The sequence below is a fragment of the Cyclopterus lumpus genome, chromosome 6, assembly GCF_009769545.1.
Source record: "Cyclopterus lumpus isolate fCycLum1 chromosome 6, fCycLum1.pri, whole genome shotgun sequence".
Taxonomy (NCBI): Eukaryota; Metazoa; Chordata; class Actinopteri; order Perciformes; family Cyclopteridae; genus Cyclopterus; species Cyclopterus lumpus.
Window position 1 is genome coordinate 11,066,928 of NC_046971.1, and position 51,132 is coordinate 11,118,059.

The window sequence follows — 51,132 nt, forward strand, 5'->3', positions numbered from 1 at the left end:
GTACTCGTATCATGTTGAAAACATAGATTTGCCCTTTTCTTTCGGATCTTTATCAATTGTTTACAGGATTACTTTTATTACTGTTTGGAAATCACCCGTTTTCAGATGAACCATATTTTTCTTTTATACAACATAATAACTTGATACCAGTGGGGGAAATTAAAGATGCAGGTTTTGAAAACTATTTCCACATAAATATATGCCCTTGGACATCTTTATTTTAATTTATCGGCGGAAGACAAAGTACTGGGTTGAATGAACCTTTCCTTGATCCTTATCAGGCTGAAGGTGCAGAGTTATGTAGGGAGGTGTGATCTGACTGTCCGTCCTGAAAACATGCAGTTCATCCATCGTACTTTATTTGGTTCCACCATCAATGTGGAACTCGGCTCTGATAGGAAAGGCTCATCGCTCCCAGCTACCCACACAGTCCTACAGTAGCTGGAGTTTTTATAACTCTGCATATCTGACCTCGTCAACTATCGGCCTCAGGTCCAATAACACAAGCCCAAAAGTAGATGTAATCCCTGTAAATCGCAGGTGGCCTTCCAGATTGGCTGCCCAGATCTCCACTTGTTCCCTCTTTTCACACACTGCCCCCCTCTCACTCTCTCCCCAGGATCCCAGTGTGGTGGTAACCCTCAGCTGAAATAGGGCCTTTGCAGGGTGGAGGCAGCACGCTGCAGCCAGGACTTGTCACATTACTCTCAGCTCCACAGTGGGACGAGGGCACCTGAATACAGACTGAGGGAGAGTAACTGAGTCGGAGTGAGGGCTAGACCAAACACAGGGAAGCAAGGACGCCTCTGCAGCAGCAACTGAGTCCAACTTGGGAGACTCTTTTAACTCTTGAGTCAAGTGGATCGCAGCAGTGTGTCGGCAAAGATTGTGGTTAAAAGTACTCCAGCCTCCTGTAAGACGTTGGACCTGTTTAAAAAAGAGACAGCACAATGGATAAGGATGCTCTAGTTGACTATGAGTATCCAGACCTGGATCCGTTGCCGTCCAAAATTGAAGCAGAGTAAGTACAATCTCTTCACCTTGTTGAAGGCTTAAATCTCAACTTAGTTTAGTTTTGTATGTTTTATTTCTGTTTGTCTAAAACTCAAAATGTCCAGTTTGTCCATTATTTAACTTGTATTTAAAGTTTTCAAGATACAGCTCTCATTGAGATATTAGGTGACACTTGGCACATTTCTACCGTGCCGGTGTCAATGTGTGGTCTTGTTTCTGTTCAGTATTTCAGAAGAAGCTGCCTCATTTTCATGCCTCGAATGCAGGTTTTAGGTTTTGCACCCATAAAAAGTATGACAGTTTTGACAAAATAATTTGTTTACGTTTTTACTGTTCATATTTTCAAAAAGAAGAAGATGTAGTGTACCATACAAAGTAAGATGTACAGTTCGTAGCTGCAACTGACAGTCTTATCGCATCATTCTTTGCTCCTGGCCCATCCCACAATGCAACAGGGCACATGCAGTATTTACGGTTCTTTTTGGGATGTTCACCAGCTTATTAATATAATATTTATATTTTAAAATGGCCTCAGATGAGCAATAGAGCAGCAATACGATGTCATTTGTCACCCTGTTAACCTAATAAACTGTTAATATGTTGTTGTGTAAACTGTGTTGAGTTGTGGTGTAAAAAGTGTTTGTGTTGTCACTACTGTAGCTCACTCAGCCAGCCCGGAATGAGAATTTTTACATTTATTTTAGACACACTCTGCTCTCTGAGTTCCATGTTACGAATTCAAGTGACTGTTGTGGAAAATGTCAAAACATTAATTCTGGAAGCTGCCATCTTTATGCTCACAGATCACACAGTGAATGTAGCATGTTCTCCCAAACTAGAATCAATCACGTATGAAGCCTTCTCTGAACATCAAAGTTGTAATAACTACCCCATGACCAGGCATTCCAGTGTACAGGAACTTGAACATAGGCATTTGTTGTTTTCCCGTGTCACGCTGATACCAATCCGTTTAAATGCAAATCTCTGCTGTGGGATTTCAGCTACAAAGTTTCCAGCACCAAATGGTCCTGACAGTGACGTGTGAAAGGTTTATAGGTGTGGGTCTGCTCAGTGACTCAAATCCTAGAGTCTTAAGTTTGATTGTTTTTTTCATGTGTGTATGTTTTGTTCCTTTTTTTAGAATAATCCTTCCATGTGACCCTACTGCTGATGACAGGCTCTTCTACATATGCATCACTGCAATATCTGTAAGTTCTGTTGGATTCATGTGATGCAACATTAAGCTGTCCTGGCATTCAAATTCACTGGGTGCCTGATATCACATCTTATTTTCAGACATTTAGCATGTTTTGTGATGTGCCTTAGAGATATGATGATTTTGTTTCCTGTGATAAAGTTATGCATCGGAGTGTTTTCGTTCATTGTTTGGCTATTAGTTAACAGGATGTCTCAAAAGTTGGGAACAGGTTTTAATGCAAAAGGAGCCTGGTTCAAAAACCACATGATCCAGATCCAGGTGTTCATTCAGGGTCACACTGAACGAGTCACATTACAAAATATGTCTAATGTGCTTATCAATATGATTTATTTTCTCGAGATCCTGAACCCAAAATGGTGACTTGATATATCTAATATAAAAATAGATTTGCTCTCCAAGTAATTGCACTCGCATCAAATGAATCGAGTAATACGAATGAAAAATGAATCGAAGATAATCACGAGTGCAGAAGATTTAACAATCTTGTTGCTCGACCACTGTGAGATCCAGTAATGTTCACTCCTATGAGGTTAGTTTCTCACCGTCTGATGTCTGCTTTAAAGACTGTAGTCGGTCCAGACTGTCCCATTTTAGAGCAAGGCAGTCCTCCTTATGTTTCCTAAATGTGTCACAGGTCATCACAGACCATTGAACTCTCTCTGGTCAGTGATCCTGACTGATGACGATTCATTCAGACCACATCCATGGGGAGCACTAATGAGACACCGGGGCTTGGCAGGTTTGCGGGGTCATGTCTGAACTCTGGGGAACCCACAGCTGCATGCTACCGTGTAGATGAGGCTAACTGGCATTTCTTCTCCTCCTAGCTCGTTGTCATGCTGATCCTCGCAATCCTAGCCAGACGCACGAAGGCGGGCGACAGACAGAAAGGACTCACAGGTTTACTCAGGTGAGGCTGTATTTTAACTTCTATGTCTCCTTTCTTGAATGACAATAAGCACCATTATTAAATGACTTGCTTTTATAGGACCCTACTTGTAACTTGACTTGGTCTAGCCTAGTAAAATGCATATCATTTGCATTACTATTGATCTTTGTCCTCCGTAAAAAGCAGATCTATAGATTGATTTCCTTTTTACCTGTCACTCATTGGCTTCCATTCATTTCCATATTGTTATGTTTCATAAACACAGTGAACATTCTGCAGAGAGATGCAGGGTAATGCTGGGTAATAATTTTCTGATAATTTATTGTATTTTAATGAACTCGCATATCCAGATATCATGGTACACGGTACGTAGTCTAAATTGATAATAACGAGCAATACTAATTAAAATCTCTCAGAAAATCGGATTATTCTGTACTAAAGTTAAGAAAATAGTCAGCACTTTTCATTTGTCAAGTACACGAGTATACAACACCATCTGGTTATTTCATATAAACTAAAAAACATATAATATAATATGAATTAATTAATAGTACAAAGGCACTAATTTCATCGTTTGACTTGCTGATTGCTGTCCCTTCAGCAATTGGCCCCCAAATCGGTTGGAGTTGCGCAGTGGCCAACAGGTGGTCCTACAGGGTGACTTCCAGGTGTGAATGTGTGTAATTGTGGAGTTTTGGTGGTGATGAGAGCTTTCATGCTCAGTGAATTGAGTTGGAAAACTGTGATGGATTTTTCACTCTCAACCCAGTTTTAAGACTCATAGTTGATTATAGGACAGTGACATTCAAATGTGAGGCTGGTAACGTAAGGGCTCTAAATACCTGCTGCTTGATTTCACAGTCCGGTCAACTTCCTGGATCATACTCAGCACAAGGGCCTTGCAGTGGCTGTGTTTGGAGTGCTCCTGTGCAAACTGTGGGGCCTGATCATATCGCCGAACCCCCTCCCCTTCACAACAGACACAGAGAATAAACGTGAGAAAGTCGTCTTGGTTCTTCCTGCACCAGCATCAGCAAATTTGCATTCACTTTTTACACCGATTGTAAATTCTTTTACACTTTTTAATGTTTATTTTGGTAGTTTTAACAAGTGGATAACGGATAATTAGGCAGCATCAAATGGACACATAAATATTAATTGTATAAAATATTTGTGTTATGTAATTGGATTATGTTGTTTCCATGTGTCTCTTGTTATTTTCAACTAAGCTTTACAATAAGCTTTTTTTCTGAAATGAAATTACATAAGAATTGACTCTAAGGAGTCGGTTCCCTGCTACTTCACACAATCCCCAAAAGAACAAGGTTCAGCACACTAGAAAATGTTGTGACTATGCAGCAGAATTAGATATTAGATCCCTCATAGTTTCCACACATTATGAGAAAAGGTGTTTTAAGGGTATAACCGAAGTATAATTATTTGTTTCTCAAAGTTTCAATTGTGTGTAGTAGTCTCTAGTAAATCACAAATCTGTGTGTATTGCTTCTGATGCTGTGCTTAGTCTTCACACAGTTTTGTTGTATTTGCAGAGAACTGGGTGATTCTAGGAGTCTTCTACTACCCCGCACTATACTACCCTCTCCTGGCATGTGGTACTTTGCATAATAAAGTTGGCTATGTACTTGGTAGCCTCTTGTCTTGGACGCACTTTGGTATTCTGGTCTGGCAGAAGATTGACTGTCCCAGAACACCTCTGGTAAGTAAAGATGACAGAAATAGATTCATGAGGATTACAGTGATTTATATTGTCTAGATTTTCACTGGATTAACTTTCTTAGTAATGTGTCATCTGTCTGAGTCTCAAGGATTATTTCAGAGAAAACGCAGGTTAGTTCTGGTCTGGAAACCCATTAATTGCCAAACAAAGCTGGTCTGTAGCACATGTAAGAGATGTGATTTGAAAAGATGAATATCCGGCTTTTCAGATGGACACATGGTTGGAGTTTCTAACCTTACTTAATCCCAGATTTTGTCCACGTTGTTTGGGTTTTCTCTGAGACTCAAAATAATTAGTTCCACTGTCTGTTGGTCTTAATCAAAAGCTTTGTCACAGTTAATCTGTTTAGTGTGTGTGTGTCAGGAAAGAGAGACACCCAGGCTTTGGATGGCTCCCCTTTTCTTTTTCTTTTTTTTAATAGTGGCAATGATCCCACCATGAGCTGGCACACACCAAACGCTGCAGGGAACATTTGAGCTCATCTGCATGACTAAACTCAACGTGAAGACAACAGAATACATTTTAATAAATATTATATTTAGTATAGTATTTATTTCTAAACATGAAAAAAAGAAAAATCACACGCTATTATATCACGGCATTTGGTGTCAAAACTTAATGATACACATTTTAAATATGTGAGCATTTTCTATGGCATTTAGAAAATAAAACTTTGTGTCAATACAATGTCGTTTCAACATGTATTTCTAGTGTGTCCCCCAAACTCCGAAAACAAATTGTTAGGTAATTTAAAGTTTTTTTTAATTATTTTGCAGATACACAAGCACTACTCTCTTTTCTCCAGCCTGCCCCAGATAGCTTGCTTGGCATTCCTTAGTTTCCAGTATCCCCTTTTCCTATTCAAGGGCTTAAAGGGCACCGAAAAGAACAACGCTTCAGAGGTAAGTCTTGATCTTAGTGCAGCTCCTTTGCCATGTCTGCTTCAGGTTGCTTGTACAGCCCTTATAACACTAATCGTTTGGCCTGTTTACGCAACAAACTGGATACAAGATCGATTTTCTACATTCGCTTAAGAACTATTTAAAAAATCTCTCTTAAGACGCACATTTCTTCTGAATCTGTGCACGTGAGGAACCTTTATAAGCCACCTTCTAATCAAGGGGCTTATCAAGCTCATACAGTCTAGGCTGAGGGAAAATGTGAAGTCCAACGCAGCATGCCAGTCTAATCATTTTAAGTAGATTTGACGTTATTGGTTTACGTTATGTTCTTGAGCAGATTATGAAAAGGTTGCCTTGTTTTTTCACCGAGGAGACACAATGCTGTGTTTATGTGATGCTAATCTCAGTATGGGTGTGACAAAGCTGAGGCTGAGGCACTTGCCCGAGTGTCACCCCCCCCCCCCCCCCCCTCCCCTCCACCCCACAGGAACGTACCTGACACCATAAATTTACACAGATACGGAAACTTATCTAAATAAGCTTTATTTTTTAACCAATTCTGTTCCCACATGTTCCCCCAAAGTTCAGATTGAAACACTACCTCATGCCACGTACCTACAAAGGAGTTCAGGAATATGAAGGCCTAACTGAAAAACCTAACCCAAAAATCCATTCAATCGTATAATTCAACTTTGCAGCACTATCTTAACCTATTTACAATATCATGTGGTTCCTTTCATGATTGCTGTCCACTTTTTTCTATTAGGATCTCAGCAGCAGCTATTATAAAGAGTATGTGAAGAAAGTGCTCAAGAAGAAGCCCATCAAAATCTGGTGAGAATTGTTGCCTATTATCAGTAACACATGTGATTTGCTGCATTGTTAGATGTCATGTTTGTCTTTTAGATGTATAATGTCTGTGAGCTGTTTTCCTAAAATAAGAGACTTGGATTCACGTAACTTGTTTAGCTGGATGTTACTTTTTTAAGTGATCTGGTGGTATGACAGATTGACAGATTGACAGATTGAAAGGACACATTTGTGGTGATTCTAGTTGAGATTGTTTTCAGCAACTCTGAGTGATAATCGCACCGAACATTTACTGGAGAAATGTGCCCATGTTCTTGTTACATTTATAACATTTATCATCTTGTGCCAATTTTAAACAGTTTGAGGTGTAACATAATAAGATTTTATAATTGATGAACTACTCCCACATCCAGCCGATCCTTCTTTGTCCAAATGAAAAATTTACTTTTATCTGAGGACAATTACGTGCAAAATATATCTATCACAATAGAAATATCAATAATGGTGTGGAATGGAGACTATCTAGAGGAAAAGGATTGCCGACCTGTTTGTGCTATTTTTGTAAAGAACTTAATTTGTTCTGCTGGTCGGAAGAATTGTAAATATTTCCACATACAGTCGATGCAAAGGACCAAAGTGTCATGCAAAGAATGTAGGTGAATGAGCACCAGCAAATAATGTATTTTATCTTCCATTTGTAGAGAATGTATGACTCTACCAACAAAGAAACACTTTTTTATGTGTATTTGATGTATTCAAGGATGATGGCAAAAAGGGCTCATGAATTCCTTGAAGTGTAAATGTGTGCCTCTGTTTACCTTTCACCTCAGCACATCGAGCTCAGAGACGCCAAAGCTCCCTCAAAGAATAATTGATGCTGTGAAGTCATATATTTATACACCAGAGGAAGGTAAAGGTTGGTCCTGTGTAGTGTCTGGTTATGCCTTCAAGTGTTGTCTTGTCATTTAAATTAAAACTGCAACTTCTTCTGTTTCAAACAGCTTTCCGTTTTCCACTGAAGTTGGCTATATCTTGTGTGGTGTCATGTATTACCCTGTATCAGGTAAGTGCCATATATATTAGACTCCAAGTGCTAGACACTCTATTCACCTGATGGTAAGTTGATTGACTTGGTTGGTTGATGTTTTCCTTTCCAGTAATTCCTTTTTATTTATTGTTATTGTTTTAGGTGGGTCTTCTACTGATCTCGGCAGTGGTGCCGCAGCTCCAGATTGCCCGTTTGGGAGTCGATGAAGACATCGCCAACGTTTTAGCTGGCTTCAAGATTATGCTGGCCCCGGACAAACATGAAGTGGTCAGAATAGTGGTTCATTACATCTGGTGTGTAGAAGGTGAGTGAGATATTACATTACATTACATTACATGTCATTTAGCTGACGCTTTTATCCAAAGCGACTTACAATAAGTGCATTAAACCATGAGTCCAAACTCAGAACAACAAGAATCAAGCAAGTACAATTTCTTCAATAACGTTAAACTACAGAGTACTATCCGTACGTGCCATTTAAGTGCTACTAAAGTGCTAAACAACAAAGTGCTATCGGTAAGGGACATTTAAGTGCTACTAGAATGCTACTACGGCTCTACCCTCCCTATTCAAGGTATAGTCGAAAAAGATGTGTTTTTAGTTTGCGACGGAAGATGTAGAGACAATGGGGAGCTCGTTCCACCAATGAGGAGCCAGCACAGCAAACAGTCGTGATTTTGTTGAGTGTTTAGCTCGAAGTGAAGGAGCTACAAGCCGATTGGCAGAAGCCGAGTGAAGTGAACGGGCTGGGGTGTACGGTTTGACCATGTCCTGGATGTAGACTGGAACCGATCTGTTCGCAGCACGGTACGCAAGTACCAATGTTTTGAAGCGGATGCGGGCGGCCACCGGTAACCAGTGAAGGTCGCGGAGGAGCGGAGTAGTGTGGGTAAATTTCAGGAGGTTGAAGACCAGTCAAGCAGCTGCATTCTGGATGAGCTGTAGAGGTCGAATGGCATTAGCAGGTAGACCTGCCAGGAGGGAGTTGCAATAGTCCAGCCGTGAGATGACCAGAGCCTGGACCAGAACCTGTGCCGCCTTCTGAGTGAGAAGGGGTCGTATTCTCCTGATGTTGTACAGCATGTACCTACAGGAGCGTGTTATTGCGGTAATGTTGGCAGTCAGGGAGAGTTGACTGTCGAGCGTCACACCGATATAATAATATATAATAATAGAATAATAATAATGTGTTCACCTGCATGATGGCTGCTGGAACAAAGCTGGTTTTATACCGCTTTGTTCTGCACCGTGGTACTAAATACCTCCGTCTGGAGTGGAGAAGCTGAAATTCCCTGTGCAAAGGGTGGAAGTCTTTCCTTAAAATGGAGCCGGCTATCCGTTCTAACTGGTGTACAGGGATTAAGTTGTGTCTCACCAATCAGCTTGCTGGACCATTTCACAATATGATGCAGAGAGCTTCTGTTATGTTGATGCAGAATGTACATGTATTTATTCAGTCGCATCACATTCGAGTCATTGAACATTTACATGGCCCTCCTCATGAGCGTGTTGCACATACATGTGCTATGCTAATTGTCAATAAATAACACCCTCCATTAGTGAACAACCTAAATGCTGTGTGCTCCTTTCCCTGCAGTGTGCTACATCTCAGCAATGACCCTGTCTGGTTTGGTCAACCTGGCCATGCTCATGCGGTCCATGGTTCTGCATCGGTAGGTGTGAAAAAGAACAGTGCTGTATTTTCCTTCTTTTTTTTTCTATTTTCTTCCCATGATTTCCAAAAATCACGAGCGTGCTTCTCATTCTGGTTCCTTCATTATAATGCGATGGCTCACAGAGGAGTTATTATAACATAATAGAGTACTAATCAGTCAGACAGACAAAATAGGATTTACTCTGCTTTAACTGCAGCTGGAATAGAAAATGGCTATTAAGATAAGAAATGAAATACTGTCCCATTACCATAAATTACATCGTATTAAAATAAATGGGTTTCCATGGCCGAGTATTGAATTGCATATCGGTCGTATCCGATGCTAAATTACCTCTTCAATTAAGTATGTAATTGGAACATTTATGGATGAATCAGTTTGTGTTTTGCATAGTGCTGCATTGTCTTGATAGTGTTTTTGCATCTGTAGGTCAAACCTGAAGGGGCTGTACAGAGGAGACGTCTATAATGTTTACAACTGCCAGAGAAGTATCAGGGCTTCGCGACCAGCACTGGTCTGCTGGATGGGATACACCAGCTTCACTGCAGCTCACATCTGCATCGGTACAATTGCATATCGAATCCTTAACGTCGAGGAATATTGATTTTTTTTTTTTAAAAACATATCTCCAGTATCTTTAGATTTTATATATTTTTATTGTTTTTTATTTTATTTTATTGCTACAGAAATGCTGCTAAACCTTAGATATTGTGTATCTTAGATATACTGTCCCCCTAGCAGAGACAAAAAATATCCTCAATTAGGCCAAATAGCCTCAGCCAGGCATTACATTTCAACATATCAAGCCATATTATTAGCACTCGGTCTGTTCATAACTCCCTCTGTTTGTTTGTGGATACTTCTCAAATTCTGTTCTTGCGGTTTCGCATAAGAAACGGTGGCTTCACTGTGATATCTGTGAGGCCCTGAAGCTCTGATCTCTCGTCTTCAGGCATGATCGTCCAAACCATGGTTTTCTTCTTCTGCCTTCTGATCGGTGTCTTCCTCATCATCATACCTGTACTGCACGGAGAGAATCTTATTCTCTTTCAGATCCTGTGGAGCATGTTGGTGAGTGTCACATCTCACTTCCGTGGTTTTTTGGATAACTCAAAAAAAGCATGTTGGTTATTATAGAATTGAGGCTGCATTCTTACTTCCTGAAAACTTGACACCTGTAAATGATTTCAATCAACAGCAACATCATTCTCCATGAATTGTATGTTGCACAGTAATGGCTTTATATCATATATTGTTCGGTCAGTTACAACATGATTCCTGTGCCTTCTGTCTTTCTTCTATCACTGCAGGAGATGTTTGATTGTTGATTGTCTTCCCTTTAGGCCCTTCTGGCTGATGATTATCTTGGCTGTGTTGATTCAACATATCACCGGCAGGTTTTGCTTCATCAAAAAAACAGCAGGCACACGGGACCTAGACAACAGGTGAGTCACTATAGTCATATTCATTTATTTTATGTTTTTACTATAATTGCATCATTGTCCTCTATGTTTAATGCATCCTATGCTGTTTTACAGGGGTAGTCTGTTCCTGCTGACGTACCTGCTGTTTCCAGTCAATGTTCTGATCGGGGTGCTACTGGCAGTGTGGCGCATGGTCATCACAGCCCTGTTCAACATTGTCCACATGGGACGCATGGACATCAGTCTTCTTAACCGCAATGTGGAGGCATTTGACCCAGGTGAGCTGGATATTCTACAGTACAGATGGTGATCAGCACAGCCACAATGTCCCTGTCTGGTATGCTGACCTGGCCAAAGCAGCAGGTCAGGTTCAATGCCACCTCTTAATATTAAGGATAGTGTGTACCTTAGACTCTCTGGGTGCATTGTATATGGGCTCAAATTAAAAAACAAGGCATTGCTTGGGAAGTCAATGTCTTTGGCTTCATTGCGCAATTATATTTTACATTTTCCGAAATTCTTTTGTTCTTAGTCTCAGACACACACTGTTAACATATTCATTGCTATTAACATCATGCTTTTACTTTTCTATATAACACTATGCTTTTTTCCACCTTCCCTGTGGAGGCTTAAAAGAAGCAATTTCCTTTGAGAAAATGTACTTTTACTCATCCCAGTTCGAGGCCTGAAATGCATTTCCTTTCCACTTTACCCTGCCAGCAGCTCACTGCAGCTCATATGATATCTGTATTCTGTGGACTGTAATTGCCCACCGATCTCTGAAATGGCTGCAGATTTAAGACATCTGTTGTCCGGAAAAAGCAGGTGGTTTGAAAAAAGAAGAAGTGTGATTGTATGGCCCATTATGTGTGATTGCCTCAAAGCCAACATGGGGTGCAGTCCTATGTGTTTATTGCTTTTGCCCAGTCAGAGTGATCCCCCCTCCCTGTGTCTGTCTGCAGCCTACCGCTGCTATGCTCATTATCTAAAGATTGAGGTGAGCCAGTCGCACCCTGTGATGAAGGCCTTCTGCGGGATGCTGCTGCAGTCCATGAGGCAGGAGAGCAATGCCCTCTGTGTACAGAGGTCACGGGATGCTGAAGAGGGTCTGTAGCACAAAACTCACATCTTAGTCTGCACACTCATTCAGTGAGAATGATTCATCTCACACTCTGGCGTCAGTGTATTCATGCAGTTAAAGGATAAGGCCGGGTTTTTTCTATGTCGCTCCTTTTTCTTAGTCCTTTCCGAGTCCTTTCTGACTTCTCTACCCTGTTCCCTAGACAAGCACTTTGATTCCTACTGAAAAGAAAACAGGTCACACGTTTTTATTTTTTAAGATAAATAATTGATGTTGTTTTTAATAGTTGTTGGATGACAGTGGATGTCTATGGCCCAGATGAAACTGGTTTATTAGGTTTTGGCTGCAAATGCAATACTTGTTTAAAGGATCAACTCATCGTTGATTTTGGTCTTTTCATGACAAGAATAAAAATATAGAAACGGCCAGTCTTGTCCTCTAAAGATAAACGTTCATATCTACATTTAAAGTGAGTGCAGCGTCTTTAATTTCTCCAGAGAGGTGGAGAATTTAGTGGCAGGTCACTGTTTCACATAATCAGATCATAACACTTTCTTGCACGGGCAAAAGAAATGAAAGCTTCGCCGTTCTGATTTAATATGTCAGGAGAAAATTGAGTCACACTGTGGAATAATTTACAGTCCTGCTGCTGGTCTCAATCAAATCTGTCATAAACTAATCAGCTGTCCTTTATAGCGTGCCCACACACGTCTGAGCCTCACGCCTCTTTCACTAAGAGATAATGTAGTCCTTGTGGTGTTGCATTATACACATTATTCAACCAATGTATCATTTATGTAATTCATACAAAAAATATGAACACCTACTTTGAGGCTGGTCGTTTGTTCTGCAGTGATGGTTTATACTGCTAATGTGTGACAAGAGGCACACGCATTATAGTGACACATTAGCAGGAACTGCATTATTCTGGTTTCTTCCTCGTCACAGTTGAGTCCAATTACACATGTGCAGTGCAGATGTTGCTTGTTTCCATCCACAGAACAAATGCATTATCAGAAATAATCTATTGTATTACAACGATTAGTTCTCCAGTAGCTGATTACACAGATGAGCCACGATAATTGCCTGTTTCGTATTCATGTGGCCCAAGGGGCATAAGCTTTCAGTGTGTTAATGGAATGCCCAATATGCTGGCTCCATGCTTAGAGGATTAGAATATGATTGCTTTCTATTATTACTCTTTCTGAAGCTGGTCCTCAGAGGCCTTAAAGTCTTTTCCATTTCGGTTAAGATAAAGAAAAAAATGACTGTTATTCTTGTGACAATAGGACTTATGTATGACATACCACTGGTGCTATCATGATGTCTGAATGTCCTCAGGGATCCAGCTGGTCAATCAGGAGAAGAAACAGCTCAAAGTGTCCAGCGCCAAGAGGGCCCGCCGGCACTGGCAGCTCCTCTACACCCTGGTCAACAACCCCTCCCTGGTGGGAACCAGGAAGCACTTCCAGCGTCAGGCCGCAGAGAGCTTTCTGAATGGAAGCCTCAACCGCAGTGCCAAGGGGGGGAGCAAAAAGGAGGCAGCAACCAAGAAGGCAGAGACAGATGCCAGCAACTGAACACGAATGTGGCCCTAATTAAGGATTGGTACTTCTGGTTTTGGGCAAGATTAAAGTCATATTATTCATCCAAAATAAGTGCACTTATAGCGCCACAGAGATATTCACCGAGCCTTTCCTGTCTGGAGAGTGTGCATCCTCTTTGTTATCTTCATGTTAAACTGATTGTTTATATGAGGGCCACCGCCTCCAGTCTGATGTGAGAGCTTGTGTGTGATCTCCCAATGAACACACTCATTGTGTGTAATTTCCAATGCATTTATGTGCTTATTTTGGAATGGCACTAGTTTGTTTTATGTTTTAACCTGAAGGTTAATTGCATATGTTTTCCATTATGTTGTCATCAGTGCAGGTAAGGCACATTAATTGTCACCCAAACAAAACAGATGAAGTATCCTTTTAACAAGGGTATTAATGTGTAGATTATTTCACTATTTATTAATTTACATAATGAGGTGTTTTCAGGAGATTCATTTCTCTTTTTTCAATTGTACACATTTTCTGTAATTAACAATAACCTGTGGAATAGGAACTACCAGACAAATTCAACTTTGTATTTTCTGTTTTATTTGTAGATGTTCAAGTCTCAAACCACTAAATTTATCTTTTCTTGTTTCTGATATTCTCCAACTTTACCTCGTTGTCTCTGCATTATCCTGTCGACTTCTAGTAAAAATATGAACACCTGAATTTTCCTTCAAATTACTGTGTAAATAAAACTATACGACCGTTTTCTCTTTTTTATCGTTTAAATGATTGGTATGCTTAATCATAGAGTGGGTTAATTTAAATGCATGGTGTGATGCTGTTGTGTTCAGCGAAATGAACTGCAGGGCCAAAAGGAAGATGAAGACAAAGGGAGGCTTTGTGTTGATCATCGCTTTCAAACGTCGCAGTTTTCTTTCTTCATGCATAACGCTCTACTTTTTCGTATGTTGTTATTAAATATAATAGAAAAATGTCGAAGACATCGAACCAAACCCCCATAATGAAAAAGCATGAAAAGAAGAAAAAACTCCATTCATAAATATTATCTGGGCTGCCTTCGGAATCGATTAAAAACTTAAACTGGAGGCATCAAATCGTAGGCTATAAGTTTTATTTTATTTTTTATTTTTTATTACGGATACATTTTAAAAATTTCAATTTTTCCTGAAATAATTCACACGCAAGGTCAAAGACAACCCCAGAAGGTATTCGGTATAGTTTCATGTTTTATTAATTCCACTTACATAAAATGATGTAAAAAAATCTTAAAAGGTCACGGGTTTTGTTTTTCGTTTGGTTTTACAACAGTTCACAAAAACTCACTATATGCATCCAATTACAAGACAGTGAAGCCAGACACACAGTGCGCCCTTTTGTTAAGGCTTCATAGAAACTGACCCTCGTAAAAAAATAATAATACTAATAATTTCAATTGACATGCGCTTTACATCACAGGTTGACAGTACATCTAAAGTCTTCTAGACTAACACTAATAAAAAGCACACACGGCTACGTGACATGCCATGGACACGTTCATTGTAAAAAGCGAGAGTAAGCAAGCACCCGTTAATTAAGAGGTCAAAGTCGCACATTTTTAAAGCCTTACATTACGTCAAACAACATTTTGTGGGTAAATTACCTGGGATTTACCGTCAAGCACAACACAGTTGAAAGTGAAAATTCCCTTTTTTGGTCTCACAGGACAGCGGGCAGGTCAGCACCGACACCAAATAACTGCATCTCTCACTTAATCAAATATCACTGTGGAGTGGGAGGCGCGGTGTCCACACCTGAAGACATGGCAATATGAGAGATTGCGTTTCTCATCCACATGCATGCACACAACTAAGAAAGAGCAACATTGGTCCCTGTTGTCACTTAATTTGAAATCGCTTTTTAAAAAGATGGCACTTGTTTTTTTTGTTTTTTAATGCTCTCTAAAACCGTGAATACATTTTAAAAAAGAATTTGCCTTTAAAACTCAGCGCGTTGCGGTTTGCGCAATGTGCGCACACGCCGCGTCTGTCCTGCAGAAAGGGAACATTTTTGCTGCTTTCTTGTCAGTTTCGAGGTCTTACAAACTGTAGAAATCTGTGCTTGCGTTGTAAACGTATGTTGCTTAATTTAACTTTACAGTAGACTACACATGTCACATGAATAAATTCACAATCTCAAGTGATTGACGGACTACTTTCTGAGAAAAATGTTGTAAAGATCCACCTTTTTTTGTATGAGAAGCCGTCGTTGTTCACGTGGAGTAATAGATGGTGAGCTACCGGCTTGAATGTAGGCTGATGAAAGTAAAATAGTTGATAGTACTCGCAGACGTCAGCGGAGCTCAGCGGCTTGGCTGCTTGTAGTTGCCGTTGATCTCCTCCGAGATGTTGACTGCCTCCGCTCCCAGCGGTAATCTGTCACTGTACTCCGAGCCCACTTCAAACTCCTCCTGGTTGGTTTTGGATGAGGACTCGGGGATAGATTCTGTCACCACGCTGCCCTCAGCCTCCCCGTCTCCTTCCTCCCCATCGGCCTCTCCCTCCCCCTCGCCTAACTCGCTGGGGTCGAAGGTTTTCTCTGACTCCACAAAAGACGCCCTGGGATCGAAATCTCCTTTTATCTGTTTCTCCATCTGATCCGGATTCTGAGCCTTCATGATCAGCTTGTAGGTCTTACCTTGGTACTTGTATAACAAATGGCAGCAGGTGGCCCCCAGTAAGGGAACAGTGGCCAGACCCAGTAGGAAAATGCTAACAACCACAATAATCAGCAGGGAGGGGATCTTCTTCCTGGTGGTGAAGACCACTTGGACTTGGCAGTCCTGCCCCCCATAGGTGAGACAAAGTGTGTAATTGGTGCCAGGCTCTAAACCATGGAAGCGGTAGGCGTTAACCCCCTCCTCTATATTGGACCACTGAACCATGGAGTGTCCATTCCCTGTATTTACACAGAGGTAGAGCATTTCCAAGGTGCTTTTACTGGATGAGGACTGGTACAGACCCAAGGCCTCTTTATTCACTGTTTCCTGGTTTTCAGTGTGACTCACGTGGAGGTTAGATTTGCTGCTGGGAAGCTGCAGCGGATTCAGCTGCACTTTGGCCTCCGTCTCTGACACTTCTAATGCAATAACACCAAAATCAAACGTGTACTGCTTCAGGTCATCCAAGCTCAGGTTGAAGGCGTGGTTGGAGATGTATTCGCTGCTTTCTCTCACGCCGCACTTGCTCGCAAAGGTGGGGACCTTCGAAGCGCCTCCGACCTGCCCTGTGCCGACATTTTTGTCTGATGAACCTTCAGAGCTGCCCTTTGTCTTGTCGTTAGGCTTGGTCCAGTTAATCACATTGCTTTTGGAGTTCTTGGTCCCTCCAATATTTTTAACGGATGGACGGATCTTGTCCAGCGTAGAATCGAGATTTGAGTCGCTGCCATGTTTTTGGGTGACTGCCATAGACACTTTAATGCTGCTCTCCGCCTTACCTAAATCATTCACCGCAGAGCAGGTGTAATTTCCATCTTCCTTTATACTCATGCGAGGGACGATGAGAGTGCCGTTTCTAAAGATGAGGAATCGATTGTTGGTTGTTTTATCATTAATTGGCACATCATTAATCTCTCCAGTGGAGGGCAAGGGGAACAGAAAATTCTGATTTCCTGCGGTCACCTCCCAGCTGACCTGTGGTGTGGGGCTCCCTTTTGTCTCACAATTTAAGATGAGCATGAATCCCTCATAGAGCTCTGTGCTCTCAATGTTGGGCTCGGATGTTATTTTGACAGTCGGGGCCGTGCAGTCCAGTTTGGGAATCGATGTAACTATTGTACCCTTCAGGTGTTCAGGGGCGTCACATACAATTGAATTTTGGTCGGGGACAGAAATCTTAGTTGTCGTGATCCAATCCCTCAGCCACTCCAGGCTGCAGGAGCATGTGAAGGGGTTGTTAAAAATCTGTAGGTGAGACATTGACGAGAGAACAGTGAAGGTACCCTGCACAATGGTGATAAACTTGTTGTTGTTGATGCGCAGCGACCGTAGGTCTTTGAGAGTGGAAAAGGCGTCCTTTGGTAGGTTCACCATCTCATTGTTGTTCATTTTCAGAAGCTGCAGGGCTGTGAGGTTGAGCAGATCCTCCCATGGAAAGCTCACAATTTTGTTGTAGCTGATGTCCAAGTTGCGGAGCTGGACCAGGGGGGCCAAGGTGTCCGTTTCTATGGTAACTATGTCATTGTGGGCCAGCCAGAGAGAGGTGACCTGTGTGATATTGGTGAAGGTTTTACTTTTCAGTAATTTGATCTTGTTGGCAGAAAGGCTCACGGTGGTAACATTGGAGGGGAGACCCACGGGCACCACCAGCAGGTCTTTGTAAGCACAGTCAGCAAACTGGTGGGCAAATTTATCCTGGCAGCTGCAGAGCTCTGGACAGCACTGCACATTGCCAACCACAGCGGTCCACAAGGCAAGGAGCTGCAGGAGCCGTCTCGCCATTTTCTGCACCTGCAAGCATCAATTATCAGACATTAACGGAAGGTCAAATTTGTACCATATATAACATAACATCCATTAGAGCAGAGGAAATGCACCGTGGAAGCTTTTACATTCCATATCCACTTAATTATGTTTTATTAGTAGGTTGTTATTTTAAAGGGGCATCAAAGCACTTTAATGCACCTCAAGATGCCATGACAAAATTCGTAAAATGAAAGAAGCAGAAAACAAAAACAACCCTAGATGAACACTGCTGCTGTCATGCAATATGATTCAACGCATAGCATGCAACGTTTCCTGTTGCTTCACGTGGTACTTTAACTAATGTACTGCACTAAAAAGACATGTGTGGAAGCCTGAGCACGTTAGAAAAGCATAAATGCATATATAGTCTGAGAGTCCTATTCGCAGCAACGTCAGGGTCAGGTGGTCTCTCCTGCTCCGAGCGCGTCTCCACAATCAAACAAACGGGCGCTTTTCATGGTGATGAAACCTTTGATTTTTACAGTTAATCGAAAAACATTTCACTTTTAGCAAGAGCTGAATTGCATTATTTCCCACGTCAGTTTATACAGCGGTATATTTTGCACACGTGAATAGAAGATGTCCTTTTGATGCGTTTACAACTACAAGGCGATGTTTTTCCACCTTAGCTTAGATCTGGATTGTTCTTTTTTCATCCTTTACCTCCAGTAACTGCCCCATTAACCACTGAATCGTCTTACCTGTCCAATTTTAACTTCAATTCCTGTGTCTTATCAATCACTTCCTGGAGTTTACAATCCTCTCAAACAAGTTTAATGGTCCAAAAAACTCGAGTCCTCATATGTTGCGGATCCTTTCACGTGACTTTTGCAGACATCGACAGCGTTGATGAAGGGCGGTGGAGGGAACATTTTTCCCGGTGAGCCGCTGTTGAGGTCCGACGGCGCTTTTTTCCTCTCCAGCTATGGGATTCACTGCGCGTGCCCGACGCCACGGAGCGAGAACAGGAGCCGTGAACGCGCAGCCTCTCCCATCTCTCTCCTCACTATTAAAGATACAGATGCTCCGGGTCCTCCACCCTGCAACAAAAATATAAATAATTTAGGATCCGATGTTTAATTTATTGCCCCGACCCAAGCCTAATCTTTGACCTCATTCAGGTTGGCTGCAGCCTTATTGTCTTAAATTAAAGGACAGAAGAGAGTTTCCAAACGCACTGACAGGTTTTAAATTAAGTTGTGCTGCGAGCACCAGGCTAAAGACACCATTTTCATCACTGCTGCATTATATGTATTGGTCTTTAATATTAAATGACAACAACAACAAACACGCAAATACATTTAGAGGATTCCAGTGAGCTAAAACACAACATCTTGACCCACATCAGATGCAGATCATTTGATGGCTTTTCATCATGTTATGTGACGCGACGCCAACATTGATGAGTAAACTTTAGTGATTGCGTTACAACCGGAAGTGGTATAGAAAGGTAATAGATTAGAGACCTCTTTAAGGTAAATGACAAATGTGTCATTCTTAATCTTTTTAATCGGAAATAGTTCTCAGTCGCGCTAATTAATCCACTGGTTTGTTGTAAAGGCATGTGGTCGCCTATGGCGTTAAGCGTATTATTTGTAAATAAACATTAAATGTCAGAATTATTCCTTACATGTTTGAGTCATATGGATTAGTGTTTCTGTCTGAAGAGATTTATTTCCTGCTCAAATACTGCCACCGTCTGGTGTACTTCGGTTCAAACAACGAGCCACTTGGCTTATAATGCTAAATGTGTAATATACATTATCACATTTGTGATGGATCTAAAGACTCAGCCCATGCCTCATACATGATTTTGTTCTTAGTTAAATTTTATTTTATTTCACATTTTTCACTTACAATACAAGCTAAAATTCTTCTTTTTTAGATTAAATAGATCAATATCTGCATTGTATTGATACGTTTGATACGTACGTACGTATTGATACGTACGTACTATATGGACAAAGGACAACGTTTCATGGAACTTTCAGTGTAACTAATTGACTGTGTTCTGTGTTACAGTATATTGTAGTTAAAAAGTGTCTTGACTCTGGAAGATACTCCCTTGATGTGCTTAATTAAAGCCTCACATTACCGTAATAGACTCAGAAAGGTAAACATTATTATGGCAAGCTACAACAGGTTCAATGTTTAAATGGACAGGTGACTATTTTAAGACAGATTTGGACAAATCTTTCTCAAAACCTCAAGACTTAGTTTTAGGTTAGGTTGGGGTCAGAGCTGTGGCCTTCTTGTGAGGTCCACAAGGGGCACGAGTAATTATTCTGTGTGGTTAAAATCCCATATAAACTTCAATTAAAAACTAAGAAGATAGGGTTTAAAAGAATAACAAATTAAAGCCTAAAAAAATAAGAGATAGGGGTTAACAAGGATTAGGCTTATGTTAAGGTTTAGCTGAGGGAAAAGGTTTTCTTTCTTTTAGTTAGTCATACCTGTTTGACAATAGTGACCTCTAGTGTCAACATGCTGTAATTACAGACATAACCTGCATAATAATTGCAGTAATACCAACCCTGTAAGCAAATTATACAGTTTATTTTTAGAAATATTAAACACATTTGGGCCAACCTGTACTTGCTGTTATGTTCAGCAAGTACAGGTTTAAAAAAAATATTTGTTTTTTGTTTGTTTTTGTTCCAAGATGTCCTTATCTTTGGTGGTCGATCAGAAGACTTTCCTCTTCCTGAGGCACAGCAGGAAAACAGGGGGATGTAATCTGTGGTCCAGATCCTCTGGGGCTCAAGGTCTATTTGGGCTCATATCAGATCACAGCCGTGACACCAGAATCTCACGGTCACCGTATCTCACAGTTGAGACTGCAGTGTGGCACAATCCAGACTCAGAGGTGTTGACAGTTTAGAGATGTTGATATTCTAAGTGCGTCTTAAAGTAGGCTTATATAAAAGCATATCAGGGATGCTAGAGTAAGCCACGCCACCTCCAGTTTGAGCAGAGAGGGTCTGGATTGAATTAAACAGGGTGGCTCAAACAATGACTCATAGACACCACAGACAAATGATGGAGAGCACAGATGCATGAAAACACGTTTTACAGCTTCACCTAAACTATAAGTACGTTTTTCTGCAGCCTACAGGTCAGATAGACACATACAGGTTATAAACACTTACAGGTCAGATAAACACTAACAGACACATAACCATAGGCGGCACATTGGGTCAGATGTTGAGTAAACTCTGGCTTAAAACAGATACTCCCTGATCTTCATTAAAGTGACCTGACAGCAAGACGCATGTAGGTGGGTCGTCTGTGTTGTGTCCTACACCACTAAGATCAAAACAACGGTCTCTTTCTCAACTGTCAAACCATGTGTTGCAACCTCTTTGTGGTACTGGTGAAGCCTAATCCCACACATTTTATTCTTACTTCAAATGTTCCATGTAAAGTAATTTTAGTGTTAAAATAAATATAGGACAACCACCCGACATAGTAACAGCAGGGTGTGGTCACAAACAAGAACACTAACACGCCTAGATGAGTGTGCTCCCTCCTTTCTGTTCTTGCCTCAGTAGGCTAACAGAAAAATCACATCTGTTTATTTATGTGGCAGGTGTGGCAGAGTTTAGAGGTATTCGATGTCTGATAATGGAAATCAGATTTGACTGTGCTATATAAATGGTGCTTCGGGATTCATTCTAGATCTGAGATGACAGAAATATAAACAGCAGGATAATTCTACTGAAGCTTTTAAACTACAATTACCTAATCTGAAAGAAAGTCTGACAAGAATGCAGGATTTCGGAGAGATGAAGTGTAATTGTGATTTATTTTCCTAAACAAGATGTACTCGCACGATTGATGTCATTAGCAGGGCTGAGACCATTCGCTGAGATTGTGGGTCCAGGAATAAGCTTAAGCTGAAGATCCTTGGTTGTTGTTACTCTGATCAGGCTGCAAGTGGTTTATTGTGTGTCAAGTCTGATGATGGCATGACGTATAAACCATTCTCTTAAAACCACTTATGAGTGGATCTAAGAGAGCGATGGCTATACAACTCCTTGTGAACACCCTTTTATTATTTCAATGAGCAGGAAATTAATAATAATCACTTACATTCTTCAGGTAGCCCTTTCAAACTAATATTATGCAAAAATATACTATTTCTGAAATTATAAGGACACATATTGCTTGCACGTATAAAACACTCCAGTGTGAAGGACAAAAGATTGTACCAAAACACCAAAACAATAAATAATAAGATATGTGCACACTCTGTAGAGACAAAATCATCTTCAACCTTCTCAAATCTGTTCTAGGTCAAGTGGCCTGTGGGACTAATATGTTCATTGCTCACACTGCAACTAATATTGATGTAATTTTGGACGTCGATGCAAAATCAAAAAAATGCATACCAAAAATGCATTAGTAAATGTAACACGGTACCACTTTCTTTATAAGGCAGGCCTTGTCTGCTCGGCTGAAAAACATGTTTTGTTCACTCGCTGAACAAAACAGGGAAATTCAGAGAGGGTCCCCGGAGACTCCACCCTTCCGCAGCAGAGGGAATTCATACAGGAACTTAAAAGAAACGTTTTGCCCTCAAATAGATCAAAGAGCTTTCCTCAACGTGCACACACTGTGCACAGGCTGTATGAGGCTCTCATGATCACTACTCCTTAAAGGTGTGCTTTAGTTTGGACAAAACTCTTTTTAAAAGGAATTCCTTCAGATTACTTTTTACAGCTTCCCTTTTTTCCTTGTCTTAGACAAAAGAAAATGAACAAAGTACTCAGTCAATGAAACATAGCAGTAGTTCATGAAGGATGTCGAGGTAATAGACTGATCATCAGCTGATCCAAACGAACATGATGAGGCACATTGAGGGCCCCTCAGGTCATTCGAGCTGTGCTCTGTCTGCTGCTGACCGGTTGTGCTGCGTTCTCCCTCCATCACACAACCTGACACGGTTCTGGCTTCTCTTTGGAAAATAAACGTGGCTACAGCATGTTCCTGTAGACTTGAGACCTAACTACATGTCCGCTTGCACGAAAACGGTTTGTATATCTGCTATTTGTTGCCAGCTTTGGTGGATTTCCTCTAATGCTGCCTGTGTCCTGGCCTGAGAGTAATGACTAGGACAAAGGGCCTGAGGATGTTTATGCCACATTTTCATACACGACTACTGGACCAACTCAAACGATTATCAAAAGCAAGGGAGTGTGAAGTTTAAATAGTCATTTTTGCAAATCCTAACTGAAAATCCCCAACACAGCAAGTCCAAGGGTGATCCATGCCTTCTGTGGCATGGCAGCTGATGCATAATTCATCCTCTCAGTGTTTTCATTTGTATCTTGAATAATTTGCTCTGTAAGATGATACGATTTCACCACTTTTCTGTAGTCTTTCTCTTTGGAAACACACTCGTAGCCGCCATAGTTCTCGTGTGCCATGGCCGGGATGAGGTGCAGGCAGTTAGACTGCATTTGGAGACAAGGGCTGCTCTGGTCTTCATGCTCCCAGGTGTAGACAGCATGGTAGGAGTCTATAGGGCATGACAGATAGAAAGGGACAGTCGGGGGGACCGAGTGGACTGTCCACAAATCCTCTGGTGATGGTGAAGCTGTCTCCCGTTTGGTCCGGTTTACGAGTTTTTCTTCTACAAGAATAAAAAATAAATAAAATACAGATATGACAAAAGTTTTTGAGTCCACAGCAGGTTTGTATAAACAACAGTCACATCGTTAGTTACCTTCTACTGATGGACATTGACTTGTGTTCCCATCAATGATATTTTGAATGCCGCCACTGAAAGCAAAAACAAAACATAGATGATAGATGAGAGATCAGTGACTTTTAACGTTGCCCTGATGATTTTTTATGTTGAAAACATATTATTTTCCCCCCTCATCTTTGCATCAACATTCATTCCTTCTTGGCAGAAAGTTCATATTCAGATAAACACGCAGAGAGCAGCTATTTCAGTTTTGTTGACGTGTTAGTTGTTGGTATGAATGCTGTCCACACTTACAGGAAAGTTGGAGTGCATCCCAATGTTGCCCAGGCACAGTACGGGTCCCGGGCCAGGACACAATCTGCACAGGACTTGTTGTACTCATGACACCTCTGGAGGTCCATGATCGAAACTTTCTCTGGAAAGCCAACCACTAACTTTTTCTGTGCACAGGGAGACACACAAATAATTATAGCATACAAATATATAATTGTGAGAAATATAATTTCACCTATTGGTTGACACAAACACAACTGCCAACACCTTGCTGCACAAGGTATGCCATTTAAAATACCTTTGTGGATACAAGCTTCATTGATTTGATGGTTGAACGGCTGGAGAGTTGTGTTTCAGAGATGATGAAAGGTTTTGACCTCGACTCCAACACTTTATGGATTGTCCCAGAATCTGTTGGAACAGCACACAAACGTTTTGTAATGTTGTTATTTTGGGGGTGATACTGTATTTTTGGCCCATTGTTCCTCACAGAGATTACAGATAAACAGGGAAACACACAAGGCATAAACAGCTCAACAAAGTACGGAAGGAACATAGTATTTCCTCCCAACCAGAACATACCAGTAGCCAGAAGCAGAACGTTATACATGTGCTGGTCTGCTGCCTGGACGCGGTCCACAACTAGCTTGGTGTAGTTGTTGCTGCTTATATAAAATGGAGCTCTATAATGCATGGAGTGAACCCAGTCAGTCATTTCTGGGTAATCCTTGACCATATTGACAGTGGCCAGTGGCAGGGTCCTGCTGTTTTTTACACACTGAAAAATATGTGGACACAAAGTTGTAGTTTCTTTCCATTTATAAGTAGTTTGTATACTGTCAGAAGAGGGAACATAAACTGAATGTTTGTAGGACACTCGGGTTAAGCAACTCTTCAGGTATACAAAACAGAAGGCATCCAAAATTGTATAAAATCAAATAAGACAAACATTTCTTAAACTTAACAGATGGAAGGCACAGACATGGCTAGAAGTCAACCTCCTTTAAGGAACCATTACTCACTGGGTGAGTAAACTGTTTACTACAACGAGAGGAAATTCTGAAATGTATCCATGTTGGTGGGGCCTCTTTAGTTCCTCAACAGGGTTGAACTCAAAAATACTTCATGTAAAAAATGGCAATCTGAATCTACGAATGGAAACACTGAACCACATTTGATGGATATAAATATTACAGACACACATTTTCCATGTTTCCACCCACTTATGTAACATGTTTGTGTCTTACTCTGGAACATCTGATAGGCCTATACACCAAAATGCATAAGAGGGTTAGAAACACAAATAAAACCCTGAGAGGAACCATTCAGTCTCTGCACAGCAACATAGCAACACAAGTTACCGTTCCTGGCCTTGGTTTTGGGACGTCTTTGTTGTAGCCCTTGAAAGTCGAGTTCTCAAATAATTCCTCAATCATTCCTATTGAATAGATGCACACTGCTGTGGAGTTCCTGGAAGAGTAATGAGATAGCTGAAGTTAGGATAACAAATAAAGTTGTTATCTGTATATCAGTGTTTTTTTATTTTATTAAAATCCATTCAAACCTCTATTCAAGCCTCCATCAATTTATTTTGACCATCCTTTTAAAATATCTGTATATATCTTTTCTGAGTCACCCTACTTTAAGAAGTGCAATACTAAATTGCCTCTAATGTGAGACTAAACTGAGCACTCATCTTATGTGACTAATCACGATGAATAGACCCTTGCATAAGTCGGTAGAAATAGTGAATCAGGTTACTTATGGAGCAGATTTGGATTTTTGTGATAACTAGACAGAGCGACAGAGAGAGAGAGACAGATAGGCCAGGATGAGTTTTGTTGTGAGAACTATTTTGTGTTGCCCTGTCAGCATGTTGCTTGTGTTGTTGCTTAGTTGCTGATAATGAAGGAAGGGGAAGTGTCTCACCAGCTGCTTGTGAAAAGCGTGAAAAGAGCATAAACCCGGGTGTCTTTCCAGTCCTCAGCATGCATCACATAAATGTCTTGGAGACGGTTGAAATAGAGCGACTCTTCCGGAAACCCACAGACAAGCCGGGCCTTGAGGAAAGATGTCCACATGTTCTGGAAGAATCGTTTTGATCCACCTTCATCTACCTGCAAAATGACACCAATCAATGACACCAGGAAGACGCTCGTTCACTTTTCTTACAGACTAAAATTCATTAACTAATCGTTATTTGATAGGACTGTCTTTACTTGGACTATGATACCTGGAATGAAACACCTAACCACAGTTAGGGCAAGTCTTGTTTTGCACAAATGTCAAATAACAAGGGTGTTGAAAAGAGTCTACTTTTAGTTCACGTTAGTTCATTGAAATAGAAGAAGCCTGATACGTTTGTGCGGGTAGTGGAAATGAGAGCACTGCGGTGCAGATCGTGCACTAATGAATTAATCATGTGTATGCCTTCGTCAAAGACCGGCATCGTATTCACGTACCGCAGGATATCACTCTGTCATCTTCCTTTGCTTTTTTAGCAAAGTGCAAGTAAATACTTAATTCCTACCAGGTAACCACGAGACCTGAGCTTTCAATATCAGCATATCAGTAGGTCATACTCTCCTCATAACACTACTGTAAATAGTGGCTGACCGTAACTATTGTTCAACATCAAACAACACTGATATGACGGGTGCTTTATTTGGCAAATTCAGGACGGGTTACTGTTGGAGACACAGCCAACACTAGAACAATGACATTAAACTCTGCTGAAGTGTACAATAATTCACTGTCTGTCTGCACTACATTACAACACAGCATGGGAATAACCTTTTCCATTCACGTGTAAAGTCAAAGTTTATCCTCAACCTTGGGAACAACGATCAACAAAATGACCTCAAGCTCCATTAAGTAGGTCTTCTGGTGCTTTCGATCATATTACACGGCTTCATCAATATTTCATATTCTGAGCATCAATGCCCCGATAAGCGCCCACCAAAAGGTATGCTTGTGCTTTTATCCTACCAGACCAAAGCTGAACCTGATACGTAATATTGATGCAATCAATACTGAGTCTTGTTTTGAGTATAAATACTAGCATAGATAGGAATGAAGAGAATTTGGGGAATTTTCTGTAGCGGTCTAGTGAGAGACGAGAGCTTCACTGACGTAAGCGTTGTCCACTTCATTGTCCAGCATACCTTACACACTCTGGCAACCCTCGATATCCAGGGGTCAGCCTCCGGATTCTGATCGGAGTTCTTTTCACGGAAAAAGATGTAGATCTTCTCGTTGTCGGGGTCTTCCCTCCGCTTCACCCAGGAAACAGAGATGAACGTGGGCTCTGTGAGAGGAGGACATGTTTAACAAACTGCTTCACTGTTTACAGTAGGCCTAACGTGCCGTGCCAGCAGATAATATGACAAAGCTTGGCATGTGGGACCAAAACAAGTGATAATGAAAGGGCACTGAAGAATGCAAAGAACAGTGTGAGTTACAGACTGAACACTCTCAGGACAAACTGATACTATTCAGGTGCATTATGAAGTAATATTAATTATGGTTGATTTTCCCTGAGTGTGGGATCTTTTTATATTCATCCTACATTGGGAATACACTTCAGTCATTAACCCACCTGAGACCCAGCTGTCATACATCCAGACATTAGTTCTATTGCCAGCTTTCCTTCTGAATTGTAATGAACCTCCATCAGTATCCAAAGGCGCCGCCGAATATAGATCCCCCTCTAAAGATGGCAGAGAGACATCATGTGGAAACGAGCAAACGTGTTGAATTATTGAGTATATTTATGTGACTCGGCTATCGCATGACTTGATGCGGTTACATAAGTCTGCAGCCCTCAGTCACATTTTGAAACCCTATAAAACATGAGCTACTATACAGTTGCTGTATTCAACATACCTGCTGTGAGGGAGACCGAGTTGTGTGTGTAAACAAATGGAGAGATGCCTGTCCCCTCATAACTCTCCTCTATTTTATGAGACTGGTTGTTCACTGAAGAAAACTGTAGAACCACAGAATATTATCATAGTTGTGATGGTGTAATATATTTAAACACCAGCCACCCAACACCCGACTGAAATCACAGACAGGGTGCTGATTAAAGTTGAATGAGAACCTTCACTGTGACACAAAAAAAGCTCCATGCTTCAATCAGCTTGGCCCTGCGGTTGCCAGTAAAGTTAGCCAGACACAATAACTGCAGTACGTCAGACAGAAGTGACATTACCTGGAACATATTGAGTGATTCATGCAAACACTCACAAGCTTCCAACACTGCGGTTTGTGTCCATTTGTTCCGCAGACAAACAGGCTGTCCTGAAACTGCTCGATCACAGTGATGACATTTTCACATCGGCCCTACAGAAACAGAAGATATTATTACCAAGTCATTACAATTATTTATGCTTTTAAAAAAACAACTAATCTATTATTTTGATAATTTGTTGAGCAGCCATTTCTGACCACATAAATCTCTATTTACTGACCTCTTGGCACTGTTGTTCCTCCGGGATTTTCAAAGGAAATTTCTGTCAGGGAGACATTGATGGACAAATTCCCAACGTTTTCACTTGAGGATTGTTTTGAATGAGACATTATGAAGAGAAAAATGGCATTTCCAACATCCCTGTATCGTGTACTTATTGTTAAAGCATGAAAGTTGCACAAATATTTGGGGAGATGACATGTTTTAAATTGCTGGATGATGGGTAAAAAAACTAAAAAATCTGAAACACATGTTCGTTTTTCTTTATGTATAGCAAAAATCAATCAAACTAATGTTTACTTCCTCAGTAGCTTCGGCTGCTTCTGGCAAAGATACGTTAGCGTAAAATGAAGCTATACTGTATCTGTCTCATGGTCAGAAACAAATCACTTCTGCTTTAGTTTTCTGGAAGACATTCAACAACCATCAGCCCATTATTAATTAATTCTTACTGAATAATTAACAGACTTGTTATCTGACTTTTCTGGATTATAACATAAACTTTTATAAGTCATCAGCGTCTGTTTGTGTCATCCATCAGCAGCTCCTTCTGACTTAAAGCTGCATGTTAGAGCTGGCTTTGAAAGGCCACATCTGTCAGTGGGCGCTGCCAGACAGACTCCTGTAACAATGGGTGTGTGACAACCATCTGCTAAAGCGTTTAATTATGTCCTCAGCTGCTGCATCACGCACCAACTTCACCGTCATTAACCACACACACCAAGACCAAGCTGGGAGCAGATACATATTATATTAAAAGAGTATACAGGAAGTAAATGTACTGCAGGTGATTAAATAAACAAAAGACAAAGATCCATTTAAAAATGTAAGTTCAGAAACACCCACCTCTATAACATGATAGTCATCCACATCAAGTTTCAGCACAAAATCTGTCCCTCCGACATATATCTGCTCAGAGTCACAGAAGAACACGCTGTGATTCTGGCAGACTTGGTATTCAAATCCACCACTGTTTACATCTGAGGGAGTAATGCATCACATTATCATATCTTACTTATAGACTATGACATGGAGGGATGTGAAGGTTCAGACTCATATAAATGACTATATCATTGTGCACTGACATCAAACGTTGTACCTACTCTCCTCTGATCTGGTTATATTCCCTTTGGAGAGTAAAGTTGGGTGATCTAAATTGAACTAAATCTTACTCTTAGTGGGTTTAAGAAGGATTTGAGGATTAACTCTGTATCTGACTCTTCTAACCATCTACACTGATTTGAGACAATGATTTTTTCTGAATACATCTGTAACATTGCAGTCGTATGAAAAAGTGGCAAGTGAACGTTATACCTTTTCTCAAAAGTCTGGGATTATTTTTAGATCCAAGAGTCGGTGTATTTAGGACGAGTTGAAGATCCCCGGCAAACCAAATGAAAACAAATCCCAACATTTTGCGCATTATACGGCGAACACACTTATTTCTGTATGAACCGTCCTCAATCCCTCAGTCTGTTGGCGCACTGACGACCTGGAAAAAGAGCAGACAGGTGCCTTCTCGGCCAGCGAGGAGTTGAAGCTAATAACCTCTGATGTATCCTCTCTGCTCTGCGCGCTCCCCGATGGCCAAGAGCACAATCCCGAAGCTGAGCACCCTGTGTGACATGGTGGTGGGCGGGGTCAGTGAAACACTGCGGTCAAGCCGGCCTCCACTTCGAAAAACACAGTCAAGTCAGCCCGCACGGTTTTTTTCACGACACGTATATACTAGGCATTACGGTACGAGCTGTACAAATTGACTTCAAAATAATACCACACTTCCGGTGAACGTGATATGATGAAATACGCCTTTAAATACAGATACAGTAATAGATTAAACTAATCATGAATTTTATGAATGATGAATAGAATAGAATAGGAAGGTAACTCTTCCAATATTGGGACATTTTTATTTTGAATTTCAAAATAAAAGATAGAAAATCACATTCATGAGCAAACGTGTCTCTAATTTCAGACTAGATTTAGAAGAAAATGGTGCATAGTTAAAAACTAATGACCCATAGTTATGACCTCATTCCACTTCTGATGCATAGTAGACCATCTCAGGATGTCCCTCAGAGACAATCAAGACATTCTGATGTTTCATTTCAAGTTGAGAGCCCGTCAAAATCTCCTTCCTGAGCTTACTTCAATTCAGTTCACGAGACCATTTATGGCTAACTTTAGATAATATTTAAAAAGGAATGGCCCATAGTTATGAACTCATTCCACATCGGATGCATAGTAGACCATCTCAGGATGTCCCTCAGAGACAATCAAGACATTCTGATGTTTAATTTCAAGATGAGAGCCTGTCAAAATCTCCTTTCTGAGCTGACTTCAAATGAGTTCATGATGCAATTTATGTCTAACTTTAGATACTATTTAAAAAAGACTGACCGATAGTTATGAACTAATTCCACTTCTGATGCATAGTAGACCATCTCAGGATGCCCATCAGAGACAATCAGGACATTCTGATGTTTCATTTTAAAATGAGAGCCTGTCAAAATATCCTTTCTGAGCTGACTTCAAATCAGTTCACAAGGCAATTTATGTCTAACTTTAGATAATATTTAAAAAAGACTGACCCATAGTTATGAAATCATTCTACTTCTAATGCATAGTAGACCATCTCAGGATGTCCCTCGGAGACAATCAGGACATTCTGATGTTTCATTTCAAGTTGAGAGCCCGTCAAAATCTCCTTCCTGAGCTGACGTCAAATAAGTTCATGATGCAATTTATGTCTAACTTTAGATAATATTTAAAAAAGACTGACCCATAGTTATGAACTCATTCCACTTCTGATGCATAGTAGACCATCTCAGGATGTCCCTCAGAGACAATCAGGACATTCTGATGTTTCATTTAAAAATGAAAGCCCGTCAAATTCTGGCAGGGAGGCTCTCCTTGTTTACTGGATCTACTAACTCACCTGACCTGAAACATACCACACTGGCTGATATATTCCACTTTTCCACCATTCCGTCCCCATTTTTCCTCTCAATATATAAACATCAGCAAGGAGTCCCGGGTGCTCTTTCGTTCTCAGTCCATATAAACTCCTGCATGGGTCTCTTTCCACGGTGGAAAGAATCTTCTAAAACATTACCTGTCCAGAATGTTTAAATATAACTTGCTCAGGTTTGTCTTTCAACAAATTCCTAAAAACTTGAATACGCCAACTTTTTTAAACTGTATCTGGGAGCTGAACAATGCAGGCACAATCCACAAGTGATATGGTATAATACAATTGGTATTTGTAATGAACATGAGTTGCAAGATCAGGACCATCATCTGTGTCTGAAGGGAAGCCCACTTTCGTCCAATGTCCAATCAGATGTGAGGAAGCAGAAAGTACTTCCGGTTCAGTTCCGGGTAACGCTGCTCAGCTGACTTGCGACTGACAGCCATGGTAAACAATCATTAATTGTGTTGTTTAACTCTAGTTTTCTTATTTAGAAACCGTGTTTACAATACATTTTATTTGCACAATTTATGCATGAAGTAACGTTAATTGTTCTTCAACACTATCGATGTTTAGACCCGACTTTTAGTTGGTACCTGATGTTAGCATGCTAAGCTAGTTAGTGACTTCCAATGATGGACGTCTAACGTCAATGTGCATGCCGTCGTTTCAGTGTTTAACGGCTGGCTTTAATGACAGCTCAGTAAACAATGTGTATGTGATGTCTGTTTCTAGCGGTTTCGTTTCTGTGGAGATTTGGACTGCCCAGACTGGGTTCTGGCCGAAATAAGCACATTGGCCAAGATTGTGAGTACTTTTAAGAGTCAATGTTGAGATTTTCAGAGTCAGTTTATGGTACTTTTAATACTGATAATTGTGTTTTTTGCCTTTTGCCTCTAACATAACAGTCAAGTGTCAAAATGAAACTACTCTGTGCTCAAGTGCTGAAGGATTTGCTCGGGGATGGCATTGATGTAAGAATTTTAACATTATTCCACATAATCTTTTACCTCACGTCATATTCACAATTCCCTCACTGATATGAGCTATCTTCTTTTTTTAGTACGATAAGGTTACAAAGCTTACTGCCGATGCAAAGTTCGGTAAGTCTCCCTCATACTGCAGATCTTTTACAAATTGAGGGTTAAAGTAGCAGCACTACAGTGTATAAATACTCCATTATAAATAAAGGGCCTACATTACAATTATGTCTTAACTAAAAGTACTGAAGTATTTCTAGAAAATGTGCTTGAAGTAAACTGACTTCAAGTACTGCGTTGGTAGTTGAATCTACAACAATGCATCATGTTTTATAAATCCATCATATGTTTTGTGTGTAAAACCTTAATTTGCAGACTATTTAGTAGAACGTAAAAGTAGAGCGTTAATAACTCTAGTAATGTACCAGTACTGCAAAAAATATTCCCTAGCAGAGTACTTGAGTTAATATACTTAATTATAATTATACTACTGCTGGTACTGCATTTAAATATAACTCATAAACTTAACATACGCCTATGAAACTGTCATACTTGCACTGCATGTTTTGCTATTAAATGTTCAATCATGACATCAATCCCTTTTGCAGAGAGCGGAGATATCAAAGCGAGTGTGGCAGTGCTCAGCTTCATTTTCTCCAGTGCAGCGAAGCATGATGTTGATAGCGAGTCCCTGTCCAGTGAGCTGCAGCAGCTCGGTCTGCCTAAAGGTAAGTCCACTGTGGTTCGCCATGTTTGGTATAACAATTATGATTATGTCTTTGAATCTGTTGTCATACATGGACAGACCACTTTCCATACTTTACTAGTGCCAAGTGTAAGGATGGACTAGTTGTTTAGGGGTTGTTTTATTTCAGGGGTAATGTCTGCATTAAGTGGAGCCCTTTGGGGAGATATCCAGGGCTCCTAAACAACCAAGGAATCCTGAATACAGAGTTATATATTTTTATGATGTGCATGCAGGTACATATCATGTCGTTATTGGAGCATTTCGTTGCTTTGCATAATTGGGTATTGTATAACTAAATATGAGAAAACACTGCAGTCAGCTGGCACTCCACGGTGACACATTTGTGCACAATACACAGTAGCAATGCTAGTTGGAGGGGTGGGGGGTGTTTTGCACATTGATAATATAACACTGTCACAATGAACTCTCCGGCAGCTTGAGATGGTCTTTTTCAAATGTTGTGATCCACTTTATTTAATAGATATTAATTACTTTTTAACTACTTTGAGGCTGTTAATATTTGCTTTAATGGATCGGTTGCTTCTGTATTAAGTGTCGGCACAGTATCTATGCTAATAATGTGTAAAAAGTCTTTAATGTGTTTATGCACTTAAAATAAATCTTGACCTTACTAATAATTTTACACAAACTCACTATTTCAGAACACACAACTGGGCTCTGCAAATCATACGAAGACAAGCACTCCGCGCTGCAAGGCAAACTAAGAGAGACGAGTCTGAGATGTAAGTCATTCTGTCCGCCTTGTCCTTGTCAAAAGAGGAAGACCAAAATAACTGATGATGAGAGCTGTTCTCTGTGAAGTTGCTGACTGAGAGATGGCATCAATTCTGCCCTGTAATGAATTTCAGTGGGCCGACTGGAGGCGGTGTCCTGGCGCGTTGACTACACTCTGAGCTCCAGTGAGCTGAGGGAGGTGAATGAACCAATGATTCAGCTTAAACTGCAGACACACGGAGCAGAGTCGGCCTCAACAGAGACCACTGTTGTTTCCGTTTCTGCAGACAAGTTGAGAGTCCTGCTTGCAGGTTAGTTCTGCGTCATGTCAAATTGAAGTTATTTTCTCATAGTACGTCCATTTGTAAACATGTTTTATTGGTCAGAATTATTGTGTGATGAATTCTTTCCTCTGTGTGTTTCTACAGAGCTCAAACAAGCCCAGACAAGGATGAATGCACTACAATGAAGAGTGGACAGTGAAGTTAGACCTCGATGTCTGATTGACAGTCGGACACAAATGATGCTGTTTAAAAGTGCCATACTTACATCTTTCCATTTTTTAGATGAATTTATTATTTCAAAGGTCATGTGAATGGCTCATTCCTTATTTGTATTGACTGATATTTAGTTGTATTTTTCTACCACGTTAGTAATAATAATTGGTGGAAATGTGTCCAGACTGAACAAGAATTCTGAATGGACTGTTTTTGTAAAATAATTGTATATTGGTTCCCATGTTTTGCTTTGAATCATGATTATAATTTGTGTTTGACCTTCTTGTGCTCATAAAATGTGTAATATGTGTATCATTACCGGTTTCTGCAAAGCTTACATATCCCAGCATGCATTGGGGCTGTACTGTTTGCTCATGTTGTGTTTTCTATATTGCATTTGCTTGAAAATTCATTCAATGAGTTGAAAAACAGCGAAAAATATTCACTGAGATGAGTAACACGTGCGATGATTATAAATAACGAGCGTGCGTGAGCATGTAGATCACGCGATATTTTCAAACAGTCTATGGTGTCAAATGTTGACGCATGGTTATAACATGGTTGGCAATTCGGGGAAAGGGGATAGTTCATATTCCAACGTAGTAGGTGGCGGTAATGCACCCTTGACGCTGGTTTCCACCCGCTATTAAACCGAAGAAGAAGAAGAGTGTTTAGTAACACATGTTGTGAAAGCGTTTTTGTCAGTGCTTTTGTTTGCACAGTGCAGAGAGTAGAGAAACACGACAAACTCCCTCAGTTATGTGATTAGTTTAAGTCTTTTAACGAGTTTATCAACGGCGTGGTCTATTTCCATTTTGGGGTGAGTTGTTTTGCTCCCTGATGTTCCTCGTAACTCAATGAAAACACCCACTTGTTATAACCTACTTAGCTTTTTTATAGTTTCCTCGTAAGGACCGGTGCAAAACAGAAACACACTGACTGACAAAATACACCCAGCCAGGACGCGCATGATATGTGGAGGTGGCGTGGTGTGCATGGGTTTTCCGTTTGTTTGGTTGTAGGATGTGTGCAGAGAGGTCACAAGTCCACCTAACACACACCCCTCCTCTTTAAAAAAAAAACCAAAAAACAATTAGAATCACTTAGATTTTTACTTTTCTATTGCTTAAGTTAACTGTTCCTTTATGCCTGCACATTTTATTTCCCTAAGAACAAGGACTATGAATGCTGTTTCAAAGCTGTCTCTTCACTTGTAATTATAATGTCCATTACAGGTAGCTACATCTCTTGGTGCTATGTTTTGTGATGCCACTTTATTCTTTGCAGAACAGCTCAATTTGTGTGAACAAAATGCCAGAGGGACCAGAGCTCCACCTGGCCAGCCTTTACGTCAACGCAATGTGTGCAGGAGTGGTGTTCACTGGACCGGTCACAAAATCTGAGGTCAGCAAGAGTCCTGATGTGCCCTTCACCTGTGAGGCCTATCGCATTAGTGCCACTTCCAGAGGGAAGGAAGTGAAACTTACGCTGACGCCCATGAAGAGTGATGATTCAAAAAACAGAGTGAAGCCAGGACAAGCTGACCAGCCCATGGAGATAGTTTTTCGCTTTGGGATGTCGGGCTATTTCCGCTTCGCCACAGAGGATGAGCTGCCCAAACATGCCCATCTGCGTTTTCACTCCAAAGAGAAGCCCTGCAGAGTGCTGAGCTTTGTGGATACCCGCAGGTTTGGCAGCTGGCAACCCAATGGGACGTGGCAGCCTGACAGAGGGCCTTGTATCATGTTTGAGTACGAAAGCTTCAGGTTAGTAAGGCTGAGACTGTAACTTGAGTCACCTGCTCAATCAAAGTATCACTGTCACGCTGACCAGTTAATACCTTTGCAGGGAGAAGATAGTGTCACACCTGTCTGACCGTGCCTTCGACAGGCCCATCTGTGAAGCTCTGCTCAATCAGAAGTACTTCAACGGTATCGGGAACTACCTGAGGGCTGAAATCCTTTTCAGGTGATACACTTCAAACAACCCTCACAACTATCAACTGACACATTATACGGTTATGTTTTTGTAATGCTCCAATACTGACCTCATTTAGTCGATTGGGAATCAGCCATGACATATACCGGTTTAGGCATATTAAATATAGGCATGTAACTAACAATTATTTGAATTCTGTAATCTGAAATCATTTCCCATGAAAATGTCAGCCTCAAATTACTTTTTTTCCCAACCAGTTTAAAACCCCAACATATTCAGTTTCAATAATCAAATAAGACAAAAAAACAGCACATCTTTACATTTGAGAAGGTGGAACCAGACATTTTTGTTTAATAAAAAATGTCTTGTTGACGGAAAAGGCACTCCAGGGCTCAGTGTCGGCAGAGCACTGGATTGACCTCAAAGGGAAGTTGAGGTTGTACGCACACTGGATGACAGAAGCATCTTGGAAAGATCCTATATTTAAAACACAAAACATGGGTCACAGAGTCCACGATGAGAGTGTTAAGGTTTAAATTATTCATGCCGATACAAAACAATACAACCTCTTTTTCCAAGGTCATTATAAAGTCGTGTTTCCTCTTGCAGCTACATTTCAGATTTATTCAGACATATACAGCTATGAAACTTGTGGAATAGCAAGCACTGCCATTGGATTGGTATTTTGTAATTGACAGATAACCTGTGTTGAGTAATCAGAATAAGCATTCTGAGAAAATGTTGGATCAGTGCATCCCTAAGAATGATGTAAACAGTATTTACTCATTTACAGGGAGACAACACATATTACTATGGATGTTCTCAAATGGCTAGTTTGCATCTGTAGTAACTTGCTAGGTGTAACTCATGGCTATGAAGAACAAAAAGTGAAAGAAAGCCTGGGACAGAGAAACCTTGACTAACAATAGGTCTACTAGAAATGAAACATACAATCAGCAAGAAGGCAACAGGGAGTAGCTTTGCTTTAGTTCTGGTTTATTACAAGGATGCAAGAAACAAGGTCAGACGAAAAACACTACTAAAAGGTTTCTTTTGTCTCTCACAAGTGTTATTCTGGTTTGAAGAAAAAGGCCGATTGTATGTTTTGTTTTGTTCACCAAAACACAGAACCGGTTCTCATGAGACTCACGGTCTGTTTACCTCCCAGATATGGTTTCTTGGTTTCTTACATCCAGCACACTGATTCAGGCACACTTGAAAACAAGTGTTCTGTTTCACAAAAGAATTGGTTCATCTTTTTTCAGGTTGAACATCCCACCGTTTGTGCCCGCCAGGACCATATTGGAAGGCCTGAAGTCAGAAGATGTATTTGAAAACAAGAAGGCTGTGAATAATGAGATCATAGACACAAAGGTGAGAGAGTCGAGACAGACATTCACATTTTTCAGATCATTAGTCACTTAACAATCACCGCTTTACATTTTCTAACCCTGCCTCTTTCTTTGTTCTGTGCACAAGACCTCAGACGGATCTAAACAGAAACAAGTGGAAGGAGAGCCGGGTGACCTGCTCCGACTGTGTCACACAGTACCGCTAGAGGTGGTGAACCTAGGTGGGTCATTTTGAGTGAAACACGCATTCATAATGATTTCATTCAGAGATAACACATTGCATTTCCAGTGAAATAAGGTTTTAACGCATTTTGTTTTCCTAGGTGGGAAGGGCTACGATCCCCAGAAGGCGGACTACTCTGACTTTAGGGCGTGGCTGCAGTGTTACTTTGTGGATGGAATGCAATCGATACGGGACCACAATGGCAGAACTATGTGGTTCAAAGTGAGTTAATGGGAAAATCCTGTATTTTAAACTCTCCGGTACAATTTGATATGTCACTGACACAAATATGTACGGTTCTAATTTCAGGGAGATCCAGGCCCCATGAGACCTAAAGGTACTCTACATAGCTTGAGAACTTCCGCTGAAATGTATCTGAGAATATTCGATGAATAAACTGATCCGTATGTTTTTCCACCCAATAGATTCAAAAGCACCCAAGGCCAAAAAGAGAGCAGAGAAAGAAGACGACCACGATTACACAGAAAAGAAAAAGGTAACGAATCCCTTTTACGTTTTGCTTAAAGTAATGAACTTCAGACATAACTCTTAACACAAGTTTGATTTCATTAGGCGGTTAGGAGTCGCTCTGTAAACGCATCAAAGAAGAAGAACGCGATCAAACGGGAAACTGTGACCAACACACCAAAGAAAGAAAAGGATGCACCCTCAAATGAAACGGTGTCCAAGAGACGACGAGAAGTAAACACACCTCAACAGGAAAGGGGAGAAACTGCACGTAGGAAGAAAAACAGCAGTGCAGAGCCAACGACAGGTGAGCTTATAAACTTCTCAAAATGATCAAATAAATCTACTGGGGTACTACTGGAAAGAAAACAACAGCATTGTATCTCATAGTCGTCCTTGTTGCAGGTCCACAGAGGCGTAGTGAGAGAGTGACCAGGCAGAACAGTACACACAAATAAAAAGGAGGCACCACTGTATGGGATGTATGTTTTTATACTGCAACATTGTTTTTAATAAAACGTGTTTTTAATACAAGTTCTGAAACTTTGTATTGATTTGATGCAAAGTAATTACTTTATGTGTCACATTGTCATCCAAGAGTAGCTCAAACTGATGCCCTCCATTTGAAGTCTTCGAATAAGCTGCAACACCAGGTGATACATCTTCTAGCATTTAACTAGTTTCTACTTTTAGGATTTAGAACTTGTGACTACCCTGAGATTTGGTTACCAGCTGTGTCTTTTACAAGATGAGGAGAAGTGACACAATTTGGAAGGGGCTGAAGTTCAGAGTGATTCCCTCTGACGTAATGTGTGCTGGCCGAGTGAGGTCTTGTCTCTCCAGGAAATCACAACTGAAAGGCGAAAAAAAAGTTCTTAGTAGATAATACAACATTAAAAGATGCCGGAAACATATAAATACTCACTGCCAGGCTTCCCGGACTGGAAGGGTGGCACAGAGAGTTGCAGTCACGCTGCTCCCATGTGACTCATACAGTCGGACTACGAGTGATCCTTTCCTGTCCTCAGCCTGTCACGGGAAACACAGTAAACGGCCATTAGTGGGCTGAGTGGTTTAAGTAAAGCCAGGTCAAGCTTAGCATTTAATGGGATACCTGTTTAATGGTCTCAAGGATGACCGCTGCACTGTTGACGGAAAAGGCACTCCAGGGCTCAGTGTCGGCAGAGCACTGGATTGACCTCAAAGGGAAGTTGAGGTTGTACGCACACTGGATGACAGAAGCATCTTGGAAAGATCCTATATTTAAACACAAAACATGGGTCACAGAGTCCACGATGAGAGCGTTAAGGTTTAATGAGAAGAGTTCAATCCTACCCGCGTGTGGCATGACTGCATAGGTGAAATGATGAGTCCCCATGTCGGCATTGACATCTGGTGCCTTAGGTGCTCTCAGTCTGTGACAGAGACGTATGCTGTTAGATGCAGGGATTATTTACATGTGGTGAAACTGACTTGTAAAGTGGGAAAACCTCACAGGGACAAAGTCATCGTGTTCTTGTGGACTGAATAGCCATATTTGCAATCATTCAGCAGCGCGACCCCGAAGCTGTGCTCCGACAAATCGGCCCATTTGTGACCCCAAACCTGAGAAGGACGCCATGATGAAAAACAGCAACGGCAATACAAAGCATTTCAACAGCATTATTTGTGTTATGACAGCATTGCTGACATATGTTGTCCTTAAGTTGAACATCGTCCTACTCATACAGTTTATTCCGGTGTTGTACCTCAAATCTGGCCCAGTCCCATGAAGTGTTCCTGTGTGTGGGTCTCTGCAGATGGCCAAACTGGATCTCGTATGTAGCATTGGGGCTGTGGACTCGCACTGGGAATTCCACCTTCAGAAACTTGTGTGACTCTGCCCACTTCACCTGAAATTTAATGGATGCAACACACTGGGTATTTCTTGGGTTTTGAAGAATGTGTCAACTGTTGGATCAGTGATTCTCCAGATCTCATAAATGTTATGGAATGTTTTGTACTATCTGGAACTTGAGTCTGAAATAAAAGTTTGATTGTTATACCTCCGTGTTGAATTTGATGTAAGGACACATGGCGTCCATGACAATCTCCTGTGTGATAGTGCTCTTATCACTAATCCTGAGTGTGAAGCTGACACTGCCTCTGAGCCCACCTGAGGACACCACACGAGGCGGCTGCACCACCTCCAGAACGGCTTCCTACGGGGTCAATCCTGCAGTTAGGGTCACCTGCAAATACTATGTGTATCAAGATGGCAAAAGATGTATGCAACAGTAATGACTGACACCTTGTCTGCAGGTGGTAGTCCATTACATCCCAAGCATCCCAGTACAGAGGGACATCATCAAACATGATAAACTGGTTCCCATGACAGCTGTCAGAAATGGCTTCTCTGAAACCAACCAAGTGGTGAGACAGATGTTAATTCAGTAAAAAGTATTCAGTGTGTAATTGGTCATAGAAAATGTGGCCACGTGATCCGACCGTACCTGTTAGCATTGATCAAATACAGCGACGCCAAAGTGCCATCTTTGTTTACAACAGTCTGTAAAATCCCGTTCTCCATGAGGATGGTGCCGTCGGCCTGTACATTACACACCACAGTAAGCCAAATTAAATAACAACATAGCTAAATTAATTAAATGCTCTATATTAGTACGTACTTGAGAAGTGACAGAGACTGCAGCCACAGGCTGTGTGTCTTCGACGGGGGACAAACCGAGGCTGGGAACTCTCACCAGAACTGCAGTACAACAGATACCACAGAACATCAAATATGCAGCTGTACTTTTTTATTATTGTAAATATTTAAACATACCAAGTCTATCAGCGCCAGCTGGACTCTGGATGACTTCATGGCGCTCCATGGCAGAGAGTTGAACACACCAGTGGAGTTGCCTTTTGAGCCCCAGGGCTCCTAAGGCATCATGTAGCAGTGCAGCGCCATTCCTGGCGGATATCTGATACACAGCACGGCATTCTTTTTATTTTGGAAAGCAATCCATGAATATGGCTGTGGTTTTAATGGACATACAACTGTACCTTCATAATATCTGAGTGCATCCTCCACAACCATCTCTATACAGCTGCCGGAATCACGTCGTGGAATTGATTTAGTAGAAGCAGCCTGAAAGGGAAAATTCAAAGAAACCATTTTCATATAATGCAACAACAGAGGCCATTAATGTATTAATCATCAAACTTTAATGTGTGTGTCTGGACCTCCAGAGCTCCTGCAGTTTTTCCACAGGATACTGAAAAGTCCTGTTCCGACACAGAGCCAAGCTGCTGGCTATCTCAATGTCATGAAGCAACGCCTCACACTGCCGGTTCCCTCGTTTAATCTGGAAGAGAACATAACTGCACTTAATCAAACAGCACACACATTATCCAATAGTCCTTTTATTGGTTTTATTGATGTATATTTCCTGAACATGTACAACCTTTTCCCTCCCGCTTATTTTGTGGCATTGTGTGGGTCTCTATTATATTGTAAGATGTTATGTGTAATTATGCTTACCCCTTACATATATGCTTGTGTATCTGCCTTTACTTACACACACAAATTATATATAATATATATATATATAATTATATAATTATATTAATAACTATAATATATAAATATATTTAACAATATATATTTATATATTTTAAGCAATTATGACTATTAGTATTATTACTAATACTATTATTATATTTTAAGTAAGTATGACTTAGTATGAATGGCTAGATGTAACAATCCAAGTAAATCTTGCATGTAAATAATCTATACTATATCCTAATATTGGGCTATAGTTTTATTATGAATATTGTTCTTTTCTAGCATCTTTGTGCTCAGATATCTTTTCCTTTAGAGTAGATTTTTGCAAAGCATCTTTTAAAAGATGCCCTTCTACCTGAGCCTGTGTGGTGTAGCTGCCGTTGTGCAGCTCCAGGAAGAGCTCTCCAGTCCAAGTGCAAAGCAGAGCGGAGTCGGCCTGAAGCTGAGAGAAAAGCTTGTCTGGAGTAGAAGTCTGGACCCTGAGAAACACACAAGAATTAGACATGGAAGTGGCCAATGACGTCATTGGCTACACCTTTGTTATTTATTCTGAGTAAAACATGAGAGTACCAGATTATAATAAACAAGCTTGGAGACAAACTCCACAGTGCAGGAAAAGAGAACATAAACTCATGACTAATTTACTTCTGGGACGTATTTCTGCCTCATTTTGGTCATGGTTTTTGTTACTGACGAGTGTTTTAAGTGTGGGACAGGAACTGACTTGGGAAGTCCATCTGTGTCCTGGACCCGCCTGCAATCTGTCAAGCATCAGCTGTGTGGGGCCGCCGCCTCCATCGCCAAACCAAACAACACTGCACTGTGGTTCGCTCTTCCTTTGTCTTTGTTATTCTTTACTGTTTTTATCAGCTGTGGGCAGAAATGTAAGCGTTGTGAGGATTGTAAATATTCTTGTCACAGATCAACATTCACCATGTTATGTGTACCAAACACTCACTTCTTCGACCTTGCCCTTCATTTTCATAGGAGTTTCCTGGTGGGGAAGTGGGTTAAAACCCTGGAGCCATCCAGACCTTCCCAGAAAAATGTGTTGTTGCTTTAGGAAAGAGAAGTCAAAACTTAACAATCCAATGTTTGTGATTTTAAAAATCAGTGGACCAGTTCAACTTACAGAAAGGTGTTGAACAGGTTCCAGCTGAGCTTCTGTGTCAAGGAAATTGGAAATGCGGAGCCCTGCATTATCTGAGGAAGCTGGGCAGAGTAGCCAAACGTGTCGGGAAGCCAGAACTAAAGAGAACGAGAAAAGATCATTATAATATGCATATCTGATAAAATGGGAAATGGCCACAATGTGTTTTTAATGATTTTTTAGGAATCCCTACCTCTTTGCAATGGATCCCAAACTCGTGGTTAAAGAAGCGTTGGCCTTCTAGGAACTGCCGAACCATGGACTCACCTGAGGGCAGATTGCCATCCTGACAGGCAAACATGTCATTTGTAAATCTTAACTTAGAATATGATGTACATAAAAAAAAGTGCAAAGTGGCAGCAGCACCTTTCATATAGTTAAATTCATAAGATACATGAAATGTGATTTATTTGCAAGATCAGGTTCACCATTTCCACCCATGTTCCTCCAACCGGAATGAATTGGCCTTTCTTAACGTAATGCTGAATCTGGGAGAAGAGTCCCGGGTACCAGCTCTTTACCCACTGGAACTGCCTGGGCCTGAACAAAAAGCAAAGAAAAGGTCAAAACTGAGGAGGACTACTCATATTTGTAAAACCGTAATGGCTCATAATAAACTGTGTTAGTGGGGAAATACCTGAGAGCACGTAAAAACAAAGTCCGAGTTCTTCTCCATCAAACGGATCACTGTCACCCAGCTTCGGCCACATTTGCGAATGGTCTCTTCGTAGGGCCACAGCCAAGCTGGAGAGACAGAAATATAGAAATATGAGCCAATTTGGCAACAATATTGGAAGATTGTATGTGTAACATTAGTTTCTACTTCAGAAGTATCCTGTTTAGTATGTTTTTTAGTATCGCTTTGCTACCACAGTATAAAAACTGCTTTTCTAAAAAACGTTTTCCTCTTTCAACAAAAAAGGCTAAACACGAGATTTAGAAAATTAAAAAGTAGAACACTGGCAAAATTCTCATTTAAATCTGTAAATATTGAATCACTATTGGTAAATGTAATTACAAATCTGACCAGGCATACAACGCCAGGTTTTCTTAACCGTTTTCCATTCACAAAAGAACACATGTTAGACATTAGACTGAGACCTGAGTCTATGTGACAGTGGCCCATCACATGAGCAGTGTGCTGGCTGTCCCCGTTCCGCTGGCTTAAGAAGGTGTGGGCCAGACTGTGAGCTTTGGAGAAAGAGCTGGGGTCAGAGGGGTCGCAGACGTTCACCATCTCATTTACAGTGAAGAGTGCCTGGTAGCCTCGTTGCTCTCCCTCTCCGAGTTCCTGTGAAGGAAGAAAAAAGGTGAGTGTCATTAAACTTCAACTAAAGTAAACCAACGTGTAATGTTTTGTGTGACTTCACCTTTACGATGTCAATCAGCATCTCAAAATCAGTCAGCAGCTCCCGTACATCGCGGTTAAATACCACCAGCTCAGCCTTCTGTACAGAAAACTTCCTGTTGATCTGGGGATGCAATCATGGACCTTGACCAGCTCCAAAAAGCCCATTACAGGCCATCTCCACATAAAGGGTGACACTAAAGAACATGAGAAAATAGTTTATATTTATATAATTTATAGTAATAAATTTGGTGACAGAAGCAAGGATGAACCCCTGTTTAAGTAACTGACCTGTGTGGCTCCTCGTCTCTCAGACAGTCTGACAGGATGTAACTCGTCTTCTCGCCCTCTTTGGTCAGGCCCTACACATGTCACAATGAAATATACTCATTTGTTTGCATAGGATTTTGGCACTTTAATCTAGCCTGACTGCTACGTTACCTGAACTGGCTGTTCATCTCTCCAAACCATTGCTTCGCCATCGCTTTCCCACAGAAGATGAACCTCTTTTCCTCTCCAGGACTCTGGGATTGTCAGGGTCACTTTAAACCAGCAAGTCCACCACCTTCAGCAATGCACCAAGCTTGGTTCAATGCCAAGATCAGGGGGAATACAAAGATGTGTGGGTGCTAAAAAGATAACAATTCTACTTACGTGGGTCCAAAGGTATCACCAACTGTATAAGGAGCAAATGTCTGCTGTAAGGCCTCTGTGAATGTGATCCGTTTTGAAGACAAGGAGGAGGTGAGGGACTCCAGTGGGCAGGAGCCTCCATGCAGTCTGCAAAATAATTATAAAACAGTTTTTGGAGAGCCCATAGTCACAATGTGCAGTATGTATGATGAGGTTATTATATGGACATTATATGAAATAATATTATAATAACATATGCAGTTACACTACTGTACTGTTTTTAATTGAAAGTTAAAAATCAAATTGCAGAAAATTATTGCTGAGAAATGGGTCTCTCGTCGTGCTTTTTGTGCCGTACAAGCCTCTGTACCGTAACACCATGAATAGAGGTGCATTACATTTCAAGCGGCGGCTCACATGACCGATTACAGTGATTAGCACTGTGTTGCAGACCTGTGAAACTAATACTGTATATTCAAATAAACACTGAGCAGCATAATGTGCATTTACGAGTAGGATATGATTGAACGTGATATTAAACAATCCTCTGTTTAAAGGACCACAGAAACAAACAGAACCATGTTGGTCCGCTGTCCTTTAATCTCATGTCGTGGAGTCAATGCAGCTGCAAAAAAGATGCTTACCGTCCTCTCAGGTTGCAGTCTGTGAAGTAAATATCAGGAGATAAATTTCTCTGCTCTCTCCGAAGAGAGTGCGCCTGGTTTTTTAGCACAGGCTGGTGATACATCATGAAACCAAGATGCACAACACGTAACGATAGGTTTACAGTCGACAGCGAGCACTGAATATAGAAGACCCGGAAGTAAAACGTATTGTTATGGCACGTGATCAGCCACGAGATGGCAGTACTGTTCAACAGGTTTTCAGGAAAAGGAAGAAACTGTGCAAAGTGTGACCACTGGACATCCTTTTGCTTTTAGGAATAATGTAAAATAGACCTATTTATCTTCAATTTGGGTTTTTGTGAACAGGTATCGCGGTCAAATATATTATAGGTCAACATATGACTCTGTAGGACTGCTAGACATGACTTTTCATTGGGAATTATAAAATGCAATGAAAATGAAATTTTACGTCATAAATATTAGTTTTATTTTTTAATCAGAGACAGCAGTTTTTTTTACACTCATACACAACATAATAACTGAAGAACATTATGGCACACATGAAATGTGAAACAGTTTAACATGGGTTGTTTTGAAATATGGCAACAGGATATCAACAGTGCAACGAGGCCACAAGCAGCAATGAATGGGCTAAATGTGGGTCAGTGGTTAGCATGTCCGTCTTTCAATCAGGGGGTTGGCAGTTCAATTCCCGCCCTAGTCGATGTGTCCTTGAGCAAGACACCTAACCCTGCGTTGCTCCCCGTAGCTGTGTCTACGGTGTATAATGTAACATGTAAAGTGTCTTTGAGTATCTTAAAAAGCGCTATCTAAATTAAATGGATTATTATTAAATAATCTTCTGCTGGACTGATAAATGTCACTTTATATCCTTTTTTAAAACACTATATTGAGGAGAAACAGTCACTCCTCTCTACCATTTACTCATGTTGCCAGATAGCGTGTATATTCAGTCTAATGTACTGTAACAGTGTCAACTTCTACGCCATAAGCATGCAAATCGGCCTACTGTATACTGAACATCTAAAAATGACCGGTAAGTAATGTATGAATATAATAAAGGCCAAAGAGATGATAAAATGGCCAAGGGAAAATCCTGTGAGAATGACATGATGATGTAATAACTCCCCAGCGGTCTAGTGGTTTACTCTACAGGCTGCTGTCTAACTGGAGGCTCTCATGATTGCTGTGGAACGTTAGTCTTTGGATCAGACAGGCGGACAGGGGGTTAGGGGTCAGCCCACGTGCAGCTGAAAACACAAAAGCCTTTTTTTCTCAGGCATTATTCACAGGGAAGGAGCTGTGTGTTTCTGTGTTTGTATGTACCCTTTTATTATAACATCCATAGAGCAGCTCTAAGTACAAGGTTGGCGGAAAAAATGTGGTATAACCTATCCTTCTCAAGGCACCCTACCATCAGGGATGTCTGCTGACTCCTATCCCCCCTATTGTTTGGACTGTGGTTGGGCTTTTCACCACGTCTGGAACGCCCCAAGGGAACGTGTGCCACGATCAAACATGAGTCTCACCAGTTGAGCTCTGGCATTACTGTGTTTGCCTGGAAGCATCTGCGTGGCGCTTTCTTCTTCGTCTTCAAAAAAGAACTCACCACCATCATGTCAGATAAATAAAAAGAGGGTTAGAGGACAGCCGTTCCACTTGCTCGAAGGAAGCGGTCAAACAGCATAAAACATGCTGCATCGAGACCTACTTTGTTCTGCTCGCCAGCAAAGGAAGTCTAAAATGTGGCTTGAGAAAAAAAGGAGTGCTTCCCGAAACCCTAGAGCTGCATACAAACTTCATCATGCAATCTACTTAAACTTGCTTCCACTGCTGACCCATGGGCTACAAATACAGACAGATTGATGCAACAGGACAATGGTCTCTTGGTCTCCTTTGAAGAGAAGTTCCAGAACGACTGGGCTATACTCTTGAGCCGTACTCGTCTCTCTCTCCAATGTCGTATCCAACGCTTTTGCCTTTGTCCTGTTCAGCATCACAAGCTCTAAGGAATACAATTACCACAATGCCTTCAGAATTTGATGATATGTGACATTATATCTCTAAATACATGCAACTTGTACTCTTAAGTCAAGTCTTGTCCCTTAAGTTGTAGATTTATTTCATCAAGAATCTCTTGCTGAGGTTTGTTCTACTGCCAAAATAATGTTTATTGTTTAGTTCCATGATATATGAGCAAGAGGTTAGCCATGTTTGAACATAGAATTGCTATTGAATGATGTGAGTGGTGTATGGGATTATACAGTAATTACTGCGGAAAAAAGAGACAAAAAGAACATTTGAAGATAGGAGGAACATTTGACAGTTTAACGCAGACAGCCTGCCTCCAACCCATCTGTGATAGGTCACTCAGCCTTACACCTCCAAAAGCAGTTTTTGCATCATTAGCATAATGAAATGAAGGCAGAGAAGTGCCATCCAGTGATAAGGCGACAGCTTCCAAGCACGTTTTACCTCCCAAGTTTCTCTTCATTTACATATTTTATCTCAAAAACATTTTCCATTTCCCCAGATTTATTTGTGAAAGCATGTAAGGACTTGTTTAAATGTATGATGCCTTCATAATTTAAAATATATATATTTTTACAGAATTTGTATGAGATTTGGCCATTTAACAGTTATAGGATTTAATTATGAAGGCCCTGAAAAATAATTAAAAGGCCCCTGTTTTATTTTTCAATTAGCGAATCGCTTTAAAACACTATATTTATTATAAGTATTTCCTCTTTTTTTCTAAATTTAGAATGGAAACTTTCTTGTATTCTTTTTTTTCACATTAAGCCACTAAAGTTTACACAGCATAACATATTTATATTATCATCTTCTCCATATTTGTTTCCTCCTGAATGTAAAAATTAGTTTGACGGTTATTACATTGCCCTAACATTGATATTTTCTCAGAGGATTCAGTTCCCTGCATAAACCTGAAAAGATTAACAGGTGTATTATCTTGTTTGTGCTGTTATTTAACAGTCCTGTAAAAAGCAACAATGTGATTTGTCTCATGTTTGCTGCTATGAATAGTTAGTTACTGTAACCATTATACTTTCTTCCAAAGTGTTCTGCAGTTTAAAAGTTATCAAATACATTTTCAACTATCTATCACCAACAAATCTTTGGAAGCCACACAGAAAACCAAGAAACCACTCTCAAGGGCAATAGTAGTCCTTCTATAGTAAACCACATTCATACTAAATGGACTCATAATTTATGCGGTGAGGTCATCTACGGGTGCACGGGTGAGGCTACATTCCAAAAATCTCAACTAAACCCCTATAAAGTATTTGATTCCTATTTTTTTTCAAACGCTAGATGTGTGGGTCAAATAAGGTTAACTAACTAGTAGAATAGGTTGATTGGCCAAAATGTACAGTTTCTCCAAATGATGCTGTCAGAACTGGTGTCTGGCTATGCATCACGTTTGCATCAGGTCATAACAGCAAAAGGGTGATCTACTAAGTAATAACGATGCTTGTCATTAAGAGGTTGAATAATGTTGAGACTGCAGTAATCATTAAAAGTGACATTTTGAGTTGCAACACTCGCAACAATAGTCATGTTGAGCTATTTAATTTGTCCTTGTTTGAGTTATTTATTGAAAACAGCTGAAAGTTTGTACATTTTGCCAATAAACCTAATTTGCAATGAGGGTTGAATGAGTTTGACTGCAACTGTTGACCATCGGTCTAGTTTAATAAAATAGCACTTTAAATTAATTAATATTATTGTTGCCCTTTGCTTACCTTTTTTGCCTTATTAGTAAGCACATTAAAGAGACAATGAGAACAAGTCCCAGTGCAGATCCCACCAGTAGGGGAACCAGTAAACCTGCAGAGCATGGAGCAACACAAGCAGAAACGATTATGCAATAATTAGGATGACACTCTGTTTTTCATTTGGTTAACTACATGTGTGCATATGTGTGTTTGATTAAATTTAAAGTGTAAATTAATTATTGTAAATTAAAACAATCTTTAAATATATAACCCAAAAAGTTAAATGCTTTACTTGTTAAATCAAGTGTTTTAATGGTTTAAGAAATATTTATAATGTTGTTATATTCTCCACTAATCAAAAAATGTATGGTTTAGTTTGATAATCTATAAAAAATGTTAATTAGTGGCAATGATTTCTAATGTTCTGTTATATGTTAGTGGCCTACAAAGGAAGCATCCCTTGATGTCGCTTATAAAATTGAACACATACAAGAAGAGAAGCACAAAATATACAAAAGTAACATACCAGTGTTTATCCAAGAAAGGTAAGCTGAGTAAAAGAGAAAAAGAGAGAAAAGGTGAACATTAAATTCATAAAGGAATAGACATCAGATATGGTACCATCTAAGGAAAAAGAGTTTAAGTGTTAAAGATAAAACAAAAAAAACGCATAACTTTAATGTCACTTATATGAGAAACAAGTCTTTTCATGACACAGGCTAACAGTATAGAGAATAATCAAAATCAGATACGATGCACTTGGTGCTGCAGAAAAGTTTTAACCTCATTTAATCTCAACGTTCGGCTTTTGGAAATCTATCCGTCTGCTTTAATATAATGGTCTTAACCCTCGTCTCTAATAAACTGAACACCAATCTTCTAACTTGAAGACTTACTTAGATAGGCAAACATAAGTCTGAATGAATATTCATTATATATTATACATCAAACTAATGTAAATCACTGCTTCGTGATGATGGCATAAGCACAGGCAATTTAATCCAGAGGATGCCATATGGAGTCCACCTCAGATTAGAGTATTTTCTTCTAAACTGCACCAGAGTTCTGACGTAGACAGCTTCAGTATAAGAAAACAACAATGTAAACATCAGTTGTTACCAGCCGCAACAGCAACGCTGTACTTGTTTTCACCTCATGAGTCCGTATGTGTGTTTCTGTGACGTGTGTCCCAACTGTAGGATGTGCAGTTACGAGACTTCACAGATGTGAAGTTAAGGTCAAAATGAAGGTCGAGATTGAGATGGGCATGGTCCAAGCAAGGGGGCGTGTCTGAGTATGTTGTGTGTGTAGACAGATTTTACAGATATGTAAATGAGATCAAATGAAGGTTGAGATTGAAGCTGTGCATGGTCGAAGCGAAGGTATGTCTCTGTGTGTGATTTTGTGAATGCGATGGCGTCGCAACAGTCACACGCGGGCAACATGAAACATTATTGTTTTACAGTATTGTTTTGGTTTTGAAGAAACCAAAAGCTGACATTTACATTTCAACCACATGAAGAGAAGTGGCTCATCTAGAGACTCGACGTGTTTGCCTATTTTAGGAAATGAATCCGTCTGACAGAAGGCTGTTTGCGTGGACACCACATGCGTCTGCACTACAACAGTCCGACGGCTGTGTGGCTGTTTCAATCCCAAATGAAAAGCAGGACAGGAAGCCCTATAACCTGTGTGGGTGTAAGGCAGTTCATCGGTGTTGTGGCACAATCTCCTTTGTGTGCTAAAACCTGACTTGGCGTTGTGGCCTATGTGATCACATCGGAATATGGTCTCTAGTTTAAAACTTGGTGAAAGCAAATGCAGTCACATCTCT

At 40.6% G+C, this 51,132-nt stretch overlaps 6 protein-coding genes across 14 annotated transcripts; 3 read left to right on the forward strand and 3 right to left on the reverse strand.

Annotated features, from left to right (window-relative positions):
* The first annotated feature begins 950 nt into the window (after window positions 1–950).
* On the forward strand, window positions 951–14,033 carry stra6 (signaling receptor and transporter of retinol STRA6). Its single transcript, XM_034535647.1, has 17 exons — window positions 951–1,021; window positions 2,156–2,222; window positions 3,061–3,143; window positions 3,984–4,117; window positions 4,673–4,839; window positions 5,637–5,762; window positions 6,529–6,596; window positions 7,403–7,482; window positions 7,574–7,635; window positions 7,762–7,924; window positions 9,218–9,293; window positions 9,723–9,856; window positions 10,246–10,362; window positions 10,636–10,738; window positions 10,832–10,995; window positions 11,680–11,823; window positions 13,140–14,033. Exons 1-17 carry the CDS (start codon window positions 951–953, stop codon window positions 13,376–13,378), a joined length of 1,998 nt encoding a protein of 665 aa, XP_034391538.1. The 3' UTR covers window positions 13,379–14,033.
* Window positions 14,034–14,572: 539 nt separating this feature from the next.
* Window positions 14,573–18,911, reverse strand: islr2 (immunoglobulin superfamily containing leucine-rich repeat 2). The gene is made up of 2 exons (XM_034535646.1): window positions 18,569–18,911; window positions 14,573–17,852 (listed from the first exon to the last, which is right to left on the reverse strand). Exon 2 carries the CDS (start codon window positions 17,841–17,843, stop codon window positions 15,705–15,707), a length of 2,139 nt encoding a protein of 712 aa, XP_034391537.1. The 5' UTR covers window positions 17,844–17,852; window positions 18,569–18,911; the 3' UTR covers window positions 14,573–15,704.
* A 2,742-nt stretch (window positions 18,912–21,653) lies between these two features.
* Window positions 21,654–31,622, reverse strand: sema7a (semaphorin 7A). 5 transcript variants are annotated; one of them, XM_034534215.1, is made up of 14 exons: window positions 31,263–31,622; window positions 29,171–29,233; window positions 28,326–28,367; window positions 28,102–28,197; window positions 27,739–27,841; window positions 27,452–27,562; window positions 27,018–27,160; window positions 25,783–25,970; window positions 25,215–25,323; window positions 24,436–24,631; window positions 24,152–24,264; window positions 23,875–24,020; window positions 23,596–23,651; window positions 21,654–23,502 (listed from the first exon to the last, which is right to left on the reverse strand). In XM_034534215.1, the coding sequence occupies exons 1-14, from the start codon at window positions 31,320–31,322 to the stop codon at window positions 23,096–23,098; spliced, it is 1,833 nt and encodes a 610-aa protein (XP_034390106.1). In that variant the 5' UTR covers window positions 31,323–31,622; the 3' UTR covers window positions 21,654–23,095. The 5 variants fall into 5 exon arrangements, with proteins under 5 accessions (XP_034390106.1, XP_034390105.1, XP_034390108.1 ...); XM_034534214.1 differs by lacking the exon at window positions 31,263–31,622 and adding an exon at window positions 29,639–30,185 and having other exon boundaries at window positions 29,171–29,304; XM_034534217.1 differs by lacking the exon at window positions 31,263–31,622 and adding an exon at window positions 29,639–29,743 and having other exon boundaries at window positions 28,067–28,197.
* A 58-nt stretch (window positions 31,623–31,680) lies between these two features.
* Window positions 31,681–34,573, forward strand: commd4 (COMM domain containing 4). The gene is made up of 8 exons (XM_034534225.1): window positions 31,681–31,742; window positions 32,031–32,102; window positions 32,204–32,269; window positions 32,359–32,398; window positions 32,884–33,003; window positions 33,686–33,766; window positions 33,893–34,069; window positions 34,187–34,573. The coding sequence occupies exons 1-8, from the start codon at window positions 31,740–31,742 to the stop codon at window positions 34,225–34,227; spliced, it is 600 nt and encodes a 199-aa protein (XP_034390116.1). The 5' UTR covers window positions 31,681–31,739; the 3' UTR covers window positions 34,228–34,573.
* Window positions 31,681–38,767, forward strand: neil1 (nei-like DNA glycosylase 1). 5 transcript variants are annotated; one of them, XM_034534223.1, is made up of 16 exons: window positions 31,681–31,742; window positions 32,031–32,102; window positions 32,204–32,269; window positions 32,359–32,398; window positions 32,884–33,003; window positions 33,686–33,766; window positions 33,893–34,069; window positions 34,187–36,021; window positions 36,104–36,223; window positions 37,459–37,567; window positions 37,673–37,766; window positions 37,869–37,990; window positions 38,078–38,105; window positions 38,194–38,264; window positions 38,342–38,543; window positions 38,642–38,767. In XM_034534223.1, exons 8-16 carry the CDS (start codon window positions 35,522–35,524, stop codon window positions 38,692–38,694), a joined length of 1,299 nt encoding a protein of 432 aa, XP_034390114.1. In that variant the 5' UTR covers window positions 31,681–31,742; window positions 32,031–32,102; window positions 32,204–32,269; window positions 32,359–32,398; window positions 32,884–33,003; window positions 33,686–33,766; window positions 33,893–34,069; window positions 34,187–35,521; the 3' UTR covers window positions 38,695–38,767. The 5 variants fall into 5 exon arrangements, with proteins under 5 accessions (XP_034390114.1, XP_034390110.1, XP_034390111.1 ...); XM_034534219.1 differs by having other exon boundaries at window positions 31,693–31,742; window positions 38,627–38,767; XM_034534220.1 differs by lacking the exons at window positions 31,681–31,742; window positions 32,031–32,102; window positions 32,204–32,269; ... (2 more) ...; window positions 33,686–33,766; window positions 33,893–34,069 and having other exon boundaries at window positions 34,697–35,075; window positions 35,543–36,021; window positions 38,627–38,767.
* On the reverse strand, window positions 38,713–45,713 carry man2c1 (mannosidase, alpha, class 2C, member 1). Its single transcript, XM_034534226.1, is given in 33 exon segments — window positions 38,713–39,089; window positions 39,162–39,265; window positions 39,351–39,493; window positions 39,572–39,651; window positions 39,732–39,841; window positions 39,985–40,128; window positions 40,282–40,433; window positions 40,525–40,631; window positions 40,729–40,823; window positions 40,903–40,982; window positions 41,058–41,102; window positions 41,105–41,147; window positions 41,149–41,219; window positions 41,282–41,329; window positions 41,332–41,366; window positions 41,462–41,583; window positions 42,139–42,262; window positions 42,508–42,539; window positions 42,541–42,590; window positions 42,593–42,653; window positions 42,742–42,762; window positions 42,764–42,784; window positions 42,786–42,840; window positions 42,916–43,031; window positions 43,127–43,219; window positions 43,362–43,471; window positions 43,570–43,677; window positions 44,035–44,224; window positions 44,304–44,478; window positions 44,573–44,643; window positions 44,723–44,846; window positions 44,936–45,061; window positions 45,559–45,713. Coding segments are annotated over 33 exon segments (3,075 nt in total). The 5' UTR covers window positions 45,666–45,713; the 3' UTR covers window positions 38,713–38,977.
* Between the last annotated feature and the right edge of the window lie 5,419 nt (window positions 45,714–51,132).

Coding starts and splice junctions, on each gene's coding strand:
- sema7a (XM_034534214.1), bottom strand. CDS start 29,747: ATGCGCAAAATGTTGGGATTTGTTTTCATTTGGTTTGCCGGGGATCTT. Junction 29,305..29,638: donor TCCCAGACTTTTGAGAAAAG/GTATAACGTTCA, acceptor TTACTCCCTCAG/ATGTAAACAGTGGTGGATTT. Junction 27,842..28,101: donor AACCGCAGTGTTGGAAGCTT/GTGAGTGTTTGC, acceptor GTGGTTCTACAG/TTTTCTTCAGTGAACAACCA.
- stra6 (XM_034535647.1), top strand. CDS start 951: ATGGATAAGGATGCTCTAGTTGACTATGAGTATCCAGACCTGGATCCG. Junction 3,144..3,983: donor GGACTCACAGGTTTACTCAG/GTGAGGCTGTAT, acceptor TTGATTTCACAG/TCCGGTCAACTTCCTGGATC. Junction 10,996..11,679: donor TGTGGAGGCATTTGACCCAG/GTGAGCTGGATA, acceptor GTCTGTCTGCAG/CCTACCGCTGCTATGCTCAT.
- neil1 (XM_034534219.1), top strand. CDS start 35,522: ATGCCACTTTATTCTTTGCAGAACAGCTCAATTTGTGTGAACAAAATG. Junction 36,224..37,458: donor AGGGCTGAAATCCTTTTCAG/GTGATACACTTC, acceptor ATCTTTTTTCAG/GTTGAACATCCCACCGTTTG. Junction 38,544..38,626: donor CAGTGCAGAGCCAACGACAG/GTGAGCTTATAA, acceptor TGTATCTCATAG/TCGTCCTTGTTGCAGGTCCA.
- commd4 (XM_034534225.1), top strand. Junction 32,270..32,358: donor TGCTCGGGGATGGCATTGAT/GTAAGAATTTTA, acceptor TTCTTTTTTTAG/TACGATAAGGTTACAAAGCT. Junction 33,004..33,685: donor GCAGCTCGGTCTGCCTAAAG/GTAAGTCCACTG, acceptor TCACTATTTCAG/AACACACAACTGGGCTCTGC.
- islr2 (XM_034535646.1), bottom strand. CDS start 17,843: ATGGCGAGACGGCTCCTGCAGCTCCTTGCCTTGTGGACCGCTGTGGTT.